Source organism: Martes martes, assembly GCF_963455335.1.
Source record: "Martes martes genome assembly, chromosome: 15".
In the NCBI taxonomy this organism is placed as follows: domain Eukaryota; kingdom Metazoa; phylum Chordata; class Mammalia; order Carnivora; family Mustelidae; genus Martes; species Martes martes.
This window is the reverse complement of record NC_137903.1, coordinates 3437388-3506623: the sequence shown is the minus strand read 5'-3', so window position 1 is coordinate 3506623 and position 69236 is coordinate 3437388. Positions and strand designations below refer to the sequence as shown.

Here is a 69236-nt window from a genome sequence, read left to right as displayed (position 1 = left end):
GGGGAGCTCCAGCTGCTGCTGTTCGTGGTCTTCCTTCTCCTGTACCTGACCATCCTGCTGGCCAACGCCACCATCATGGCTGTTATCCGCTGCAGCCGGACTCTGCACACTCCCATGTACGGTTTCCTGTTCATTCTCTCTTTTTCCGAATCCTGCTACACATTTGTCATCATCCCTCAGCTGCTGACCCACCTGCTCTCGGCCACCAAGACCATCTCCTTTGTGGCCTGCGCCACTCAGCTCTTCTTCTTCCTCGGCTTTGCCTGCACCAACTGCTTCCTCATTGCTGTGATGGGGTATGATCGCTATGTGGCAATCTGCCACCCTCTGAGGTACACACTCATCATGAACAAAAGGCTAGGGTTGGGGTTGGTTTCCCTGTCTGGAGTCACGGGTTTCTTCATTGCTTTGGTGGCCACCAACCTCATCTGTGACATGCCTTTCTGTGGCCCCAACAGGGTCAACCACTATTTCTGTGACATGGCGCCCGTTATTAAGTTAGCCTGCACAGATACTCATGTGAAGGAACTGGTTCTCTTCAGCCTCAGCATCCTGGTGATCATGGTGCCTTTCCTGCTGATTCTCATCTCCTACGGCTTCATCGTTAACACCATCCTGAAGATCCCCTCAGCTGAGGGAAAAAGGAAGGCCTTTGCCACATGTGCCTCCCACCTCACAGTGGTCTTTGTGCATTACGGCTGTGCCTCCATTATCTACCTGAGGCCCAGATCCAAGTCTGCCTCCGACAAGGATCAGCTGGTGGCGGTGACCTACACTGTGGTGACTCCCCTGCTTAATCCCCTTGTCTACAGTCTGAGGAATCAAGAGGTGAAGACTGCCCTCAAAAGAGTGCTGGGAACGCCTACGGCAACCAAGGTGGTCTAACAAAAACCCCTGAAATTAATGAGGGAAGCTATAGCTGTTAAAGACAGGGTATTTTTTTCTGTCCTTTTACTAATCCAGTCCTGACATGGACAGCATTTCCAAGGATTAAGACCTTTCTCTTTCCTCCCAGTCCAGAAAAAGGATGAGTCAGTCTACATGCTACGTGGTTCAATGCATGAATGAGAAACAAAAAACAGGGCACCTTGATGGCTCAGTTGGTTAAGCATCAGACTCTTGATTTCAGTTTGGGTCATGATCTCAGGGTAATGAGACCGAGCCCTGCATTGGGCTCTGTGCCGAGCGTGGAGTCCACTTGGGATTCTCTCTCTCTCCTTCTCCCCCTGCCCCTCTCTGCTGACACTCTCTCCCAAAACAAACAAACTATGAAACAACTCATGCTTGGCAAAAAGAGAAATGCATATATATATATATATATATATATATATATATATATATATATTTATGAGAAGGAATAATCAAATTGAAAGGTGGCCATGGTTAGCTTTCCTGGATGAATAGAGAACAGGATCCAAAGCTACTGGCAACATCTTATAGAGGACACAGGCACCTACAAGTAGTAAACCCACTATGTACCATGTTCCATGCAAAGTGGAAAAATTCAGACCAGTAAGCCGAGAGTTGATAGAGGTGGGGGGACAGAGAAAGGAAACTATGACAACGGGCAAGGACCGAATCTGTTAAAAGGATATCAACTAGGAGTTCTGAGAGCCAGAAGAAAAAAAAAAAAAATTCTTTCTGAAGGAAAAAAAAAAAAAATGGAATAAGTGAGATGAGAAGAGGGGAAAGAAAATTTGAAGGGGGCCTTAAACGAAGAGCAAGATTTCAATACAAAGAACTGGGTTTTCCAGTGACGAGAAGATTCATCAATATTACCAGAACTGTTGATTTTTTCCCAAAATTTAAAACCAGTTTCTTATTATATTAATTATACATTAAATACATTTAAATCATTGTTTGTAGTTTTGCTTTGTTTTCATGGTGATGTGTTCAAGTTTTTAATGGATACAATTTTGTTTTAATAATGGATTTAAAACAACCAGTAATGACATCACACTTGCTGCTGAAGTGCAACACAGTGTTCCGGAAAGCCTCAAAAGGCTCGGGTCTCGCAGCCCACTGACCCTGCAACCGGTCCCAGGGGGAACCTCCCCTGACTCTAACACCTGATCATCATAATTTGAACTACAAATACTAAATGGAATTGATTTTAAATGTTCTTTTATTTTGTTATTTTATTACTTTAAACCTATTATTTCAAACCATGTAATTTGAGACAATACTTAAAACTCTTCAAACTGATGTGCCTTGAACTTTTTTTATCTGGACAACTGAGGGGCTTTTTGGTTTTTGGTTTTTGGGTTTTTTTTCTATGAATATGCGAATTATCCAATGAGCCCAGAGCTTGTCTTCTACTTGGGAGAGTCGGTTCTATTAATTAGAATTTTTTTCTTTGCCCAGTGACCCAACCCATACTAGAATAAAAATCTCCTGATTTGTTAAAATTACATTTCATCACCCAAAGGAAAAATGGTGATCATTAAGTATGTGACTGTGACAATAGCTTGTAAACAGGGAACGTGTTTTTTTTTATATAAACAGTTACAGCCAGCATACTCTCTTCCCCAGGGAAAGCTCCCTGGTTGATTCCCTCAGCATAATCAACACTCGTGTCCAGCACTTTACTTCCTGGGGTGTCTGTGTGGCTCAGCCCTTTCAGGCTACACTGTATACATCTGTTCTCAGAATCGAGTGTGACAGTTGCATTTATTATCCTAATCATCCTGCTGGTGACATGTAATTCTGTAGTATGGCCTGGTGAGATGTTACTGCAATCAAGATTATTTGTGTCTAATAGGGCCAGATGGAGTGTTCTGGAAAAATAAAATATGAGCAAGAAAATCACAGAAGAAAGGAAAATTAAAAAAAACCTAGAAGTGTCGTTTGCTTAGATTATTTTGAAAGTGTCTCTAAGTTCCCGCTCATGCATAAATTCATGAGAATTTTTCTAATGAGTTATGGGTTTATGCTAAATATGGTCTGAAGGTCTCCAATCACGTGGGCCAACACTTGAAGTAAAAGCTTTATCCCTAAGTGAAAATATGCATGAATATGTGTATGTTTCGGCATTTTGAGTCGAAATAAAGCATTTCAATTATATAAGGGTCATTCTTTCACTATTCTGCTCTATCAGACTTTTTTGGGTTAGCCACCCCACCATCTGAGCCTATCTGGGGCAGGTATGTTTTGAACAATGTGAAAATATTCTTTACCCTGTGGATGACATAGAGACATGATAAGGCAAAAAGAAAACAAAGGAAATCGTGCCATCACGATGGGCATATAGCTAATTTTCCTTGAATGCTATTTAAGGCCTTACAACTTTCCAAAGTGCTCTATAGCCCAATCTCACACATGCCTTGTTTGCAAGAAATTTACTACTTCCTTCTTGAGGTGACTAAGCAGGATTTTTCAGGAAGCCTGGGGAGGCACACGTTTAAGAAGAGTCAGAATGGTTTCCAGACAAAGGTGGAACGCAGGCTGGTTCACTGGGCTGCTGGTCCCCCCACGTCGTGCTCAGTGCCATTAGCAGAGCTGCCGCTGCAGGACCCAGAGGCAGTTCTGGTGCTTCCCCGGTGGTATGACACTTAGAGGAATGTGAATCCGTGTCCCCCACATAGATGAGGCCTCCTCACACATAGACTCCCAGGTCTTAGCTCTGTCCCTCTTTAATTCCCATTCACAACCCTGCCCTGTAGCTGTTGGCATGAACCCACCAGGTTTCAGAGAAGAGCGAAGTCCAGTTGGTGATTCTTCTCTGCCTTAAAGCAAAACGACTTTCCCCCCAGTGGTGTGCTGTTTAACTCCTAATTTGGGTTAGACTGTGTAGTCAGGATTTATCTTCTCTCATTGCTTTAGTTAAGTCCTTTGTCAAATTACGCAGTAACTATTGAAAACGTGTCCTGATCCCTTAACTCCCTCCTCTACACTGCAGACCCTGTTTTCTTTCTAAAATGAAACACTATAGCTCATTCCAACCAAACACTCTTCCTTGTGTCAAAAAGTTAAATAAAATAAGTAAGTAAGTAATAAAATAAGTAAGAAATGGGAGAAGTGTGTCACCAGCATAAGTGTTACCAGCTTGCAGGGAAAACCCCAGCAATGCTGGAAATCAGAGCTCGTGCCCTTCCAGGTCTCTGTCTGCTGCATCCATGCCTTCCTGTTAATTAGCACGCTATCCCAGTTATAGACAAAGCTCTATCTCTATCAGCTGCTTCATGGTTTTTCTTCTTCTGACCTTATGTCTGCACACCTGGCATCTCAGATCATCCATCTACAGACTTCCTGTGTAAAAAAAAAATGCACTTGGCCTTCATGCTTTTACGGATCTGTGAAATGAAATGGTAATCACTCCGACCTGGCACATATTCTGGTTCCCAGATTTGCCACCCCTCCAGTTCCACACCTTTCCTGAAACCCACATTTCTTATTGCGTCAACAATTTGCTGATTGACTTGTTAGTACATTAGTAAATTTTTAAAAGATTTTACTTATTTATTAGAGAAAGAGTGAGAGAGAGAGAGAGCACACGAGTGGGAAACGGGGTAGAGGCAGAGGGAGAAGTAGGCTCCCCACTGAGCAGGGAGCCTGATGTGGGACTTGATCCCAGGACCCCAGGATCATTACCTGAACTAAAGGTAGATATTTAACTGACTGAGCCACCTGGGTGCCCCAGTACATTAGCAAATTTTGGCACATGATTGAAATACATTTTTCTAAGGGTTTTTCAATATATTTTTAAACATATTGTCTTTCTTATGAGATAACATCCACCTAACACAAGATGACACACAATGGCCTGGCTGTCCTGCTCCTTACTTCCAGTCTTACTTTTAGCCAGGTGCTCTCCTCATATTCTATGTCTGAGCTTTTCAAACTATTTGGGGTGAAAGACTAACTTTCCTGACAATTTATTATGTACCAGCGACATTGTAAAATACAATGAAAGTGAATTATTTAAAAAACAAAATTAAAAGGACATACAAGAACTTCTTTTGTCTTACTATTAGATTAACATATGGACAATTAATTGAGCTGTAGAAGTTTCTAAGCCTGACTTCTCTCGTCAGGAAAGAGTCACAGTACTTCCTGCTCTCATCCTGTTCCCCAAACGGCATTGCTCAATCTTCTGGTATTTCCAAAATACTTGGACTCCCACAACATTCAAAACTGAGATATTGTCCATCTCTGGGCCTGTAATTTTTCAGCTCGGAGTGTCCCTTGAGCAAGCCAATTCTCTGTTTCGGTGAAATCTCTGACGCCTCTCTTGTGATCCAGCAGGGAGAACTGGCCACCCCTTCCTTCTGCCCACAGCACAAAGTCCTCCGCCTGATCTGCAGGCTCGGCCGTGTCTTCTGACAATCTGTTCACACGGCTGTCTCCAGCACCGCAGAGTCGTTCTTGAACTTGTTACTGCTCTCAAATAAGTGTCTTCAGCACGGGCATATCCCAGTTCTAGACCTAAACCCGATGGCCCCTCCGACCTCTCCATTTCGAATTTTATCAGGCATTTCAAATTAAACATCCAAAGCCAAATTCTCAGTCTGTTCTCCAGCTCTGTTCCTTTCACAGTCTTATCTCTCTTAGTTAATTGTAATTCCCAATGGAATTCCAGTTTCTTGGAACAAAACCTGGGGGTCACTCCTAACTGTCTTCTTAATACATGTGACACAGTAGACAGACCCTCTCAGCTCTGTTTACAAAGCACACACAGCTTCAAGTCTCTGTTCGCCACCTCCATCTCTAGCCCAGTGGTTTACCACCATCACTGTCTTCTTGAATTTTTACAGGAGGCTTGAAATAGGTCTTGCTGCTTGCTGCTGTCTTCAAGTCTATCTATTCTCAACAAAAGAGTTAGGATGATCCTTTGAAAAGCAAGTCAGATTATATCTCTTCTCAAGTCAAAGCCTTCCAGCAACGTCCAACCTACTCCATGAAAGGGAATCTTCCTCCGGGTGAACTACAAGCCTGTTAGTTATCTGGAGGCTCACTCTGCCAAGACCTCATTTCTGGCCACTCTCTGGAGCAGAGATCTGCAGGGAGAACAGGACAATGGGGAGGACGGCTTCCCATATGCCCATCTGTTCCTTGCCTACTTTTTGCTCTAAATTTGAACTTCAGCCCGCAGATATGTATACTTTTATTGTCCAGTGGACTTTCATGTATGGATGGGAAAGCTCCCTAAAATGTGTACTGGCTTCAAGTTTATAAAGACTTGAAGTCATCTTACTAACAACATAAATACATCAAATTATATTCTTCAGACCTTAAACACTCACAGTCTTTCTATACATTTATGTGTTAAATGCACAACTAGTTATGAAGCATAAGACACATGAAATTAGAAAAATTAATGAAACACCAAGAAGGCAAGTTCAAGAGGAAAGTTAACTAGGAGTTTATAGTATGTGTGTGTATGCATTTCCCCTTTATTAAAATGGTAGCACTTTAAGTTTTTATTTATTTTGAGGTCAGTTTGAACTCAGTACATTAAAAGACTTAAGACGTATTCTTAATCTCTGTCATATTGAACGCAACCCCCAAGCATTAGCAGCACCAACTTTGCTTACCACTGAAACGCCATGTGTGCCCCAGAACACAGATTCTACATTGAAGAAGAAGACGACGAAGGAGGAGGAGGAGGAGGAAGAGGAGGAAGAGGAGAAAGAGGAAGAGGAGGAGAGAGAAGAGAAGAGAAGGTAAGAGATTCCTTTCAGGGACGTATTTGCTTCATTTTCTGTGTCAGAAAGTAGGCGACTGATGTTCTTCAAGGGCCTCACCCCTTCCGTGGTCCCCACCACACACTCCAATAAGCCGGCCATGCTGGAATGCTAAGAGTTTTTAAGAACACACCCGGTATAACACTGCTTTCGTCTGCAGTTCCTTGGCTTGGGAGGAACGCTCTTCTCCCGGACACTGCGTGGCGTGGTTCTGGTTCTTGTTTTAGGTCTTCTCTCGAAAGCCACCTTCTCAGAGTGGCCCATTCTGTCCACCGTCTTTGCAATAATAGCCCATTTCCCTGTCTCTGATCCCCTTCCCCACATCAGTTTGAAATTGTATCACATGTCGTTATCTTACATAGAGTATTTTTATTTGCTTATTGTCTGTCTTCCCTGCCCTCCACTATTGTGGAAGTTCTGTGTGTGGGGATTTCACCCTGTGTCTCTGCTGTGTTTCATTACCTATCACAACGTAGGCTTCCAGTAATTATGTCCTTAAAATATATGTTTAAAAAATTAAAATTGGGTGCCTGGGTGGCTCTGTGGGTTAAGCCTCTGCCTTCGGCTCAGGTCATGATCTCAGGGTCCTGGGATCGAGCCCCACATCAGGCTCTCTGCTCGGTGGGGAGCCTGCTTCCCCCTCTCTCTGCCTGCTGCTCTGCCTGCTTGTGATCTCTCTCTCTTTCTCTCTGTCAAATAAATAAATAAATAAAATCTTTTAAAAAAAATAAAAATTAAAATAAACATGGAAGTTATTGACTTAAACATTCCCTGGTAAAAATAATTAGAACTTTATTCCCAAATATACTCAGCTGAATCTTCCCTTCTTTAATCCCTGTCCTTATCCATATTTTTATTCTTAGTCATTTCCTTCCTCCATTTTTATTCTAGAAGAAAACATAAACAGCTGAGTTTACGTGACTGCAACTGTAGCCTTTCCTCTCCTGTGATGATGTCACTAGCTCATACGATGTCACTAGTCAGCCAGCAGACTGACACTGAAGAAAAAGCTCTGGACAGAGTCTCCGTCGGGTCCCAAGACCTGGGTGAGGGCCAGAGCCGATGTTATTGCACACTAGAAGCTTTAGGAGATTAAACACAAGCGAGGCGGCTTCTGGAACTGGACGTCACCTGAGAGAAAGAACGGGGGAGAAGCCATACCCCTGCCCCCACATGGAGCACCCCTCCATGCAGGCACCTGAGAACTGGTGAGAAGCTCTGGGTACCAGCGGCAGTGGAGGTCCTGAAATGCTGCAAGCAACCCCATGGGCAGCAGGCTGGGGCCCGTGGGGGCATGACCCAGAGAGGAAAAACCCATCAGGTGCACCTGGTAATCCCTGTTGCAAACTGGTTGGTGAGCAACACTGAAACAGACTTTCAGTTCATGCCAGTGCAGAGAAGCAGACCGGGGTGTGGGCGTGTGTGCTATTATACCCCATTGTGTGGTCCCCCAGTAGTGAGGCCAGATAGCCCGTGCACCTGAGAGTTCATCTGCTTTTACCTAAAGCTGCTATTTTTTATCCCCGATTCTCCAATGACTTTCAGCCCCTGTGCAGTGCCCTGGAGGCCCCTTTAGGATCTGGCCCCGGCTCACGGACCTCCTACCATGTTCCTCACCATGCACCCCACTACTGTGGAAGTTCTGTGTCCAAGGGATTTCGCCTTGTGTCTCTGCTGCATTTCATTACCCGCCAGAATACAGGCCTCCAATAATTATTGTTGAGGGTGTGGTGTAGTGGCCAAGCGTGGGTTTGGGAGCAAAGCTGCCTACATTGCTTACTAGTTATGTGACCTTTGTCTCCTTATCTGTAGAATGGGAATAATGGTGTCTGCCTCAGAACTGTTGTGAGGACCACATGAGTTAATACGTGTCAAGCATGTAGGACAGTGTCTTCTGCAGAGCCGACAGCATTTGGATGTTTATTAGTATTCAATCAGGTTTAACCATACCATAAAATAGGTACTTCGCTTATTTATTTATTCATTCTTTAGAAAGAGAGAGCATGTGCAAGAGAATGGGGAGGGGCAGAGGGGAGGGAGAAAGAATCCAAAGCAGACTCCACACTGAGCACAGAGCCCAATGTGGGACTCAATTCTACAACCCTGAAATCATGACCTTTCCCCCCAACACAGTCTCCAGAGCACGTTCTGCATAAATATCTCTCTTCCCACCAGGTGGCTTTCCGGGAGGCTGGATCCCTGTCCCGGGGATCATTGCTCCATGCAACCAAGTCGTCCATATCTTCGGCCGTCTTTGTTTCTCAGGCAGAAGACAGCCGATGAGCGTTCTCTCAGCCGTGGCTGTCCGAGGTCATGTGGCTACTGACCAGCACATCCTGGTCCCACATGGTCCCACTGCAGCCTCCTCCAACAGTCACTGCCGCTCCTGGAGAATTCACCAGCAACCAGGAATCATGCCTCCATCTCTGCTTCCAAATGATTTTGTAGCGTTTCTACCACATTTGTGTGCACGACGGAATACAGCAGGCTCCGGGTTGGACAGGCAGCAGAGCAGATCCCCTTCTCGGTGTTACAGCTGGCGGGTGTGGAGAGGGTTACCCATCACCACTGAGAACACCTGGCCCTCCAGAGAAATAAGCCGGGTTTCAGGAGTTCAGCCAGAAGCACACAGTTAAGAGTAGCAGGTGGTAGCTGTCCTCTGGGGTCATGAGGTGACACACTTTTCTCTTAAACACTAGGTCCTCACCCAGGAGCTTAAATTACGAGATTACCCAACCCGAAGGTCTACACTAGGATGACACCAGATTCTCTGACAATCTCCTGAACTTGTGTGTCAAACTTCTCCGAACGTGTACAGCAATCATACAGTCATTTACCCCAGGGCTCTCTTTGAGCTCATCTGTGACAATCTGAGGGGAGAGGAAAGGGATACATATGTGTAGGCAGCCCTAGTCCATCACCTTCGGGTCTGTATCTTGTGCCTCAGCCAAACATACTCCCACCACTCAAGTACGGGACCTTGCCAGAAGTAGAGCTAAGATGGGTGAGGGTATCATGTTTAGGAAAGCAGAGTTGAGTTTCCTGAAAATCGCTGTATTCAACAATCATCCTAAAACATCCTAAAACACTCCCTGACGATCAGTACAATTCAGCAGCAGAGAAACCCAGAGCAGCACTTTGTGGTCAGCTGGTGTCCTCACTCACAGTATAAAGGGTCCTTAAGGGAACTTCTGAGATCTCCCTCCTGCCTTCCTCCTTATCTGCATCTCGGGCTCTGGCTACATGTATCAAGACAATAGCCCAAGGGAAAAAGAGTTGCCGGTGACCACACGGCCACAATGTCAAGGATGCACCTCATCTTTCACTGACACCGGCACTTTGGAAACATGTCACCTCCCGAAAACCTAGGGCTTCCTAGAGAACTGGTATCTCCAAGATCTTTTCTGGAAAGTCAAAGATGATGGTATTTGCTCATTCAACAAACATAATTTTGGTCACCCACTGTATGTCCAGCTACACTCTAGGCACTGGGATTCACATGTGGTCCAGACAGATCATATATGTGATGTCACAGTGCCTACGTGGTAGGTGGGAAGGACACTAACTATGAAAAAGAAAATGAGATAATTTCAGCTCAACCCAGTATTTAACACAAATAACTAAAGAACACTGGAATAGAAAGTGACTGAGAGGGAGGGGCCACTTGGGCTACACTGGCCACAAAGGACCTCTGCGTGAGGATGACGCTTGAGCTGAGAGCTGAACGTTGTCTTGTCAGCGTGACTGAAGATGGCTCCAGGCGGAGGGAGAGTTACAATAACGGTCTAGAGCTGAGGGGCGTGGCACAGCGAAGGACAGAGAGAAGCCTAGCATCCCAGGAGCACGACACACACTCAGGAGGACGGGTGGACATGGGACCTGAGAACGGAGCTTCAGGCATCTTAGGGGTTCAAGAATTATTGTGACCAAAAAATTAGAGTAGTGGAGAAAGGTCCATCCAAATGGGAATCATCTGAAATATATTTGCATCCCACACTTGTGCTAGGTACTGAGAAGGCCTCCGTGGGACTCTTCATTTTGATAGAAGCCACCACTTGTGGCCTTGTGCCGTGGGAGGGGACCTCGAACTTCATCACAGAGTGCTCCAAATGGCCTGTGAATTTCTGCCTTCTCCCCGGGGCTCCTCTATCCGAGCCGCCTGAACATGTCGTGCAGAAGGGAATGGACTCTTGGTGGGGGGAGGCCAGACCCCAAAATCTTGTTCGTGAGTGAGAGTGCGGCCTGGGTAAGGGGTCGTGGAGCCCTGTGTCTTAAGTTGAAAATGCCCACGACGAAGAGTGACACATTTCCACTAAGAAATCTGCACACGGTGCTCAATTATCCCACCTAAGGGGAGGTGTCGGCTGCACATCTGTACGAACTCGACACCTTACCGGCTTCCTGCTCTCCAGCAGGCTCAGACAATGCGTCTCAAAGTTAAGTAGATAATTTTTAAATCTGTATTTTTAAAAGTTAGGGGAAAACTAAATAATAATGCTAATAATTATAATAATAACCTGAACCAATAAAGAGAAGTAAACACAGCGTCTGATCATTCTTCTCCTTTGCTGCCGTGGACTCTGCCCATCCCCCATCTCCTCGTCCTCTTCCTGACCACTCCAAGGAGGAATTTCTTCCCTGAGTGTCTGCCACGTGAAGACAAACGTGGTCACACACAATCTCAGAGAAGTGGGAATGCTCCGTCCTGCTCTGACGGGAGATACCTGCTGTATTATTATTTTCATGAGATGTCTCTGAAGACGCACGGACACGCCAATCACAGAGCCGTCTGGAGCACACACCTGCCCTCCTCACCTCTGGTGAGAGACTCAGGGAGGCAGAAAGAGTTTTAATAAGAACACGGCCAGATGGTGCAGTGATGTCAAAGGGGTGTGGATTGAGAAAACATCACTTGATTTGACAAATTTATTTCAGGCAGCATTTACTGAGAAACATTTTACTCTGAACCAGCTACGTAATTTGTGGGGTGAGTCCAGAGTGAGAATGCAGTATCTCCAAGTTTTATGAAACATTTCAAGACAGCAAGCCCTGCGTAGATGACGTGCCCGAGAATCTGGCCCAGAATCCAGGTCAGGGTTAGGGTCACAGGTGCCATCCCAAACACCTATATCCTGTTTCAAGCAACTCGGGAAAAAACAGAGAAGTAGAAATCTAAATAAGCAGTGTTCCAAGTCGGAAGAGATGAGCGTGTTTAGTATGACCCCACCCATCGTGGAAGGGCAGACGTGCTCTCAGTCGGGCAAGGTAGGGACGCTTCCGTGCGAAAGGAGCACCTGAGTTGGAGTCTGAAGTGTCAGTAGCAACGGCCGCGTGGCCGCGCAGGAGAGATACTGCTGGACAATGGGAAGCGGTAACACAGGTTTCCAAAGGGGTCGAGATTTCTGCTGCAACAAGCGGTTTCATCAAAATTATGCCTTGCTCATAGGTACAAACCGTATTTAAGAAGCAGAAAAGGACTTTACGCCCTAGGTAAAACTAATGTCCCCAGAGTTGGTTTAGGCTTGTTTTCCATTTCTTTAAAAATCTATTTTTGATCCACGACTCCTGCGGCGTATAGAGCTGGTGTCCAGGAGTCCTGGGCCCCTGGCCGTCGGCCCTGGTGGGCGAGTCAGGACTGGGGGCAGCGGGCGCCAGGGCCTTCTGGTTGGAGCTGTGGGAGAAGAAGAGGATTTTCATTCCAAGGAAGGAAATCGGAGGGAGAGCGGGGCGGGTGGAAGAAAGAAGAATGGGCTGGCGAGTTGTAGACACAGAAGAAGAGGCTCACCTGTGCTTTCTCAAGAAGAAGTGCCTTACAAGCAGCACCAGCAGGCTGACTGCGGCCACGAGACAGAGCAGGGTCAGCAGGGCTGAGGTCCCACCACCTGGGGCGTGAAACAAGGACGTCAGTCTATGAGGCTCTCCGTGGGCCACCACCATCAATGCTTCTCTCCTTCCTAGAATTTTCTTCTGCATCTGAAGACTTCATCTCAATTCCTCCTGAGTCAGTGTCCCCAATCCCCACCCCATCTGTTTCCCAAATCACCAGGTCCTTCTTCCTTTTCTCTTTAGAACTCCAATCCCCTTCCTCCGTTTCTTGAAATCTAACGGCGCTCACTCTCTGCCCTTCTTTCTTTGGGCGGTCCCACCTCTGTCCTCTTGTGCAGCGTGTTCCCATCCATCTCCAAGCACCTCCCTCAGCAGCCCGAGGACTGTTGTTTCCCAGCTAGGCCCCAGCTCTTTCTCACCCCAGGGGAGGACGATGTCCTGGCCTCCCAGACTGCTGTGTCTCACTCGGCAGGACAGACCGGCCGCCTCCCGGGCCGCCACGTCCAGGGTCACTCGGAGATACCACGTCCCATCGGCATGGGGCAGGACGTCGCCTCGCTGGGTGCCCCGCTGCTCCTGCTCACCCCGCATCCACATCACCCACACGGGCTTCGGGTGGAAGCCGGAGACGTGACACACCAGCAGCAGACGGCCGGGACCGGGACTGGGGCCAGAGGACAGCCAGGCCTCGGGCTTCACTGGAGAGAAGATGAGGAGACGAGGCACTTAGGGGCACCTGGGCCGAGCTCAGTGACTCGGTGGCCTTAGCAGCTGGATAATCACTTCCTTCTCTCGTCTAAGGAACAATCCCAAACTCACAAACCCCACCCTCAAGCCTCTCAGTATATGTTTCAGACGGATGCCGAAGGGCAGAATATGGAGCTCAAAGCGCCTGGAAACTCACCTTGTCGCTCCAGTTCTGATTTCCCGGCTTTAAGGATTCCTGCCAGGAACCGAGGGCAGGTGTTGCTGAGAAGGGTCTGCACAATTTCCTTAATGTCTAAGTAGTTGTTGAGCACCTCGCAGGCCTTCTGAGCCCGGCTCCCGGCCCCTGGAGCCGCCTTCCAGGAGTTTCCTTGGAAACTCAGGAAGTCGGAGCCTTGGTACGCCCCGTTCAAGAAGCTTCCCAAGGCCTTGCCGGCACGTTCCGTACAGCCCGCTGACACCTGGAGCTCGAAGGGGTCTGGGGGCGGACAGAGCCACGTGGAAACAATTACGGGGAGGAGAACTAAGCCGTCTAGGAACTTTTCTTTGCAATCACACAGCACGCTGGAGTCGGGTGTGGGAGGGGAGGAAATTTGTGGGAAGAAAATGTGAAGATACGAAGGTATTTAGGAATAATGGATGCAGAAGGGCTAGATGGGAAGGTGCTGGGGCGTTGAGGGCCTGACTGGAAGGGCTCCCTTGGCAATGGTTAGGTACAGGCTGGGCCTGGTTGGCTCTCAGGCCAGGGACAAGGGAGGGCAGAGCTGGCTGGAAAGGCCATGTCTGGGGTCAGGGGTGGTGGGCAGAAGACCACAGGGAGACACTGTCGCACGGAGCCAGAACACAAAGGGGTACACGGTGTGAAGGGCTGTGTCCTTGCAAGCCCATCTGTGTCTCTGGCGGGTGGGTGGGTGGACTGGGGACGGTGGTGAGTGGTGAGGCAGAAGAGAGAGCGAGAGCCCAGCGGGGACAGGGAACGGGTCAGCAAGACTGGGTGAGGTCAGAGCCCCTTTGGAAGCGGGCTGGAGCCTTCAAGCAGGTATGGGCTTGGGACAAGGAACTCACATTCGAACTGAAACTCATGGGCAAAGGCCTCCACCTCGATGGTGAAGCCGTGGAAGTAGAGCATGAAGAGGTTTTGCAGGTTCTTCAGCTCCTGGGTGCTGAAGTTTCCCCGGGACCAGGGCCACAGGAAGACGATGGTCCCCATGACACTGTCCCAGCCGTGCGTCTGCACCTCGCCCAGCCAGCCTGAGCCCTGAGAGGACGCCCAGCTGCTGTTGGCAAAGGAGGAGGTCTGGAGCACGCGGAAGGAGAGGGGCTCTTCTGTGGCTGGATGAGGGGGTCCTGGGACCTGGGATGCTGAGAAGCCAGGCCGTGCAGACAGAGCATGCGGGGATGGGCGAGGGTGAGCCCACGTGGGAGTGGAACGATGGAGACAGTTACACAGACCGCACACATTCCCGTAGCCCACCCCGCTCCCCAGGCCTGCTCCCTCTCCCCAAAACCAGAAGCAGAAAGTGAGCTGGTGCAGGATGCTTTGCCTGGAGGCAGTCTGGCATGCAGACTCCAAGGGCACCCAGTGGGAGCCACCCTCCCCCCGCAGGTCCTCCCAGAACGCCCCCCCTGCTGCGCCTCAGGAGCCTTCCCAGGGCTCTTCCTACCCTCTGCGCTCGCCCCGCGCTGGAGCAGTCCCTCGGAGAACAGGATCAGCAGGAGCAGCATTGCAGCTCGGTCAGGCGAGGGAGGCCTCAACAGACCTCAAGTACCACTGCCCTCCGAGCCCTCCTGCTCTGTCTGACTTCCCCTGCCGCAGAGAGGCGAACCTCCCCCTCTGCCCACTTCCCTGTCAGAGAAACCCTCCCGCGTCCTCAGCGCAGCCCCACCGGGCTCTCATTTCCCCTCCCTCTCTGCCACTCTCTGGCTTCCAGGTTTTCTCCCTGCTTCCCCTGACCATCCCTGTGCACACGCACTGTCGGAGGGGTCCTGGCTCAGGACAGAGTCTGCAGCCTGGGCCGGCGGGAAAGCGTAGGTCCTTCTGGCCTCGGAGGAATCAGGTCCACACGTGGGTTCTCGGTGTCCTGAGGGGATGGACGAGGCCCACGGCGCCCGTGGCCTTTCCAGCAGCCCCTCGTCCTGCTGCTGCAACCCCTTCTCCCCCTCGGCGGTCCTCCCCAGCCCTCCTCCTCTCCTTGCCCCTGTTTTTCCCTCTTGAGACTGCTCCCCCCACCACTCCCTCCTTCCCTCCCTTCCCTCACCCCCTTTGTCTCTTCCTTCTGTTCTTCTCAAGCCAGTGTCGGAAGACACGGGGCATCCGGAGAGCTGCTGTACCACCACCACGACAGGGAGCAGCTGTGGCCATGCAGGCAGCCCGATAATGAGAAAAGGCCCTTGTGCCCAGCTTCCACCATCAGACCAGCTACCACTGTTGAAAGGGTCCAAGGGTGGGCTTGCCCCGACAGCGGGGAGACAGGTAATTCTCACTTGAGTGGTATGAGTGGGTCTGGAGGGAACACACAGGGGCCTTGGGTCCTCCACCCCAATTAGTCTAGAAGTCCGTGGGCAAGCCCCCCTCTGGGTGTGAAGGGTGCTCAGCTCATGGCCTGGTGTCCCCTGGGGGTGTCTGACCGAGAAGAGTTCTGCTGGAGCAAGGAAGGCATGCTGGCGGCCTGTCGTGTTGCTGGGAGAACTAATTACCATGTGGACTCCTTATTTTTGTTCCCCTCGGGATGCTGGCCAGGGTAGCCTGAGCCAGTGGGAATACCGCTGTTCTGTTTGGTTTTCCTGGTTTCATCAAGCTGACGTGAAGTCAGAACCCACCTGTTGTCAAAATATTCATAAACAATGAATCCTGGAACACCGAAAAAACAAAATTAAATTAAAAAATTAAAATGAAAAAAATAAAGTCTCAAACATTAACTTGGGAGAAACCTCAAACAAACAAACAACAAAACAAACAAACAAAAAAATTTGCCAGGGACAAAGATGTCAGAGACGGAAGTCCCTTGGAGAAACAAAACAAAACAAACCTAAAATCTCGACGTCTCCTGTAGAGAGGACTCACAGAATCGTGACCAATCATTAGAAAAAGCCCACACCCCCTCTTGTCCTGGTATTATTTCTGAATTCTAGGGGTAAAGAAAAGCCCTACAAAGTTTCAGACAAAATGCTGATTAGTTTCAAAGAAAAATGATGCTGGCTTCCGATACCTCCCACTCAAGGCTGCGGGGAAATATTTCAAAATTCTGATCTTATGACAAGATCATCCCAAAGTTTTTATTCAAGCAAGTTATCATTCTCTGATGAGACCAAAATTAATCCATATTTGGAGACTCAAAACCCCAAAGAATATGTCACATACTCTTTTCATGAAAACAGTTGTCTGAATAAAACCAAAATCGACCTGAAGGAAGCACCCAAGAAATGATGTGAGAAATCCCCGTATCCAAGTATGTTAAAAAGATAGAGTTAATTTTAAATAACTATTTAAAATGAATTTGTAAAGTTTTTCAGTGTTCCAAGATTTGTTTGATATTTCAGAAAAAAAGAGTTAGTAATAGTTGAAGAATCACTTTCCAGATCACTTCACCAAAGCCTGGGTGGGGGATGAAAAGAAAGAGAGAAATAAGATTATTTCAAACCATCTCTCATTGGCCAAGAACATGGTGCAAAATGGAGTCAGGAAAATGGGATAAATCATGGTGTTTGTAGAAAACTAGATGGTGTTAGTGATGGAGAGGAGTGGAATTACAGAGATATCATGGCAGAACCAGGATCAGCCAAAGAGGAGAAAGATGGTGCCCTTCACAGAGGCCAATGGCGCAAGTTTGCAGGGGACGGTATTGAGGTGCACAGATCTGTCTGGGTCGTGTTGAGACTGAGGCTCCAGGTGGAGGTATCAGGTGGTTCACAGCATGTGGGTTGTGGCACGGGGGCATTACGAACCTGCCACACATGTGGTGCCACAGCCAAAAGTGTAGGTGTCTACAAACCTGTCCCTCTTTCAAATTACATTTGTAAGTTAAATTTAATAAGTATTACATCTGTATCTTAGAAAATCTACAAGTCTCTTGAAGTTTGGTCATTTATTTGTTCTCTTTCATTAAATAAATATTGATTAACACTTAACTATATGCCAGGCTTTTTTTCCAGACGCTGAGAATATAACAGTAGAGCGAATTAAGAGTAGGGAGGGAGGCTATAAACTCCTTGTCCTGGTAGAGTTCAGGGTGAATGAAAGGACTCACACACATCAACATATATACGAATTCTACGTCCAACCGTTGGGAATGACATGTACCAAACATCCATGTCACAAATAACTGTACTGATTTGAGGAATTTTAGGATCATGTACAAAATAAAACAAAGCAAAAGTAAGTTGGGGATAAAACAGTTGCCTTATTCCGCAAGAAATCACGGTTACGTGGGTAAAACCACACACCAGTTTGCTATTTGGAGGTTATGGAATCCGCAGGTCACTGTAATGAACTGAGCAAAACAGAAATCGTTTCCTGATAGCAACCCAACAACGGTGAACGAAACCATTAAGGGGATTCCTTCTAAACTGAAAACACGCAGAAGACAAATTCCACAGGAAAAACACCTAACTTCAATTTTAATTTCTTGCTACCTAAAATGGCATAATTACTTCCTCCTTGGTTGACAAAAATTTCCCTAGTGCATAACCACAGATTTTTACTAAAAACAACACAAAAACAACAACAACAAAAAAACTTACCATTTGTGGTCAGGTCTCTTTTAAGAGGAAATTTCCCCTCCTACATTTGTGTCTGTCCCTCAAACTCCCAGATCCCTTTTGTAAAACTTCTTGCCCAAACTGAAAGGTTCCCTGGAAACCCATCACGAGTTGTGGTTTTAGACAAATTAATCTTCCTAAGAAAGAAATAGTTGGGGGTGGGGGTGGGGATCACCTAGACTCGATCTAACACAGCAAACACATTTTGGAACACGTTTGTGTGAATGTAGGGACATGTTCCATCTGCTACTCCTGGAGACTCTGTAGTCCTCTGAGGACCTTCCTGCTTTTCCTGCAAAGATGTCGATTGACAACTTTAATCATTTTGGAATAAACAATGTGAGCTTAGCAAACTGTTAACAGAAAGCATAAACTAGCCTCAATTCTCACTACATCTACCGTCGGTAGCCGACCACAGTTTTGTGTAACAAAATCTCATCTTTGCCTCTGGAGGTTTTCCCCTTCCATCCCAGCCTCAGGTGGAACGTGGACAGGAGGGCAGACTGCCCTAGACCGCCACTTAACTAAGCCTTTCCTGAGCCTTCTTCATCTACAAGGTATCGGCAAATGCTTCATCTTCCAACTGCACACACAGTCAGCTCCTTCCTATGGCTAATTTCCAGGAGGTTTATAATTCCTTTCCTTCCTCATCTAATTCTAAAGCCCAGTGACATTTTCTACCTGAGCCTCATTCTTTCTCAAGGAGATTTCCCTAGATAACAATTTCATTCATGTGAAGAGAGGAAGCCAACCTTGTCATGGATCACTGCAGTAAAAGGACATGAAAAGGGTCCTGGCTCAGATCATGCCCCTTGCCATGCTTTTCCTTCAGGTCCCCCAAGAGCTCAGTGGTGATGCTGCCATGAACTCACCAATGTGCCCGCGTACCTCCCACTTTTTGGAAACCTGTGTGCAAGGTCCTCGGCCCCGTCACCCACAGTCACCACCCGTCATGTCTGAGAGCAGTGGTGGCCGTTGACATGAACTGGACCCACGTGTCCTGAAGAACAGCACACTCCGAGGCCCTCACAGTGCCTAATTCAATGAAAATCCCTGTCTTTCTCTGCACTTTCAGTTGCATTTTATTGATGTGGCTTAGGAAGTTTTTGGTTATGCTAACCACGTCTTACAGCGGTGCCCTGTAATAGAACTATCTGCATGATGGAAATGTTCTATTCTGTACTGCCTAGTACGCCATTTAATTAATTTAATTTAATTTTTAACTTAATTTAATTTAGGTTTAGAAAGTGCAGTTTTAGTGCCTAAAGTACAAGTAATAATTTGCAGTTTTTATCTCCATCTCTGTGGCTTTCTATAATTCAAATGTGTCCACCCACAGAGGACCCAGACCTTCCCCTCACATCTGAAGTCCCAAAGACTGACACTGTTCAGCCCAGACTGGAGCCCCTGACAGCTGGGCAGGGTCGTGCTTCCTTTAGGGAGTCTGGAGGATTCACCACCCCATCCTACGCTTCTCCATCCACGCTACCAACTTCATGATATCTTACATTCTATGGCTAACGATGACTAGCCCTTCATCCCCTGCACTACTCGTCAAGCGGCGTACGGGTAGAGCAGCCATTGGGAAAGGTTGGTTCCTCACGACCCGCGTGCTGGTTCTCTCCAGCTGGGAGACTTGACCCTTTTCAGTAGGTTCATGAACACGTCCAAAGACAAAATATTTGAATAACAGGTTTGATGCTGAATTTCAGCCTGTGTATTTTTATTCCAATTAATTCAACCTGTTGTCCATATATTTCTAATTTATTTTTTTCTTTCTATTGCCCATACTCCAGGACCTTTTTTTCTGCTGTTCTTAGTTTCTGTCCTAGAGTGTGTATGTTCTCAGAGCAAGTGCTGTTTCATGAGGCACACGCTTGTGTAGGTCTTCTTATCAGTTAACAGACTTTAAGAACTCTGAACTCTGCCCTTCTTAGGTTTTTCTTAGGACTTTACTAGGACTTTTTAAAAAGTGTTTTATTTTAGAATAACTTCAGATTTAATGAAAAGGTGCAAAGATGGTATGGAGATATCTTTGACCTGGTTTTCCCTAAAATTAACATCTTTCATAACTGTGGCAAATTTACTGAAACTAAGAAATGAACCTTAATATAATTATCGTGAACTAAAGGGCAGATTTACTTGGATTTCACCAGGTTTTCCACTAATTTCTATTTTCTGTTCCAAGTTTCAATCCAGGGAACTATGCTGTATTCAGTGACACATCTCAGTTTTCTCAGTCTTGCCTTGTTTCCATGACCTTGATTTGGAAGTATACTGGTCAGATTTGTAGAATTTCCCTCACTTTGGGGATGTCTGGTGTTTTTCTCGTGACCAGTTTTGGGTTGTGGGTTTGAAGGAAAAATACCATGGAGGTGGCATGCCCTTCTCTTCAGACCATCTGAGGTGTCTCTGTTATCAACATGACTTGTTACTGGTGATATTCACCTTGATCATTTGTCTAAGGTCATCTGCCAGGTTTTTACACTGTAAAGTTACTCTTTTACCTGACCGCTCTCTGTGCATTGGAAGTGAGTCCAGCCCACCCTCGAGGGCAGGTAATCAAGCCCTAACTCCTGGAAAGGAAATATTTACATAGATAATTTGGAATTCTTCTGGAAGGAAGATGCATACCTTTTCTCCCATTTAAGATATCATTCATCATTTATTATATTTGTGGGTTTTGTGCATATTTATTTCAAACGTTGGGTTTTACTAGGATTTTTAAGACTTACTATCACCCCTGCTCCTGCCCATGTCTGTGACCATTCCTGTCTTTGTTATCCGTTGCCTTAACTTTTCTTTGTAAACCAGCTCCCCAAGTTGAGAGCAATTAAAAACTCTAAAATTGTCTTTAGTCCTATTCTAAAACGATATGAAAAGTGTTGTAAGTTCTTTCCCCCAAGAGTCACTGAAGAAAATAAAAAAAAAAAAAGAATTGAAACAAGAATACTATTAGGCCATCTTGCTCTATGTGGATGTAACAAACAAATTGCACAATTCTGGGAGTTACAACATCCACATGCGAAATGAGAACAACTATATTATATTCCTCATGGGGTTATTTTAAGGATAAAACAAGGAACGTGAAAAAAAGCACAAAAAGAAAACCACTTAAAAATTATTAGGACTGGGGTGCCTATATGACTCCGTTGGTTAAGCCCCTGACTTTTGGTTTCGGCTCAGGTCATGATCTCAGGGTCATGAGATGGAGCCCCACATCAGGCTTCCTGCTCAGTGGGGGTCTGCTTAAGACTCTCTCTCTCTGTCTCCTTCTGCTCCTCCACCCTCTAAAATAAAATAAATAAGTAAAATGTTTAAAAAAAGATTACTAAGACCATCATCATCATCACCATCATCACCATCATCATCATCATCCTCACCATCATCATCATCACCATCACCAACAACATCCTCATCAATGATCTCTGCAACTTGAGAAAACAGCAATGTCTTCCTTGAATGTGCTAATGTCGTGGGTCAATCCATTTCCATCTGCCTCCCTGATTGCTAAATCTTTGTACTTTCAAGGTCACGGTCCTAACCAATTTTATTGACTTCTAAAATAACACTGGTAGTGGTGAGTTACATTGTTTAGGGAAAATTATCCTGCTGAGAACAGCTGGCAAAACTAGATTTTGAAAAATATCATCTATTTAAAGACATTAGAGACCTCTCCAGGCTGTGAGGAATGGAAAGCCCATGATCCAGGAAAGGAAAGAAGGTCCTGAGAATTGAAAGCCAGCATTTGGGATCTTTTTTTTTTCTCTGACAAGTCCCTGCAAATCCCAAGAGTGGCACCAGAGAAGCCAAGAAATTGAACAGAAACTTCCACAGAACCAAGGGGCTAAAGGAGACAAACACTGGAATTTGGGGTCTAATTGGAAGAGAAGCCCTGGTAAACAGCATGGGCTCCACGTTGAGAACCGAAAAGCTTACATTCTAAAGCCCTCTAGTGTAGGAGTGCAAGTGAATCAGAAATAGAAAAAATAGAACAGACCTCACAGAGATGGAAATCCACATTGAAGAATTGCAATTCCTTGTTCAAATAGGGTCAGCTGACACTGCTAGACCCCAACACTGACTGCCACGTGAGCGCTGCAAAGGGCAAATAAACAATAATAAATGTTTAATGTGTGAAATAAATTTAACTCTGAATTGATTTAAAATGTTAACTTTGCTCTGTGAAATAAATTAAAATATATGGCAACTGTAGCATGTAAATCAGGAGAATAGATACATTTAAAGTGTTTTAGGGTCATTGCACTAGCACAAAGTGATAAAATACTAACTTGTAATACATTTGATAAGCTTCGGATGGATGCAAATGTTTCTTGAATGACCAGTAAAAGAATTATAAAGGACCATGAAGCCAATGAGCTTACATGGGGAGAGGATATAATTAAAAAATACTTAATCCAAAAGTGGGCAGGGAGTCAGGGAGGGGAAAGAATATAAAAGGGACTGGAAAAGAGGGAGGCAGTAGTAAAATGGTGTGTGTTAAATTTAAGCCCCAAGTTTCAGTAGTTATCCTGAAATAAGTAGACCAGCTAAAAGACAAGGATTGTCCAACTGAACAGAACACAACTCTATCAGATCATGTTCATAAGAGAAACACTATGCGTGTCAGTAAGCAGAAGATTTGAAAACTCAATCAATGGGAAAGACACGCTATGGCAACAGGAGTCATGAGGAAGCAGGTGCAAGGTTAGCACTAAGGGACGACAAAATAACCACACAGGTGAGGACACGAGGCTGTAAAGGAGGAAATGCTTCTCAAAGAAGATGGGACATTTGTCAACTTGTACACATCTAGGCCTTTAGTCTCAAAATTATAAAGCAAACCCTGATAAAAAGGAAAACACATTTTCAAAAAGAAAATTTTTTCAAATGTATAATAGTGGTGGAGATTTTTTGAAGTGTACCTTTCTGAATGATGGAAAAAGCAAATCAGCAACTATGTATAAGACTCACACAACACACTTAATGAGGAAGACTCGGCTGATACATTTAGAACTCCACACTTATCGATAGAAAAATACGTTCTTTTCAAGTGCACATGTAGCATTTACTCTGATGACTGTATAAAGAAAATGTGGTGTATACATACAACAGAATATTATTCACCCTTAAAAGAAAGAGTCTTGCCATTTGGGAACCTAGAAGACATTATATAGAATGGAATCAGCTCGTCACAGAAAGACAAAAACTGTGAGACCCCACGTACATGAAGCACCTAAAATCATCAAAACCCCCAGAAGCAGAGAACAGAACGGCGGGGCTGAGGGGGGAGATTGGGAATTGTTTTTTAACGGATATGAAATTTCTGTCATGCAGGATAAATAAGTCTTCCTGATCTGTTGTATTTAGTGCCTAGAGTTAACAGTATGGTATTGTGCACTTGAAAATACATTGAGAAGATAGATCCCATGTTAGGCATTGTTGTCGTTGTTTTGTTTTGTTTTTAAATATATTTTTAAATAATATTAATTTTTAATAAATTAAAAATAAATAAATATTCAATGTCTTGCTTAAAAAGATGTAGATATTAAACATCTGTGATTTTTATGTATCAACGATACCTCGGTGAAGTGAAAAAAAATGACAACACGTTTGTTCATGAAATTATGTGAATTAGGGGCACCTGGGTGGCTCAGTGGGTTAAAGCTTCTGCCTTTGGCTCGGGTCATGGTCTCGGGGTCCTGGGATCGAGCCCCCCATGGGGCTCTCTGCTCAGCAGGGAGCCTGCTTCCCTTCCTCTCTCTCTGCCTGCTGCTCTGCCTACTTGTGATCTCTGTCTGTCAAAAAAATAAATAAAATCTTTAAAAAAGAAAAAAAAGAAACTATGTGAATTAATTTCAAAAGTTTAAAACCATACAAAATGTTTTTTGAGAAGTGGAATTAAACTAAAAAAAACAAAGATGAAAGTAGAACCAGAAATTATTCCATGTCTAGAAATTCAGAAATACCAATTCCAAATAACTAATGTTGATGAGAAAATGTATTGAACTGACAAATTCAATGCCGCTTATCAAACTTTCTGATATGCAGCGACATCCCTGCTTAAAGGGAATATTTATTTATTTATTATTTTTTACCATTTGTCTTTATTTCTTTGAGAGAGAGAGAGCAGGGAGGGACAGGGGGGAGAGGGAGAGAGAGAATCTTAAGGAGGCCTGTGCTCAGCATGGAGCCCTACACAGAGTTTGATCCAAGACCTTGAGATCATGACCTGAGCTGATATCAAGAGTCAGACACTCAACTGCCTGAGCCCTCCAGGTGTCCCTAAGAGGAATTTTTAGACTTAGAAAGACATAGAAGAAAATAATGACTGAATATAAATTGCTTAAGCATCTACATTAAGAAGTTAGAAGTGATATTATGATTTATAATAAAAAATATGTACTTGGTCCCCATTTCTGGCATGGAGCTCCTAAAACCCTTGAACTTCTTAAGTGTTAAGAGTAATTTTTATGCTAATGAAGTGACTTTTAGATTGCACCTAAGAATGGGGCCCGGTTTAGGTTAGGAGCCAACCCTGTGATCGGAGGATTGGAACTGTCCGTCCCACTGCCCCAGACCCTAGGAGAGGGAGGAGAGGCTAGAGGTTTAATCAATTGTCAATGGCCAATGATTTAATCAGCCATGTTTATGTAATGAAGCCTCTATAAAGACCCAGAAGGACTGGTTTGGGAACACACGCAGACTCAAGGGAATGGTATACTCGGAGAGGACATGGAAGGAGCTTCAGGATCTTTCCCACACCTCGCCCTGCGCCTCTCTTCCATCTGGCTATTCCTGAGTGATATTCTTCTGCAATAAATTGATGATCTAGTAAAATAAGATGTTTATCTGAGTTCTTGGAGCCACTCCAGCAAATGGATCGAACCCAAGGAAGAAGTCACAGGACCTCCCGTCTATAGTTGAATGGTCAGAAACACAGGTGGCCACCTAAACTTGCAACCGGCATCTCAAGTGTGATGTGCAGCCTCAGAAGGGCTGCAAGTCTGGTGGGTGGGATCCGATGCTCCCTCCAGATAGATACAATTGAGTTGAATTGTTGTAGGACATCCCAATGGTGTCAGAAACTTTCTTGGGGTTTGTGTGTGGGAAACCCCCTCTTGCACACACTGGAATTTGTTGATCGCAACAGGTTAAATGCAAAGAAAATGCCGCATTTTATGGAGCTTCACTTTATCGTGCTTTGCAGATAGTGCATATTTTACAAATCAAAGGGGTTTTGGAGTCCTGCATTGAGCGAGTCCTTCAGTTCATTTTTCCAGCGGCCCTTGCTCAATTGGCATCCGTGTCACGGTTTGGTAATTCTTGCAATATTTCCAACGTTTTCATTATTATTATATTTAAATTGTTGCAATCTCATGACAAAACTCAAATGGATGAGGGGTTGCTTCTTATGGATGAGCAAAGAAAATGTCTTTTTGAGCTGGAATTCACTCCTAGTAGGGATGCTGTGAAGATTCTTGAAATGGCAAAAAAGGATTTAGAATATTTCAGAAACTTGTTCTATAACACAGTGGCAGGGTTTCAGAGGGTTCACTCCAATTTTATAAGAAGTGCTACTGTGGGTAAAATTCTACCAAACAGCATAACATACTACAGAGAAACCTTCGTGAGAGGAAGAGTCACTAGTGCAGCAAACTGCACTGTTGTCTAATTTAAGAAATTGTCACAGCCACTCCAGCCTCCGGTAACCACCACCCTGATCAATCAGCAGCCCCCAATATGAAGGCAGACCCTCCACCAGCAAAAAGATTACTACTTGCTTAAAGTTTAGAGGATGATTAGTTTTTTAACCATGAAATATTTTCAATTAAGATAAGTACATTGAAAAAAAAAAGTACATTTTTTGACATAATGCTTCTGTGTACTTATTAGACTATAGTATAGTACAAATGTAACTGTCATATGCACTGGGAAATGAAAACATTCATTTGACTCACTTTATTATATTGGCTTCATTGTGGTGGCCTGGAAGTAAACCTGCAATATCTCCGGGTTATGTTTGCAGAAGGAGGGAAATAATAAAATGATACGCTCATAGAGAGAACCAGAAAAGCCAAAAGTTACTTTTTGAAAACTTTATAAAATTGATGAGCCCCTGTAAAAATGAGAGACAGAAAGAACAAACCAAAGAGAGAACAAATTTCCAGGATCTTGTAAAAAGATGATAATGACAATAAGAATATTATGAACAAGCTGATAAGCAACTGGACATTTGAACAACTTGGATAAGTCTTACTTACCGAAGCAAACACAAAAAGAAATAGACAATTTGAATAAACCTATATGTATTTTTAAAAATTAGCAGTTAAATTTAAAATCCTTCCCACACCAAAACAAACAAACAAACAAAAACAACCTATTAGACTTCAATGATAAATTTTGCCAAATATTTAAGGGGGAAAAAAAAAGAAAAACTACAAAATCTCCCTGAGAATAGATACAAAGAAAGATTTTCCCAATCATTTTATGAAGGAAAAAGTCCTGACAAGAAAATTATTCTAAAAAATGAATAAAATATTCAAACTGAATTCACATATATACATTATGACAAGATAGTTCACAGAAACATAATTTTAATTTATCATTTGAGAATCAGTAAGTGTGATTCATAACATTCAGGAGAAAAAAGATATAAAACATTTTATCATTTCAAGAAATGTAGAATAAGCACCTAATAAATTTCAACAACTATCCATAATGGTAAGGAATATAAAAAGTTTTTATCAAATTTGAAAAAGTGCTTAATCTGATTTTTAAAAAAGTGAACATGAAGCACACAGCAATTATTATAACTAATATTAACTCCTGAATAATTCTTGTCTGATATAAGTAAAAAAATGGAGGACACCTGGGTGGCGCATTCAGTTAAGCATCCAACTCTTGGTTTTAGCTCAGGTCATGATCTCAGGGTCATGGGATTGAGCCCCAGATATGACTCCATGCTGAGTTGGGATTCTCACTCCCCTGTCTCTCTGCCTCCCCACCCCACACTGTTCTTGCTCTCCCCCCCCAAATAAATAAATAAATCTTTAAAAAAAAAAGATGAGAATGTCAGCTGTCAATAATTCTATTCGTCAGTGTACTGGATGACACAGCCAGTGTAATTGGGCAAGAAAATGCATTGAAAGATGGAAGGATTGGAAACAAACAATTGAAATTTTCATATTTAGTGATGTGAGGAGATTATGTATAGAAAATCCAAAGGATCTACAGATAAAATATTAAACTTAGTAAGTTAATTGAACATGAATACTAGAAGCAAAGTGAAAATATTTTTTTAAAGATTTTATTTATTTAATTGACAGAGAGAGAGATCACAAGTAGGCAGAGAGGCAGGCAGAGAGAGAGGGGGGAAGCAGGCTCCCTGCCGAGCAGAGAGCCCGATGCGGGGCTCGATCCCAGGACCCTGAGATCATGACCTGAGCCGAGGGCAGAGGCTTTAACCCACTGAGCCACCCAGGCGTCCCTGAAAATATTTTAAACATATTTTTATGTAGTAGCAAAAATCACACAGACATGTACACAGGCACACACCCTCAAAAAGAGTTGGAAAGCCCTTGTATTTGAGAGTGAGGATCTATTTCTGAAGGTCATTCATTCAGAGGTCATAATTAAGTCATGGGTGTATTAAGGTTTTCCAGGAGAAGGACCATCAGAAGAAAATCATAAGCCCAAAAAAACATCTTGAAGGGATGATTTGGAGAAAGGAGGAGACAAGGAGAGTAAATAAAAGGTATATGAAGAAAATGAAGGAGCTGTTGCAAGACATCAGAGATCACAGGACTATCAGAATTTTTAAGCAACTAAAGTTCCAGCCCAATTGATTCAAAAGGAAAAATGAAACATGTTAGATCCCAATAACTAAGATACTCAGAGGTAGGACAGTCTGCAGGTATAGCTTGATCTGGCCTTTGGCCCTGTCTTCCATCATTCTGTTTTATTTGTGAACTCCATTCCTGGGTCAGCTTTGCTTTTGGAACAAAACTCCATAGCAGTTTTGAACTTTGAAGGCATATGATGCCATCCAAAGAGAGAGCCCCTCCTTCCTCAACCACTAAATGGAAACTCAGGCTCTAGTTGGATTGGACCAAATTAGGTCACATACACACTATGAACCAGTTATTCTAACTAAGCAGGGGGATGAAATTATGTTCATTATCTTAGACCATGACTCTCACCTGGAGTCCATTTTGCCCCATAGGAGACATTCGACAATGTCTGAAGATGCATTTGGTTGTTAGAACTGGGGAAGTGTTACTGGCATCTAGTGGGTAGAGGCCAGAGATGCTGCTCAAAATCCTATAGCACACAGGACAGCCCTCCCTAACAGAGAAGTTTCCGGCCCAAAATGTCAATAGTACAAATGCTGAGAAATCTTTAGAGAAGCATTTCTCAAACTTATTTGTACATCAGAACGAGCAGAAAGGTTTGTTAAAATACAGATTTCTGGTTCCCATTCCTGCATTTCCTGATTCGAGAGGTCTAGGGTAGGACTGAAGACTTCTGTTGCTAGCAAGCTTATAGGAACTATTCTTGTTGCTAATTCATAGTCCACGCTCCAAAAAACACACTCATCGGGGCCCCAGGTGGTAGCTAAGGGTGCCTCGCTCTAAGGTAAGCTGCAGTGTAATGCATCCTGCGAGTGACCGGCTGTGCTAACGGAGAAGAGAGGAAGCTATGTATTTCAGCCATCTCCTAACCTTCCCCAATCCTAAAGTTCTCATTCTCCTTAAATGGAAAAATTGCTTCCAGTACCTTTGGCTTCCCCAAAGTCTCTGCTTATTCTGACCTCCCTTCCCAAATTTCTATAAAAAAATACACTCAAAGTGTCCCCCTCCTTCCTCCTCCTGCTGTTTTAATAAAAATGAGTTTGAATTTTTTAAATGGGGCTTCTAAAAAACTATGGAAGAGGCAAAAGAATGATGAAACATCAATGTAAATCAAATATGACTGAATTGTTACAGCACAGATATTTTTTAAAATTATACGGGAGTATTTACCCCCTGCTGTGTTACCGGCCCTCCTCCATCCTGCTTCTCTTTCTCACTGGAAACGTGAGGCTCAGGGTCCTGCCCAGAAGAAGCTTGGCAGGTGTACTTCGGTCACAGCGAGGACACAAGAGATTTTCTCTAGAAGGCTTCAGGGCAGAAAAGAGTAGAACATGCTATTTCTTTGTAATTGAGAAATATCTTAGAAGGAAATTGAGAATATCAACTAAGGGGTTGGGGAGAAGAAAAGCTATAAACTTTGGGGGAAAAAGCCCATCAACGCGGCAATTATATCAACTCAGACCATTTTCAATGAGCAAATGCTCATGCTCAGAAGAGATCTTGCCAGAGATCTACCTGGGGCAAGCTCTTCTCTCAAGGAGCTCACAAGTGAAGGGAGAAGAAAGTCACAAGTAGCTCAACACCATGGGTACAGAGTGAAGTAGATCTCTGCGTGATGCCACACTTCCACTGTAGCACCAAGGAAGGCTTCCTGGAGGAAGAAGCATCTCCGCTGTGCCTCGAGGGTTAGAAAGTCATCGAGGCAAAGACAGAGACGTTGTGGCAAGCATGCTTGGCGGTTCTGCAAATGGAACCATTGCAGCATGGCTATCGCTCGCTTACTTCGACAAAGGACATTTCAGCAGAAGCGGAACAAAAAAAGCTTTAAAATAGAAAACCAAAGGGACAGCACCCTCAAGTTGTATACCATATTCCGTTTATTCTAAGACACATTCTTTTCCACATCTCACATGTCGATCAGGGCGACCATACTATTGATACCATCTCATAATACATTGACGGTTTTCTATTTCTTTTCTGCTAGTTGTAAGTAGAGATTTATCTTGCATCCTATGGGAACTCGATGTGATCAAATAGCAGGATTCTTTGATGAAATACGAGGCTGATGGCTTGAGCTTCGAGGCTCCTGGGTGCTTCTTCCAGATGGAAGAGGAGTCATGGCAAGGGTTCATGAGATACTCTGATATGACCTGTGAAGAACACAAGCAAAAACTGTCTCTGCAGAATAGACACTTGTGGTCCCATGTTCACAGTGACATTTTTCACAAAGAGCCAAAACATGGAATTAACCCAGGCCTCCATTGACAGATGAATGATAAACAGTGTGTTGTGTTGGTGCAAAGGAATGTCATTACTCGGCCTTGAGAAGAAAGGAATGTGACATGTGGGACAACATGGATGAACCACAGGGACCTTGTGCTGAGAGAAATAAGCCAGTCACAAAAAGACAACTCCTAAAGGTTGCAATTATATGAGGTCTCCAGAGTCATCAAATTCCTAGAGACAGAGCATAGAATGGTGGGTACCAGGGCCTGGGGAGCAGGGACTGTGGAGGCGTTGTTCAATGTGTATAGACTTTTAGTTTTTCAAGATGAAAAGAGCTCCAGAAATCGGTTGCACAAAAATGTGAGTTTACTTCATACATCTAAGCTGTGTATTTGAAGATGGTGAAGATGGTAGGTTTTATGTTTTATGAGGGTAGGTTTACCACAATTTAAATGATAGATTTATGTAAGGAAGATGAGATTGGGAAGAAAGGGGAGAGTCTGGTGGAAAGACTGAGGCTGAGGTGTTGTGAATTGATGCAATGGTTGAAAGAGCAGACAGGCAGACGAAAAAGATGAAAAACAAAAACTCACCAGCGTCTCAAAAACCCACAGGAAAGACCAATCAAAAGGATCAAGAGGAACACTATTATTGCCAACGATATCAAGCCAATGGAGATGGGGTTTCCTGGAAATTGGGGAAGGACACAGGATGCCACTACAAAACCCATTCTCTGAATTTTCTGGCCTTCCTTTTCCTACCTGATGGTCACCTACTCTTGATGTATGCCCCCTCTGTCCCTCTACTCCTACTCTAGCCCTCCTCCCCTCTCCCTCCTCCCCCCCTTTACTCCCTCCCTCTCCCCCTCCAACCCTCCATCCTTCTCCCTTTCCTCTATCCTTCCCCTTGTCCCACCCCAGCCCCCTCTCATGGGTCAACCCACCTGTGGCCAGTGTCTCCTTCTATGCTTGAGGACCATCTCCCACAGGCCCAGCTGGGCCCCAGCTCTTTCTTACCCCAGTAGAGGACCATGTCCTGGCCTCCCAGACTGCTATGTCTCACTCGGCAGGACAGACCGGCTGCCTCCTGGGCTGCCACATCCAGGGTCACTCGGAGATACCACGTCCCATCAGCATGGGGCAGGACGTCTCCTTGCTGGGTCCCCTGCTGCTTCTGCTCACCCCTCATCCACATCACCCACACAGGCTTTGGGTAGAAACCGGAGACGTGACACACCAGCAGCAGACGGCCGGGACCGGGACGGGGGCCAGAGGACAGCCAGGCCTCGGGCTTCACTGAGGCAGAAAGGAGCAGGGAGAGTATCAGATTATGACTCTACTCTAGAGGACAGGGATTTGGAAATTCACAAGTCTGGGCAGTGACCCCTTCTCCTCCTTTGGAAACCAGATTATTGATTAAGTCCCTCTCTTCCTAGGTACCTCCACTTCAATTTAAGGGAAGTGGTGGGAAGTGAAAGGGAGAAGCCTGGGGATGGGACCAACCTTTTCTCTGTAGTTCTGCTTTCCCCGCGTCAAGGACGCCCAGGAGATACCGAGGGCATGTTTCAAAGAGGAGCTTCTCCCCGATGTCCCGGATGCCTTTGTACTGACTAACGAGCTCACAGATGCGCTGTGCCCTGCTGCCGCCCTCTGGGGCGGGCGCACAGGAGTAATTCTTGAGGCTCACGAAGTCCAGTCCTCCCAGAGCCCCCCGCAGGAAGCTCTCGGTGCCCCCGCCGGGGTGCAGCTGACAGCCGGCTATGCCCTGGATCTCAAAGGGGTCTGGGCACAAGGAAAGTGGACAGTTACCAAGAAGCAAAGAAGAAAGAGATGACGGAAGAACCTGGGATTTGGGATTTGGGTGATGCAAAAGGTCTGAGGCGTGACATGATGAGCCCAAACCTCGTCACAGCAATCCGAGAGCTTTCAGGAAGCTGAGAACCAGGGAGAGGCTCATGCGCAGGTCACTAGTGGTAGAGAAGGGTGTGAGATGACGTATGAGGTCAGAGGGGAGAGGGGGGCTGAGTGTGGAGGCTGGGGGCCAGCCATCCGGGGTAGTAGGAGGAGAGCACTGGAAAGAGGGCCAGGCAGGAGGCTCCAAGAGGAGGATTGCAGGACGAGGTCGCTCAGGCATTGGGGAAGACAAGTGGGGCTTCTTGCTTGGGGTTTGAGAGAAGCAAGTTACCCAGGAGCCAACCCGGAGCTGTGACAAAGGGGCACCTTCACCTGGCAGAGCAGAGGGTGGGCAGCAGGACCAGCCTGGAATGCTCCGTGGGGCTGTGGGGTCAGGATCAGCCTGGAATGCTCTGTGGGGCTGTGGGGTCAGGATCAGCCTGGAACGCTCCGTGGGGCTGTGGGGTCAGGGGTGCAACTTCTCCAGAGAAGTGTGTGCGTGCAGCTGGGTGAGGCAGGAAGTGTGTGTGTCGGGGGGGGGGGGCGGATCAGAGGGAGTTGTAACCTGAAGCAGGGGAGAGGAAAGTCTGTGAGAGCCCCCCGCGTCCGAGGACTGGACTCACACTGCATCTGGAACTCGGAGGCGTGGTCCTGCACTTCCAGGACGAACCCGCTGAGGTAGACCCGGATGAGCTCCTCTAGCTCCGCCACCTCCTCATCACTGAAGTTCCCCTTGGACCAGGACTTCAGGAAGACCGCCCTGTCCGCGGCGCTGTCCCAGCAGTGAATCTGCACGTCGCCCACCCAGCCCGAGCCCTGGGTCTGGGCCCAGCTGCTGTTGGTGAAGGACGAGATCTGGATGGCCTGGTAAGAAGTGGGCCCCGGAAAGGCTGTGGGGAGGCAAGGGTGAGCACCGTGAGGACAAAGGGAGAAGCGGGAACGACAAGAGGGTGATGGGAAGATCCAGAGAAAGGGGCCCAGGGTCTGAAGAGCAACAGAGTCCGAGACGTTCGTCCCCGGGGCCTCAGGCCCCCTCCCCCGGTCTGGAGGTGGCGGGCGGTGCTGGCGAAGCCTGACCCTCTGGGGCTTTATTGGGACCCCGTCCCGGTGCTGGTGTGGCCTGTTGCCCACCTTCCTCGGCGCCACGGCCCGGGCAGAGAACCACGGGCAGCACCAGCGGCAGGAGCAGCATCCCCCGGAGACTCTCGGAGCCGCGGCTGGTCTCGGGCTTCAGCAGCTCCGCTCCGAGCTCGGCAGGGACTTCCTCTTCAGCTGGCAGATCTCCAGGTCTGAGATTCGGACTTGGCGCGAAGGGTGTTATACGCACGCCAGCCAGGGGAGGAGAGCTGCACCTCCAACAGCCCCGGGCCTCCCACTCGCCTCTCGTTTCCACTCCAGCCCGACTGTAACACTGACTTTTTTATTTCCCCTGCTTTCAGCTGCTTTCCCAGCTTCAGTCCCTTCACACTTACTATCTTGGAAGAGCCGCCGTGACACGGACGGGTCACGTCGCCGGCCCAGTCATGTCCACGCTAAAGAAGAGGGTCATGTCGGCAGCTCCTGGAGCTCGCTCTGACCTGGAAGGAAGCTTTAGGTTTATCCATCCCCCGCTCGGACTTCTCCCGGTCTCTCCGCACTGCCCTCTGTCGCCGCCAGTCCCCGTGTTCTCAGTGTCCCTGTTGTCCTTGTTGCCCATGTATCCCCTGCCTCATCCCCCTCGTCCACGTTCTCATGGTGGGAGAGTGTATGTTGACCGTCACTCACGAGAAGGCAAGGTGTTGCAGACACCCCCCGGGCTGCCGTGCTACAGATCCAAACTCCGAATCAAATATGATCAACACTGCCGTGTACAATGCAACAAAATTGATCTTATACCACAGCCATTTGTGAGGGTGAAAGTGACATTTTCTACTGGCATATGGTCTTCTTTTCAGTAGCTCTCTAGCTTTGGAGCTTGGAGTAACAAATCTTCTCGAGGCCCGGAGAACCTAGGGAGTCGAAGATAGATTTCTCTAGAAGGTTCACAAGCAATAGAGCCTCTCTCCAACCTCGATCTGCATTTTGGCCTTTCTGACACCAAATGAAAGATCACTAGGTGACCAAGGAGCTTGTCACTTTTCACCAAAAGTTTAGAGGCGTTTGTCCTAAGATGCCATCCCGTCTTCTCTGAGAATGCCCTTGGCACGTTGTAACAATATATAGAGCATCGCTAAGTGGACTATTAGGTCCCTAATCAATGTTAGTTGTAAAGAGAATCCTTGGATTTTCTCCAATCAGGAAGAAATGACAAATTTGCATAGATCTACATATCATCTAGCAGAAGGTGGTAGTAATACTCAAGCATAGGGGCCTTCACCAAGGTGATCCATTTACGTAGATAAAAAATGCAAAATGAGGATTGTAACGATCTCTATGCCTGGAAATAAATGGCCCACGATATTAAGAGTGGCCTTTATCCAAGACTGATCGCAACGTATGTGAGCAGGGCAATATTCCGGGAATCCAATTCCTCTTATAAGCTCATTCGCTCTTTGGGTCACGGCCAACAACAGCAGAGACTTAATGTTCCTTGCCGTCGACATTGTGGTTTTTCTTTTCTCTGTGAGCCTTGAGTCTCAGTAGAGCACCCAAGACTCTGTTGGGTGTGCTGTTGGTTCACTGGCATGCACATTTGTTAAAACTTAGTGGTGTGTGAGCACAGTGAGCAGACTGATTCTCCCGAAGGACAGATCCTCCCCTGAGGGCCACGTGGCAGCACAGGGAGGCAGGGCAGCTGGGCTGGGAGAGGATGCCGGTGCATCACCATGAACGCCTGCCCTCGGCATCCTGGTGCACACTCAAGGGGAGCCTGAGAATTCCAGCCTCATTTCAGGGCCAGGCACCTGACAGGTGCTTCTGCCACCCCTCCCTCCTCCCCACTGCATGCTGCCCCTCTCACCACCACCACCCCTGCTCCATGCAAACCAGACCTCAGGTGTTCCTGCAAGAGGTACACACAGAGCTTGGTTGTGACACAGCTTCTCCACACGCGGGCTATAACTTCTCCTCCCCAAATGGCCCATGGCTCCCAAAAGCCTGAGGGGACATGGATCTCTGGACACCCTGTGTACTCCAGTCAGGAAGCTCAGATGACGGGGTCCTGCCTTTGCTGGTGAAAAGGAGAGAGAACAGGATTAATAGGTGAAAACTTACCTCTGAGTCCCCCAAGATCCCCACAATAGAATTATAGCAAATAACCCTCAAATTCTACCCCCAAAAGCAAAGAAGATAAACATCTTGGAGCCAAACATGAGATTTCTGCAGACTAGGGGCCAGCAGGTGCCCCTCCCCCAAAGCGCAGGCAGCTGCCCCCAGCCCCTGCTGTGCGCGTCCTGCGCCTGAGCCTGGGTCACAGCACCTGAGGGCCCTAAACTGGCCAGAGGAAAGCGAGCCAAGGAGCAGCCCGTTGTATTGCTTTCTTTCAAGTTCTGTGATTTTAACCAAAGAATAAAAGTTAACAACAGATCCAGAAACAACACGTGTCTTGACCTACTTATTCATTATGCACTCATCCGTTTATCCAGCAAGTATTAATGGAACACCTACTGTTTGCATCTGCAGCAGCTCTGCGCCACCTCTTCACCATCCAAATTCTCATCCCCCATCCTGCCCGATCCCAGACTTGGAAATCAGTTCACAGACTCCCTTGTAAGCTCAGGGAACGATTGGCTTAATTTAGCCCAAGGCCCGCAGATGCTTAAGAGTCAGAAAGAACCTTCAATTTGATTTACAAGGGGGTGACTCCCGTGACAGTGACCCAACTCCCCAGTACTGAGACACAGAGAGGTTCAAATTTCTGAGACAGACCGAGCGGAAAACCCACTGTTTTTTACCTTCTTGGTGGGTCCAACCAAATTGCATGTTTTTGGGTTTCGACTTCTTCTTTGTTCATGTGACATTGTTCCTGCGGGGGTTGCTTGCTTTCTGCTGTCGTCTGTCCATGCGGAATGCATGCGGTGAGGTCCACACAATCCTGACAGCACGTACGGGTCTGGGTATGTCCGAATTTCAAATTCAAGTGCCAAATTCTAGCTTATTATCTTCTTGAATCTACTGTTGAAGAGGAAACGTCTAGTATTCTATTTGTTATGACTTTGTAGGCCATTTTTCGTCTCCAAAGATTTTCCATGTTTCCTTCCATTCTTTTCAAAATGGAACGTCTTGTACTTAGAGTCCGGAGTTTCATACCATAGTGTGAATATCACATCACAGTGTGACTCTCTAATTGTTTATTTGGTTTCTTATTGAGGTGAAACACAATATAAAATTGTTTAAAGTGTTCCATCCGGTGGCATCTAGCACATTCCAATGGTGTGCAACCACGAGCTCTAACAACTTCCAAAACACTTCTATCTCCCCAAGAGAATATCCCACATCCATTATGCATCAGCAACCTCCATCCCTCCCGCATGCCAATCTCCTATTAACTGATAATTGTCCTTATGTCCCTGGACTTACCTATTCTGAACCTTTCATATAAATGGAATCACACAACACGAGCACTGTCAGGTCTGGTTTCCTTCACAGAGAATTGTGTTTCTGGGTTCATCCACACTGCATCATTGTATCTTTCCCTTTTTATGACTGAATGACGTTCTGTTGTATGTATCTACCACATTTTGTCTCGCCCTTTATCCACTGATGGATATTTGGGCTGTTTCTTCCTTCACAACAGTGAGTAGTGCTGCGTACCCACATTTGTCTGAACATCTACTTTCTGTTGTTATGGGGTTATACCTAGAGGTGAAAAGTCTGGGTCAAATGGTTGATTCTTGGTTAACTTTTTGAGGAACTGCCAAACCATTTTCCTCAGCAGCTGAATCACTTTACGTTCCCCTGACCACATGAGAGGGTTGGAATTTTACAGAGTTACTGTATTAGAAGGAAAAACGAATACATTTTTAAATTACTTGTATATTTACTGGGGCATTTGGGTGGCTCTGTGGGTTAAGCCTGGGCCTTCGTCTCAGGTCATGGTCTTGTTGGGTCCGTTATCAAAGGAACAAGACTGAGACAAAGTGAAAGTTATGCAAAGCCTTATTCTATGCCAAGCATTAGAAGTCAGATTGACCGGCCAGGGCCGCCTCCAAAGAGAGCGACAACCCCTCGGTCTTACAGGCTAGTTTTATAGGGCACAACCGCAGACCTCTATGTATGTGGCTTTGGCTGATTGAGTGTTTCCACCTTTCTGGCCTTGTTTTAGCAACCGTTACCCGGAACCGATATCAGTAACTGCTGAGGCATTTATTAAACAGCAGAATGGCTACCTAGGCAACATGGAGTCACTATGGTTAAGTAGGCCCCGGCAGGCCCTAGGGGTTTAACAGGTTTTAATGTGGAATCGGCCCAAAGAGTCTCAGGGTCCTGGGATCGGGCCCCGAATCAGGTTCTCTGTTCAGCAGGGAGCCTGCTTCCCACCCCCCCCACCCCGCCTGCCTCTCTGCCTACTTGTGATCTCTCTCTCTCTGTCAAATAAATAAATAAAATCTTAAAAAAATAATAAAATAAAATAAAATATGTGTTTATTTAATCACTTAAAATGAAAATAAACTGAATGTGTATTTTAAAAAATATAGTGATAATAGCAGCTTTGTAGTTGCCATTCTCTTTAATATTTGACTTGATAGAAGGCAGCTATATTTTCATAACTGCTTCCAAATACCGTCTATGCCATATGACATGCCTATAGTCTCTGGAGAACAATACACACTGAAACATCATTGTGGTATTGTCATAAAAATGGTCTTGAATTCATGGAGTCTCTGGGCGGGGTTCAGGAGCTCCCAGGTACACCTGAACACACCTTGACACCACCTGGCCTACATCTGGTATTTCTCCAGGGGACACACAAAGGTATTCCACCTTCTTTATTAGTTAAAGTATTTCTAAAAGGATATATTCTCCTAAATAACTGTCTCGTTATGCTGAGCTAGCCAAAGACAGAATAAATGTTTGATCTTTTCCGTTTATTTGTCAGTCTTCAAGAGAACGAACTGTTTGTTTCGCTTCCCGGGTGACCAATGAATTACTTTTCCTGCTGCAAGTGCAGGAATGTCGGGTATTTGAAATGCTTGACTCTATCTTAGCCATTGTTTCTCCTGAGGCTCTAATTGTCCTATCTTGATTTGGGATCCTTTCCTTTTTTTTTTTTTTCCCCCTGATATGCCCTGATATAATGTTATCAGCTATTTTTATTTTTTTAATTTTTAAAAAATATTTTATTTATTTATTTATTTATTTGACAGAGAAGATCACAAGCAGGCAGAGAGGCAGGCAGGGAGAGAGGGGGAAGCAGGCTCCCCGCTGAGCAGAGAGCCCAAGGCGGGGCTCGATCCCAGGACCCTGCGACCATGACCTGAGCCGAAGGCAGAGGCTTTAACCCACTGAGCCACCCAGGTGCCCCTTATTTTTATTTTTTAATATCTTAATTTAATTTTTTTTTTTTTTTTAGTGTTCCAAAATTCATTGTTTATGCACCACAGCCAGAGCTCCATGCAATACATGCCCTTCTTAATACCCACAACCCGGCTCACCCATCCCCCCACGCCCTCCCCTCCAAAATCCTCCGTTTTTTTCTCAGAGTCCACAGTTTCTCATGGTTCCTCTCCCTCTCTGATTTCCCCCAATTCACTTTTCTTTCCTTCTCCTAATGTCCTTCATGGACGGGACTGGAGGAGATTATGCTGAGTGAAATTAGCCAAACAGAGAAAGTCAATTATCATATGGTTTTGCTTACTTGTGGAGCATAAGGGATCCTTTCTAAGTCAGCCTGCTTCTGAATTCACAACACCCCTTCCTCGCTGAGCTCTCCATCTGTTTGTGGGGCAGCAGAGCTGTTCCGGACTCCAGTAGAAGTGATGAGGGAAACAGGCAGAAGAAAAATTATTAAATTTCCTCACCTACTGATAAGCCCTTAAAACAGGCAGAGTGACTCTCCTCTAGGGACTCAGCTACCCCTACCTTAAGGCTTTGCTAAGGGCAAAGGGCAATCCTAGCCTGGCCTACCCCTAGCCCCAACCAGGATCCTGTATGTCTACTTTAACAATTCTTTTAGGACACTTGATCTCTAAACCTCCAAGATAGTGTCGACAATCATTCCCAAACATATGACCCACTGATAGACATCTAAAGGATCTCACGAGATTTTATTACTGATAATAAATAACCTTTTTCCCAAACAATAGCTAGCCCCTCAAGGTCCTAGAAACCTTACTTCCAAAATTCCTTAGAGACTTACACCATCCTTAACCCCCTCCCAATTTACAAGTATATAATAGACCACCCCTCACATCCCCGGGGCAGCATCTCTTCCTGCCCACGGGTCCTGTCCCCATGCTTTAATAAACCACTTTTTTTTTTTTTTAATCTCAAGCATAGAAGTTTTATTTTACTTTAGGATTATAGGTATATATACTTTGATAGGTATATATTACTTTAGAATTATAGTATATATATAGTACATATACTTTTTTTTTCCAATTTTTTATTTATTTTCAGCGTAACAGTATTCATTGTTTTTTCACCACACCCAGTGCTCCATGCAATCTGTGCCCTCCCTAATACCCACCACCTGGTTCCCCCACCCTCCCACCCCGCCCCTTCAAAACCCTCAGGTTGTTTTTCAGAGTCCATAGTCTCTCATGGTTCACCTCCCCTTCCAATTTCCCTCAACTCCCTTCTCCTCTCCATCTACCATTGTCCTCTATATTATTTGTTATGCTCCACCAATAAGTGAAACCATATGATACTTGACTTTCTCTGTTTGACTTATTTCACTCAGCATAATCTCTTCCAGTCCTGTCCATGTTGCTACAAAAGTTGGGTATTCGTCCTTTCTGATGGAGGCATAATACTCCATAGTGTATATGGACCACATCTTCCTTATCCATTCATCCGTTGAAGGGCATCTTGGTTCTTTCCACAGTTTGGCGACCGTGGCCATTGCTGCTATAAACATTGGGGTACAGATGGCCCTTCTTTTCACTACATCTGTATCTTTGGGGTAAATACCCAACAGTGCAATTGCAGGGTCATAGGGAAGATCTATTTTTAATTTCCTGAGGAATCTCCACACTGTTCTCCAAAGTGGCTGCACCAGTTTGCATTCTCACCAACAGTGTAAGAGGGTTCCCCTTTCTCCACATCCTCTCCAACACACGTTGTTTCCTGTCTTGCTAATTTTGGCCATTCTAACTGGTGTAAGGTGGTATCTCAATGTGGTTTTGATTTGAATCTCCCTGATGGCTAGTGATACACAAAGATAAACTCGAAATGGATAAAAGACCTCAACGTGAGACAGGAATCCATCAGAATCCTCGAGGAGAACATAGGGAGTAACCTCTTTGATATCAGCCACAGCAACTTCTTTCAAGATATGTCTCCAAAGGCGAAGGAAACAAAGGCAAAGATGAACTTCTGGGACTTCATCAAGATAAAAAGCTTCTGCACAGCAAAAGAAACAGTCATCAAAACAAAGAGGCAACCCACGGAATGGGAGAAGATATTTGCAAATGACAGTACAGATAAAAGGTTGATATCCAGGATCTATAAAGAACTCCACAAACTTAACACACACAAAACAGATAATCATATTAAAAAATGGGCAGAAGATATGAACAGACACTTCTCCAATGAAGACATACAAATGGCTACCAGACACATGAAAAAATGTTCATCATTAATAAACCACTTTTTTACACCAGAGACGTCTTCAGAATTATTTCTTAGCCATCGGCTCCAGACTTCGTCCCACCGAACCTCACCTATGTTCTAGAACTTCATCAGAAGCTCCCTACCCCAAACTAGAAATCAGTCATCTCCCCACGGCTCTCTGGTCCCTTGTAATGGGAAAGTAGAGACCCAGCTTAGTCTTGGTTTCTGGGCTTTTTAAGCAGCGAACCTTTTTTTAAAGAATAAATATTATGCAGAATCCCAGGTAGATGGAGAGGCCAGCCGACTTCAACAAGGCTGCAGAGAGCAGTTGGTGGCCATGGGGCTGGGTGAGTGGCTCCAGGGCAAGTCTGAGCACAGAGGGCAGCATCTGGGGGCACAGTCACCCATCAGCGTCATGTGGAAACTAGACCAGCAAGACCATTGTGATGAGTGACTGTCACCCTGAGGGGATGTGGCAGGTGTAAGGGCTGGACCCCACTGTGTCCAGAAAAGTCTGCTGTCAGAAGGCCACCTTTCCAGAAATTCAGCAAAGGCGCTTCATTCCTCCTTTACATATCAGAGACCACGTCCTTATCGAGGAGGATCATGGGGTCAGCAAGGCCCAGACGGGCTCTCAGTTCACGTTGGCAGGTTGGGCGCTGGTATGGGTTGCAAGATGGCTGTAGACTCCTTGACAACCCAGTGGGACCCCCAAAACCACCTTGTCAGGCTGCCCAGGGATCTCTGCGTTTGTGACACATCTGTGACGCCAGGAGCTGCTGAGTGTCGGTGCCAGGAAGGATCACCAGATGCTCTTGCACTTGACACAGGCCTTTCCAGTCCATGTAAGTGGGAAGATGCCCTTGGGGACAGAGAGGACCCGTCGACACCCACAAGGAGCTCTCGCATCTTTGACACCTTCCACCCTCTCTTTTGGCTTGTTTTTGCTTACTTCTTTAGAATTTCTCAATCCTTCCAGGCTCTCAGGCTCTTAAGGTTGTATTAGCACAATGTCTGGAGAGGATGTTTCCCAATGCTGTGCCGACACCTTACCTTTTTGCCTTCCCTTCGTGCCGTTTTCCATGGAACATGGAACCACCCGCCTCCAGCACCCCCACCCCGGGTCCTGTGCCTGACTGTCCCGTGTGGGGGCTGGGACACTGGGCACCACTCCTGCCGTAAGCTGCCCACGGGGAGCACCACGCACATCGTTGCTCTCGCATTTCCCACGATAACACATTTATCCAGCGGCCACTACTGTGAATAACCTGGAGCGGGGGGGTCCTGTGACTCTTCAGAGACCAGATTTCTGCTGACCACTAAAGCTTGAAGGGAGGGGTTAGTGTTTCTGTTTTTCCCCAAAATGAACTTAGCCATCATTTTAACGTGGGGGATTACAAAAAGGCCCCACACCGTTCTGTCCAGGGCCCTTGGCTTTCATGGGAGGGGCCCTCAGCACCCAGATTCTATTTTTGCAAAGACCCTGCTTGAGCCACTCCTTGCCTCACGGTGTTTGGGAGCAGCAGGACCTACCTTATTTCTCTGAAGATGTAACATTTGTGACACGCTCTCTGGTCGTTCCCTCCCACTCACCCACTCTGTGTCTGCTGTGACCCTCACGGTTCAGACCGAAATAGCCGCACTTGGCCCCAATCACATCTGTGCACGGGGTCTCTTAAATTCATTCTGTGGGCACCGAGCACCAAGGAATAAAGAAAGCCGCCAGTGCTGCTCTTACCATCTCCTTCTGGGTAATGCCATGACCTTTGCTGGCTCTTCTATCACCTCTTGGTTCAGAAGGGACAGGGAAAGCAGAGGTCCGAGAAGCCTGGCTTTGCTCACTGAATGCTCTGATCCTACATGAATGGGCGGGATGGCTCAGCCTTGAGGTTAGGACTGAGCAGGACCAGCCCTGACTTTGTTTTTGTTTGTTTGTTTTAATTTTTATTTATTTGTTTGACAGACAGAGATCACAAGTAGGCAGAGAGGCAGGCGGAGAGAGGGGGAAGCAGGCTCCCTGCTGAGCAGAGAGCCCAATGCGGGGCTCGATCCCAGGACCCTGAGATCATGACCTGATCCAAAGGCAGAAGCTTAACCCACTGAGCCACCCAGGCACCCCAGGACCTGCCCTGACTTTGTGTCTGGCCACAGAGTTTGCGAACATGGCTGTATGGAATGGATGATCTCCACTAGGTCAATGTAAAACTCTTTCTGTTTTGTCCTTTTTTAACATCTGTACATTAGAAGATTGACATAGAGGGGAAAAGAGAATACTGTAATGAGTTCATATTTATACTTTCAACTCGCATCTAGAAGCACAGAGTTTTACTCATTTATCTCACAACAACTTCTTCTCCCCCTACAGAAAATCCTTGTTGCTGGTAGATCAATATAATTACGTATTCACCCATCCCACACTCTACCCTATATCCCGCTCGACCATACATGCAAGAGAGCTTAGGACAACACCAACACTATCATGAGTAATACGGTCATCGAAAACAATTTAAGTATTATCCTCTGACCGTGGGGTATATCCCTGGAAAGAAGTTAATTGTTATGTTTTAAAATCTCTTGAAGTAGTTCCTGACTTGTGGTTTGTCACCAGCTTGATAAATGGTTCTGCATATCGCTGTGTTTTGCTTTCAATGGGGAGGAACTGAAACTCTTGTTTGATTTATAATGCTACAAAGTGTCTATGGGGAGCAGGACACCCCAAATAGCTGGGTAAGGGACTCAGCACACTCTCTCCCTAAAGATCAGTGATAATACTGGACATAAAATTCTGAATAAACCATTTCAGAATTCTGCAAAATGGCCAAAAGCATGCAGCAGATTGAGAAGTACTTTATTCAGAAACTGCCGTACCCTCATGAGCAACAGGGTGACCCAGCCCAGAACGGGTCCCCCACCCCTGGCGCAGTGATCCGAGGTTGAGGACCTGCAGTCTTGCTGTCACCAGAAGGGAAGACCAAATTTGGAGCTTCACAGAGGAGGCCCAAATCCAGGGAGTTTGTAGGAAACATAGCAGTCAGTGGCAGGAATCAAAGGTCAGCGCGACTGTTGCCTACGACCGCGATTCCAGTTGACACAAAGACTGGAGCCCCTGAAGTTTCACAGACGTGAGGGAAGTGAGTTGGCCATGGTGGACTTCAAGCTCTTGCATATTCCTGGAGGTGTGGAACGTTGCACACATACCAAGGAGAGAGCAAAGCTGGTCACAGTTTTCTGCTTATCCCTGGCCAGACATGCAGTTTTGCACAGACAAAGGAGAAGCCAGGAAAGGTTTGTAACCTGCATTTTTCCTTAAGAGTTAGGGAGAAAATGAAGGAGCCAAAGGAATGTGGGGTTTCTGGACCAACTAAGAAACACTGGAACAAGAAGGGACGTGTCAACCCTTCAAACACTACAGCCATATGAGGGAGGAACATCACGAAGAAAGTCTACCAGCACGACGCTGACTCTAACGTGGACTTGGTTTGTTTGGGTTTGATTTTCACGGAGCGTGTGCTACACACAGGAAATGAACCTTTGTCATGACCGTGTCCCAGGGGAGCCTGCACCCTGGACGTGGAAGAACGACCCAAGTCACCGCACGCTGCGTAGAAGTGAGGTGCGCTTGTAGCAGAGTTGAAGGGCTTCCCACCTACGGGTCAGGGAACTCCTTGCAGGATGGAACCAGAACAGGCCTCCAAAGAGGAGGACCATGAACAGATGGAGAAGACAAGGAAGACATTCCACACAGTCACAGAACTGAACTCGTTCGTGTGAACAAGCGACTGTAAAGCAGAAACAGGAAAAAAATGAAATGGACGGTGGAAAGAACAGCACCACCACTCTGTGGTCCTGGGCTCCTGGGCCCCTGGGGCAGGCACGGTGAGGCAGCTCACGGGATGTCTTGATAGGCGCTGTGAAAGAGAAATGGGAGACACTGAGTGCGTTGGAGGCAGCAAGTGAGGGTGAGGGGAGTGTCGGGGACACCAAGAGAGGTGAAGATGGAATGTGCACTCAGACACGGGGAGGAGAGGAGGGAACACAAAGGGCTCACCAGCGCTTCCTAAACCACAACACAAGGGCTGCCAGAAGCACTAGGGGCACCGTCACGGCCAACAGGATCAAGTACACGGAAAGGTGCTGTCCTGTGGGTATTGGAGAGACACACCAATGTCATTCTCCACCCACTGCCCCCTGATTTCCCCCCATGTCAACATATGCGCTGGGTATCATATGCGTGAGTGTCGTCTTCCACCGGCCTTGTCCCTGTGTCCTCACACCTGCTCATCTCTGCCTAAGTCTCTCACATCTGTGCCCCTCGTGCTCCATTGGTCCGTCCCTCCACTCCTGAAGTCACTCTCATTCCTTCCTTCCTGATACTGCTCCCACCTCGTCTGGCATCATGAAACCTTCCTCTGCCCTAACCTCTAGGCTCAACAACCACCTTTGCACACCTACGGACCCCATCTTTCTCACCCCAGTGGAGGACGATGTCCTGGTTTCCCAGACTGCTGTGTCTCACTCGGCAGGACAGACCAGCCTCCTCCTCAGCCGCCACGTCCAGGGTCACTCGGAGATACCACGTCCCATCGGCATGGGGCAGGACGTCGCCTCGCTGGGTGCCCCGCTGCTCCTGCTCACCCCTCATCCACATCACCCACACGGGCTTCGGGTGGAAGCCGGAGACTTGACACACCAGCAGCAGACGGCCGGGACCGGGATGGGGCCCAGTGGACAGCCAGGCCTCCGGCTTCACTGGAGAAGGCATGAGAGGTATTCAGATGGGGTCTCTAACATGCAGCTTAGGGGTCTTTAGCCACATCAGTGTGCACAAGATTAGGAAACTTGTACCCAGCAACCCTATCTGTCTTGAATTCTTCCTTGTTCCAACTTTGAAAGGGATGGTAGAAAGGGGCAACTCTTGTATGGAAAAGTCTTTGAGGAAAGGGTTGTACAAACCTTGCCTCTTGTAATCTGCCTTCGCTGCATCGAAGAGACCCAAGGCAAATCGGGGACAGGTGTGCGTGAGGAGCCTGTGTGCTGTTTCCCTGATGCCTTCATACTGGTTCAGGAGGTCACAGACACTCTGGGCTCTGCTATCACCCTCTGGAGCTGGCACCCATGACATGTCTTGGAAACTCAGGAAATGCGATCCATCATAAGCTGCCTGTAAGAAGCTTTCCGTAGTGTCATTAGGATGTAGCTCACAGCCAGCTCTCACCTGTACTTCAATAGGATCTAGGAAGAAGGAAGAAGGAGAAACAGATTTGTGGGGGGGAAATGAGAGAAACAGTATAAGAACTTTATTAAAAAGTAGAGCAAGAAGAATTTATAGGGGTGTGGGCATAAGCCAAGGATGTGTTTGATCAGGAATAAGGAAGAGAACTGGTGGGATGGGGAAGGGGCTGTAAAGGATACATGCCAAGAATTAAGAATTTGACTCGAAGAAGTCAGGGAAATGCTAGGTGAGCTGCAGGTCAGAGGGTGAGGGTTGGGGCAGGAGCCCATGTGAAGGAGCCACAGGTACAACTCTCCGGGGCCCATGACATGGGACATAATGGGGGTTGGGTTGTGGACATAGACCTTGGAAGATACTGAATGGAGGAACAGACCACCGTTTAAGGCAGGAGGACAACTGTGTGTCTCTGTGTTTTACCACAGAAGGGTGACCACTGGGGAAAGATGAAAATACACAAGAAAAAAAGGAGTCAGAAGAAGCAAGAATCCAGGAAACCTCGAGGAGTCAACATCTGCAATGACTCCCAAGAAGTGTATGCGTGGAGATGTTTATGGAAGGACAGGAATACAGAACAGTGGTCCAGAAGGACATGAGGATGTTGCCCAGAAATAGAGGAACTTTCTGAGGGCTTTCCTTAATGGACTGGATTGAACTTACATCCAAAGTGCAATTGACCGGCATATTCTTGCGTCTCCCGAGTGAATCCAATGAAGTAGACACGGAACAGCAGCTCCAAATCGATCAGCTCCTCATCGCTGAAGTTGCCCTTAGACCAGGTGTGCAGGAAAATGATGGTGCCAGGCTCGCTGTCCCAGCCATGACTCTGCATGTCACCCAGCCAACCTGAGCCCCGATGTTGTGCCCAGGACTGGTTGGCAAAGGATGAGATCTGGATGACACTGAACAAGATGTGCTCCTGGGTGGCTGAGGGGAGAGAAGGGTAGAGGGTCAGGTAGTTTAAGGGGGAGAAGGAGGCAACCAGGAAGGAGAAGATGGAAAGTGAACCAGTTACGAGAGAGGTGGGGGTGGGGAGAGAGCGAGAGACAGAGAGAGAAGGGGGCAAGAAGAGAAGGGCAGAAAGAGAGAGGGAGGGGAGAAAGAGCGGCAGGGGAGGTGGGAGAGAGAAGGAGAGAGAGTCAGAGACCGAGGGAGAAGGAGCGAGCGAGGGAGAGAGAAAGAGGGAGAGAGAGGGGAAATGGGAGAAGGAGGGAGGGAGGGAGACGCGTTACGACTGGGCTAGTGACGGCATTTCCCTCACCCGGTGCCCCGTACTCACCACGTCCTTCCAGAGAGTTAGCCTTACCTGGTGACAGGAACCCTCTGGTGACCTGAGAACCGTGACCTGCCTCGGGAGAGGCGAGCACACCCCGCCCGGATCAGGGACTGAGCCGCGGGCAGAGCTCTTACCTTCCGCGCCGCCACCCGCCAGGAGAAGAGCGGACAGCAGGACGAGCTCCAGAGAGGGCATGTCACTTGCAGGCGACTCTCAGCTCCCTCTGTTCTCAGCAGCCCTGCCCCTCGGTGTTTCTGCTCTGACTTCCTTTTTCCACCAACAAGCCGTGCCCCCCACCAACTGCTAATTGAAACAAAAGACGATCCGCCGCTCCTTCAACCTCCAGCCTCCTACTCTGGCTCTCATTTCCCCTCCAGCTCAGACCAAAGCTGTCCTCCAGCCTGGCTTCCAGCTGCTCCCCTCGTCCTCAGCCTCCCCCCTGCCTGATTCCCTCCTCGAAGTTGTGTGTGACGCTGGAAGGTCTCTGTACCTCTCGGAGACCCACATCTCACTACAACAAAACACAGGAACCGCGCCCTGTCGCCGAGCCCTGCTTGTCCTAAGAGATCGGAGTTCCGGTTTGTCCACCAGCTCTGCCTCAGTGTCCTTCCTGCCTCCTGTCGGGACACTCTGTCCTCCTCTTCCCCTTTTCAGTATCTTCACGCCCCCTCTTTCCCTCCACCTGTGTCCTTCCCTGAGGCTCGCTGGCTCCTTTGAAATGGAGGACCGGGGTTCTCAGGTTCTGCCATCTGCCCAGGCACGCGTCTAAGCCATAGCCGGTTCTCCACTGTCCTTAGAGAGGAAAGCGCAGCCACCCCAGAGCATAAGACCATCAAAAATATAAAGCAGATGCCCTCCTCTTGAGTTCAGATCATATATTCACTCACTAGAAAGTCCCCCGGCACATGCCGGGTACCAAGTGTCTTAGGAGGCAAGTGAACGCACCGAGATGGACGGGTGTGTTTAAACCAAGGAATGAAGTACATCGTGGTAATTGCCATTTCAGGGTCTACCGTTCCAGACGCAGGAATGACGTTCTCCAGGGAGGCCTTTTGACCTCCTGGCTGCTGGAGTGTCCATAATTTGAAGTCTTGGGAGGGGGCTGAGCTTGCCAGCCTGAGGATGTGGTGGACAATGTGTCCGGCGAGGGACTGGGGGGTCAGAGGTGCAGCTTTTCAAGGCGACCCGTGCAAGGAGAGGTTGTGAATGCTCTCACGGACAGTAAGGACTGCGACCCAACCAAAACACATTGTCAAAGTGGAGTGGCGTTTGTGAGTGTTCAAAGATACACTGAGAAGTGCCAGGGGATTTGTCAATGGTTCTAACTGGTTAATGTGTGCCCGTCTTTTAAAGACCCAAGCCACACCTTATTACAGCTCCGTTTAATAACTTCCAGAACTCACCGGGCACTTACTGAAATCCCATTTGCAGCCATTTCTCTTCCACATTTGGCAGCATCAGTAGTGAGGCTGGAAGTCGCCGTCAGTGAGCTCTTTCTATTACGACCACAGATACGGGGCGATTTCTGTGTGCCACGAACTCCTCCAAGAACCACCAACCACGATTTCAGCCCCACCCAGATCCTGCACGGCCCCCAGATCCCATCGTCCCCCAGACCTTCTTGTCAGTGGCAATCTCTGGTGTTAGGAAGCCACAGCCCGCAGGATGCTGTCTGGTTATCATGTTCCCTCGTAGGAAACACACAGCCCTCCTGCTCCCTCCCCGGGGGGCTTAGGGCCATGGAGGTCCGGCCAGCGGGGTGTGTGGTGCTGCAGACATAGACCACCTGCTGGCCTCGGAGCACCTGGTCTGCAGAGCTCGGACAGCCGCCGCCTGGGATGACGGCCCCAAGACAGAGGCCGTGTGCTCTGTGCCGGTGTCAGAAAGCAAGCCGCTGAGATCCTCAGGCTTACTTATGACTGCAACCCAACCGTCCGTACTGGTTAGTATCATAGAGCCTGTAGACCCAGGTAACGAGCATTCTTCCCCCTCCTGAGCTCAGAACCAAACAAGGCAGAGATACAGAGCACAAGACCGTCCCTCAGATTGTCAGCTTCGCTTCTGATAAAGCCTCCAGTGAATTCCCGTGATGTGGGCGACCCGAGTGGTTCTGCGGGCAGTGAACCCCAAAGGAAGCGGTCTTGTTGTAAACTGGTCATTTGTGCCCCCCCAACAACAAAATTCGTATATTGAAGGCCTAACCCTCCCCCAGTATGGTTCTGTCTGAAGATGGGACCACTAAGAAGTAACTGTGGTTACACAAGACACTACCAGGGGTCTCACGAGAAGAAACAGCCTTCTCTCGGCCTCTCCTTCTCTCTGCCTCTGTCCCTGTCCCCTGGCACCAGGGAAAGGTCATGGCAGGAGATACCAAGTAGGTGGCTGTCTGCGGGCCAGGAAGAGAGAATTCCCTGGAAATCAAGGCATCTTGCCCTTTAGTCTCAAGAACCTGGGGAAGGTGACTGTGGGATTAGGCCAGGCTAAGCTACCAGAGTACACAGGCTGGAGGAGACCGGGATGACCCTGCGATCATGGGAAGAAGGCGTGGGGACTTGCTTTGCACCCCGTTTCTCTCCTGGACGCACGCGTGATGCATTCCGTGGGATTGCCCCAGGAAAGACTACGGATTGATGACGGAAAGGAGAAGTATGTGGGGAAATTCGGCCGCAGGGGAATGAGGAGAGCAGGTACCGCTCAGCCCAGAACGGGGCAGTGTCCAGCCAGTCACCCAAACAGAAGCTGGAAACCTGCAGTCCTGGGAGCCGTCCCCCGCCTGCTCCCAGCTCCGTCACGTGCCTCTTCCCCTCTGACCTCATTCCCATCTCCTGGGGCGTGACCCCGGGCAGCCCCCACCGTCTTCACGTGTACTGGGCACGCTGCCTCGGCGCCCCATAAATGTAAACTTGCTCATATCAGGCTTGTGCTTAAAATAGTTCAGTTACTTGCGAAAGAAACACTCTGAACTCCTCCTGAGTGTGTCCGTCTCATAGCGATGTGGGCAAGGGAGGGGGTGAGAGTGCCTGTGGGTACACGCCGTCCCAAAAGGATGGTCTGAGATGGGTGGGGGCCATCTGCCATCAGAATGCAGCCAGAGGTGAAGGTCTTGGCCGTCCGAGGGTGGCCAGCACTCGGCCTCAGGCACCAGCTTTCCCCAGGCTCCTCTGCCTGCCTCAGCGGTGCCCAGAAGTCCTCGTCCCCGCCTGTCCCCCAGGTTCACCTCCATGGGGAATGCTGGCCCCTCGGAGAGAGCTCTCCTCAGCTCCCACTGGGAGCTCAGCTCACATGGTCTCATCACCCCTGCGCTGGCGTCCCCTCCCTGCCAAACCTCAGGCTCTGCCCACTTCCCCATTTGAGACATCTCGCTGCCTCCCACAACCACACGGATTTTACTGGGACCCTTTCATTTCCTCTTGAACACGCCTTCGGGTTATTCTCCCCTTCCTGGCTCCCAGCGGCAGCCCTGCCTCTGTTCTCGGTCCTCCACCGGCCCCCGTCCTCAGCACTGAGGGCAGGATCGACCCCACAGGGACCCCTGCCGAACGCAAGGGCGCGTCTGAGGAGAGAAGCCGATGTTCTCTAACCCAGCTTCAGCTTTAGCACCGTCTGACCTGGCCTGTGTGCGCCTTCATTTCCATGTACAGTGGCCTTTTCTCTCTCCCTTTCCTGGGTCTCATCTCGCTTTCCCATCTTGTGTCCACACTGTTCTCTCGTTAGCCTTCATCGGAGCGCCCCGCTCCTCCTCTATCACCTCTCCCGCTTGTCTCCTGCTCCATGCATGCAAAGGCCTGCCACCGCCCGGGCGGAAATCTGGAACGACCGCACCGCCTCACCCCTTGGCCCTTCCACTTCTGTGTGCAATTATATATGGACGGTACTATTTTTTTTTTCCCAGACAGAAGCCAGACATTTTTGAAAGAGTGAGGCTTACACGATCAATCTGTACAGTCCCACGCTCCCATGCGAAGCAAAGACTGACTTTATACCCTAAATTTAGGGCTGAAATTTAAAAATGGCAATTGGCTTGCATCAATGACCATCTTCCTACTGACATCATCCGTTCATTTTCTTTAAAAAAAAAAAAATCCCTTAATCTTTTGACGTGTACAAGGAATCAAGTCCATTGAACTGGGATTCTAATGTCATTCTGCTTATGGTATTAATTTTACTAAAATATCATGCCAAGCTACGGCTAAGGATATCCATTTAAAGGATATTTTTGAAAGTACACATTTGACTTTTATTTTATTAAAGATTCAAATGAGCACTCTTTAAAAAGATAACGCATTTCTCTCTCTCTCCTGAAAAGACCAGAGAGGGCGGTTCAGGGCTGTGGCCTTCTGTTGTTATCAGGGACTTGGCGGCTAGCTTCCTCTTTTGTTTTGGGTTTTTTTTTTGGGGGGGGGGTTGCGTTTTGTTTTGCTTTGTTTTGTCCTACTATGGTCTTTACCATGCTTGGTCCTCATTCTGAAGGTCACCCCGTCCTCTGAGGAGGTTGCTGGAGGTCCTTCCTTCAAACCCAGCGCCCCGCCGGCGATCATGAGAAAGGAGGAGGCCGGGCACACCCATCTCCCCCAATTCAGTTCCGCATCACTGAAGTGGTACGTTCACGGCCAGACCGCGGGCTCACAGACACAGCAGCTCGCAGGGGCACAAGGAGGCAGCCTTGATCCGCCCAGCTCATAAATGGGACTTGACATACTCTAGAAGAAGCGGAAAATGGATTCCGGAGACAACCAGCGGTCTCCGCCGCGGAGCCCCATTTGACGATCCATCTGCCCACGTAGGCACATGGGTATACAGTTGGTGAGCGTTTCGCTCGAATAAGGTAACGGGTAATCATACCGCTCAAAGCTCAAAGACCATGGGTGCTTTTCTCAGGAGACGTCATACCCAAATTAGGTCTCGTACTTGTTCCTGCCTAAAGTCACACCTGGCATTCTTGCTGAAGTAGTATTGCTTGTGCCCTGGGAATGGAAGGAGTCATGATTAGGCCAGCCAGTGCCTCTGTCTTAGAGTAGCCCCAAAATTTCACCTCCAGAAGAATCTCGGTACTCCCGTATGCCGTCAGCCTCCTGGGAGCAAATCTAGGATTCAAGAGACAGTCTTTGAGTAGATCTCTAAACGCCGTGAGAAATGTCCAGTTGCCAACCCCACCCATGGCTCAGCTGATTACGGGCTACTGCTCTGCATTTAAGAGATAATGTAAAACGGTGGTACATGAGGTGTATGTTAGAGTATATAGTGTAAACATCACTGCTGCCCAAAAATCACAGCCTCGGTTCAACAGAGACAACATGCTCATTCCTGCAGAGAGTGTCCAATCAACCCTTGAGCTCGCCACAGCGTGGGAGCGAGGCATACCCGGCCAGATCCTGCTGTGCTGGGCACTTTCTCTTACATGCTGGCTGACGGGATCACCTTGCTTCATTTAAGAGACTGAAGCAGACCTAGGAAACTCGTGCAACTGTTGGAGCCAGCTTTTCCCGACAACGTTGTTCCTAGCGCCACGTAGCTTCTTCCTTCTAAGAACTGATGGGAGGAATTTCTTTGTGGCCTGAGGACCAGGAAGAGCTGTACTTTTCCCAAATGATTTGCCGGTCTGCATCTTTCCAGACCCTTCTAGACCCTGTCTCAGCCACCTCAGAGCCCTCTCATGATTTACAGCCCACATACTGCCAGTGTTTAGAGCATTGGGACGCTTGTTAACATTTATCCCATTCTTGGCCTCATCTTTCTTCACCAGCCAGGTAGTCCCTTGGATTCAGTCTCTGTGTTGTTATTGATGGACTCAGTCTTGCATGCATGATTTTCTAAGTAATGTCAGTGACCAGCTAACAAGTCACTGTGACCTTAAGCATGGGTTTGCAAACCCCTTGATTTGGGGGGCTTCTAATACCTTAGGAACGAGGACACAGAGGCTTTGTTCTAATCTCCACTGCCACCCAGAGGTAAAATACAGAAGTTTATCCCACCCTGTAGCCTCTGGTGGTCACAAAAATCCTGACGTTTTCAATCAGAGGGTTTGGATGTTGGACGTATTTTGATTCTTTGCTTAGAAATGGAAATATTTTATACAATATTATATATATATTTTTTTTTCCTTAGTGTTTAATCCCTGGTGCAATCCATTATTCCAATTCTGTCTCTTTATTCTGTAGAACTTAATTTGAAAACATTTCCAACCTTGGTTTTCCCCTGCTGTGTTTTCTGTGTAGACTCAAGTGCAGGGGCTTGAACTAACCCTTCTCCTCCAGCCGTGGCCCCTGGTCATCACTTGGTCTGAGCAAGTCCTCTTGGTCCTCTGTAAACTGCCTCGTGTTCTGCCCCATTTCCTTCTGCTCCCCACGTTCTCCCGTACGGATGCACTGTCCTTCTGTTTCAACGTGTTCTTAGAAAATGGGTGGTTTGATGTATACAGCTTCAATTCCCGTAAAAGGTATTACTCTGTGTGCTTCATTTACTAACACATCTCACTGACCACTGTTCTAAAGACCTCCCCATAGTGATCTGGGTATATACATGTTTTATTTTTAGAATTCCAAATACTTCTCTCAATTTTCCACCATTAATTTTTATTCAGCTTATTATTTTCTTATTTTTATATAATTTTATCATTGTGAATTAAACTGTACCCAGTTTATATTTGGTTGATCAGAAAGCCTTAGTTTTGCAAAATAAAATTCAACAGGTTTTATTATTTATTTATTTATTTATTTATTTATTTTCCCAAGAAGTCCATCCACTTTATACATTTTGTGGTACCAAAGCGACAATGTCCAAAACAGTGGAACCGTCTGTGTTGGCCCCGCTCCTCCTGGACATGCGCATTCCTGCTCCCTAAGGGTGGAGAGCCCAGGACCCTTGCCTGGCAGGATCTGACTTAGCTCCAGGCCCCGGCAGGTGGGGCAGAGTGTGTGTGTATGGAGGGTGGGGGCACAACCACCATAGGCTATTTCTCTCCAAGGCTCTGCAGTTTCCACTCTGGGAACTTAGTTCTTGAAATAATTCCCCACCAGTGGATTATAAAAATATTCTGCTTTGTTCTATGCTACTAAGTTTGTAGTGTTGTGTTTTGCATTTATGACTTTATTCCTTTGTCGACAAGTCTTTGCTCTATTCTTTCAAAAATGACTTAGATATTTGTAGTCATTTATTCTTCTATAAAATATAAAAAATAAGCTTACTATGTACCTCTAAAAATCCAGCTGGAATCTTAATTAGGAATTTACTGAAGTTACAGAATAATTCAAAGAGAATTATAATTTTTTATAACTACATCCATACTACTCCAGTTAATTAGAAATATTTTTATCATCTTTAATAGTTTTTTATAACTTCACTGTAGAAGTCTTGTATATTCTTTCTTTAGCTAATTCTTAGCTATTTTATAGATTTGTTGCTATTATAAATGATATCTAATTTTATCTTACTTGTTCTTGTTTCTTGCATAAAAAAGTGCTGTTGATTTTTTTCAATGTAAGACATTTATTTCAAAATGAAAATTTATATACATATGCATACATGCATGCATAAATATACACAAAAAAACCTTTAGTTCTATTTTTTAGTTAATATCTTAGTGGTATAATTACAAGTGTTTTTAATTTCTTCTGTATATTTTATATTTTTTATGCTTTCTACAATAAAATATATTGTTGTTGTTGTTGTTTTTAACAGCACTTGATGTTTATGGACAGACATTTTTTAATATTTATTTTGTGCCTAAAGAACTTGCTACGCTTTTGGGCATCTGGGCAGCTCAGCAGGTAAGCGTCCAACTCTTGGTTTTGGCTGAGCTCACGATCAGTCCTGGGACTGAGCCCTGCGACCAGGCTCCCTGCTCAGTGCAGAGTTCGCTCGTCCCCCTGCCTGCCTTTCCCCTCTCCCTGCTTGCACACACTCTCTCTCAGATAAGTATGTAAGTAAAATCTTTTCTTAAAAAAATACTTGTTACATTTTTATGGCGGGTCTCATTGTTTGCTTTTTACTCCACTAGTTTCTAGGTAGAAATTATACCATCTCAAAAAAAAAAAAAAAAAAAAAAAGATTCTTATTCTCTTGAAATCCTTACAATTTTTATCTACATGCTAACTTTTTATCTAAATAAGTTCCTACGTTCTCTTATTACTCCCAGTGTTTTGCTTTTTATTTTCTTATATACAATCATATGCTCTGCAAATGACAATGATTTTTCTTTAGTTTCTATTTTCATGCTTGCTTTGCTGGGTAAAGAAGGGCTTGTAGTGTTTCCTACAGAAGAGCAAATACTCCAGTAGGTGGGCGTCTTGTCCTTCCCTCACTGGAACACATTTCAACCTTCAGAATCAACTGTGGGTCACACAGGCTGTTTGCAGCTACATTTCTCTCTGGTCTGGGTTGTTCAGGTTTTATCAGCAGGGACGTGGAAATGCACCGAATGCTTTTCCTGTACCTCTGGAGATGATTACATGACTTTATTTTCTTAATCTGTTAAAGTAATTCTATTAAGAAATTTTTAACGGCACAGTCCTTGTATTCTATGGATAAATCCCACTCCATCTGATACTGGTTTCTGTTTGCAAATATTTTTGAGTCTATATACCTACTTTCCCTGTAAGTATGCATAAATGAGGTAAGCGGAAAGTCACTAGCTTAATAATTGTTTTACTTTTTTCTGGGAAGAGCCTTGCTGGCTTTGGTGTCCTGACGAATTTGCGTTGGACTCTTTCCTATCCTTTTCTCTGCCTGGAACAACACATCTGGAGTATAATTACCTGCTGTTCGTCTGGTTTGTACCTAGGACCCTGCACAACCAGCAGGAGCTCTGACCCTCCCTCCTATCCCTTAGCAAGCACCGTGCATTCAGACTTTCTCCCTCTTCTAGGATTTTTTAAGATAAGATTTTATCTATAGCAAATGTGTTGATAATAGTCATAAACAACATGTTCTTCTTCAATCTACATCCCATTCTTGTAACATGTCTACTTTCTCATATTTATCACTCTTTCCATCAGTTTGGAGAGAGGTTTTATATTTTTACTAATTTTCTCAAAAGACCATCTTTGGTGATGTCAGTCATTTCTATCTTTTTTGTTTGTTTGTTTACTTTGCTTTTTCTTTTAATTTTAGTGCTTTTAAATGAATTTTCTACCTTCTAAATTTTTACCGATTTTGTCCTTTTCCTAGCTTCCTGATTAAAATCTTAACTCATATATTTTTAATCCATCTTGTTTACAAATAAGTGTTTTGAAGCTATAAATTCCCCCAACACTTGTTACTTCACAATCACTTTGACCCAGAAAAAGAGAATATGTGCTCACCAACGTAAAAGCAATATCTGTCAAGGAGACTGTGAAAACCAGTCTTTAAAAAGCCCAGAATATTTAAAACTGAACAAATGCAGAAACAGAAGGGTGTGAGGCCAGATACACACCTTCCGCACCATCTCAGTCTGCATCTCATTAAAAACACTGAAGAAGCTGAAGTTACAAGTCACCACAGAAAAGGGAACAAAGCATAAGCAAATTATTTCTGAAAGGCAGTGACCACAGCAGTGATCAAATTCGCCAGCGAGTGCACCTAGCCCCATACTAAAGTCACACAGAAAGTGGATTTCACGGCAAAAAAGGCTAATACTAACTCTGCTGATACACACCTTCCGTTGGCGTCTCCTTCCTTCTTGCTAATGAGGAAGCACGCGTTTGTGTGCAGAAGTGTCCAGGCCTCATTTGAGAAGAAATGTCCTTTCCCTTCTTTTTCACCGCCGGTGCTCACCCTTGCTCTCAAGTTCACTTCTAATCTTTCTGGAAGGGACAAATTCCCTGGGCGTTTGCAGCTTGCTGTGGACTTGGCCAAGTAAACTTCCTCTCAAGTGAGAATAAGAAAAGGATTATTTTTTAGGTGACCACAGACAATTAAAATAACTAAGAATCAAATGATTCATAATGAAATTATTATAAATTGTAAACATAGAGATTCATAAACGTGATCACACAATGATGAGTTAACTCTTCTCTCATGTACAAAGCTGACTGTAGCCATCGAGTCACATGTCTGGATGGCCTAAAAAATAAAATGACTCTTACATGCCATTAACAAGTTTAGAACAGGGGCGACTGGATGGCTCAGTGGGTTAAAGCCTTTGCCTTCTGCTCAGGTCGTGATCTCAGGGTCCTGGGATCGAGCCCCGCATCGGGCTCTCTGCTCAGCAGGAAGCCTGCTTCCCCCTCTCTCTCCGCCTGCCTCTCTGCCTACTTGTGATCTCTGTCTGCCAAATAAATAAATAAAATCTTTAAAAAAAAAAAACAAGTTTAGAACAAAATTAGGATCTAATGAATAAATTAAGAAAAGATCAAATACTAACTAACTAAACACATTTTTACTAGTCAACCCAACTTTACAATTTAAAATAGCTCACCTTTCGACTCAATCGCATTACTTTTATGTCCAACAATCAGGAGAGGGATACAGTGTGGGAACCGAATGCTTAGGACCCGCCCCACCTGAAGAGTGGGACTGGCCGCCGTCACTCTCTCAGCTGCTTCCTGTCACCCCGTGGAGTCTGACAAAACCGGCCCCCCTTCCAACTGCCAGATCCACAAAGTTAACATTTCAGCTTCTCCTTTCTCCCATGTCCAATCCCAAACTGGCCTCGTGTTTATACTACAGTGTAGAATGTTCCAGGAGGAGGTTCTCCCAGTGGACACGTCCATCCCTTCCACGCGAGCCCCTGTGGCTGCGGTAGAGCCTCTGTTGCTTGCAGGGAGAGAGGAAAGCTGTGTCAGCACCCCATGTGGAGGTTCACGAGGAAGGACCACCTTGGGAAGGGAAGAAATGGTTTTCACAGATTTGTAGAGAATAACTTGGCAAAGACAAAAGCTGGGACAGAAAAGCTGCAAAGATTTCTGAAGTTTGCCTCTGGGTGGTTAAATGTAAACATAAATAAGGAAGAAGCTTGGAGGAAGAGATTATTCATTGTATCTTAAACATCTGGACGCAGAGCTGCCTCTCATACACCCTGGAAACACAGAGAGTACGTTTACCATAACAATAGGAAAAGCTCAGTACATGATGGAATCAATGAATGAATGAATGCATGGGCATATTGTGTCAGGGAGAATTCTAGAAAATGTCTTGCATGTTGAATGTTTAACTGTCACGACCACGACGCTTCCCGATTTATCACGCGCTGGTGCAGCTCGTCCTTTGAAATGTCCGACGAAGGATGGATTTCTGCCAGTCACTGATCAGCAGCGGACCCGGCACCTCAATTCCTGGCCAGAGGTTTGCTAGAAATCCTTGAAAACACCCAAGACAGGGATTGATTCTGAGGGCGGGTTAACGTGCAGAAAGGGTGAGTGTTACAAGATGAGGACACATGAAGAGAAAAGCAAACAAAGAAAATGACTAGAGGAACATTTTCAATAATCCAGGGAAGGGAAGAGGGAAGCGAGGAGGAATGTTGCAAGGAAGAGAGACATTATCCCAGTGTCCCCATGAGGCCACGTCCACATCCATCAGAGGGGAGCTTTTGGTTACTAAGGCTAGAAGTCCACCCTGCTGGGCTGAAATCACGTGGGGGAATGTATTGGCTGATGGAACTGGGAAGCCCAGAGTCATTGGGGCTCCAGTCACGGGACCCCTTCTATGGGTCTGTGTATCTGCCTTCACTTCTGATGCTTTGGCTTTGTTATTGCTGCTATCTTCAGTATCACTGAAGTATGATGACAAATGAACATTGGACCTATAGACAGTGTGCAGCTTTCTAGCCTCCCAGGGAGGAGGTTGGAAGGCACTACGGCCATGTGGGCCCTCGCAGGCTCTAACAGGTGCAATAGAACCTCTGATGTGACATGAACGAAGGTCCTCCTGAGGAAAGTCCTCCAACAACTTCCCAGAGAGGACGGCCTGAAGATCCACAGGAGCCTGGTGCACATGGGGCCTGCAGGGAGCTGCAGCTGGACGCTCACATCCTTATCTGCAGAGCCTCCAGTCAGGGCACACCGCATTTCAGAAGGAAAATGCAGAACTGGTCAAGAAAACGACTATTGAAGCAAATCACGAAAATTAATATTTTATGTAGCGTTTGTCACATGTTGGAATACTTTATTTGCCATTTTCTTTTAAAAACATAAAATGAAGTAGCCGCTGGAAGTTTGATGTATGTGTACATGGTGATGTGATGTCCACAACCAGGGCAGTTAACTCAGTCACCACCTCACATCTGGAACTTCTCCTTCTCTTTTTCTTTTATTTTTCTTTCTTGTAGTGAGAACACTTGGGATCTACACTCTTGGCAAATTTCATACAATTTCCCTGCCTTCTTGCTTGCAGGCTTCATCCTTAGGCTTGCTTCTTGGTGCTGAAAAAGGATTGTATTTATTTCAGGCTTCATACCCTGACCTTATCATCCAGGACAGGAGGGAGCATTTTTTTTTTCCTACATCCCCCATAAGAATTGGGCTGTGATCAGGGAGATTCAAATCAAAACAACACTGAGATTCCACCTTACACCAGTTCGAATGCCCAAAATTAACAAAACAGGAAACAATGTGTGTTGAAGAGGATGTAGAGAAAGGGGAACCCTCTTACACTGTTGGTGGGAATGCAAGGTGGTGTAGTCACTTTGGAAAACAGTGTGGAGATTCCTCAAGAAATTAAAAGTAGAGCTACTCTATGACCCTACAATTGCACTACTGGGTATTTACCCCAAAGATACAGATGTCATGAAAAGAAGGGCCATCTGTACCTCAGTGTTCATAGCAGCAATGGCCACAGTCGCCAAACTGTGGAAAGAACCAAGATGCCCTTCAACAGACGAATGGATAAGGAAGATGTGGTTCATATACACTATGGAGTATGATGCCTCCATCAGAAAGGATGAATACCCAACTTCTGTATCAACATGGATGGGACTGGAAGAGATTGTGCTGAGTGAAGTAAGTCAAGCAGAGAGAGTCAATTATCATATGGTTTCACTTACTTGTGGAGCATAAGGAATAACACGGAGGACACTGGGAGATGGAGAGAAGGGAGTTGGGGGAAGTTGGAGGGGGAGACGAACCATGAGAGACTGTGGACTCTGAAAAACAATCTGAGGGTTTTGAAGGGGTGAGGGGTGGGAGGTTGGGTGAGCCTGGTGGTGGGTATTGTGGAGGGCACGTATTGCATGGAGCACTGGGTGTGGTGCATAAACAACGAATTCTGGTACACTGAAAAGAAATTTAAAAATAAATTAATTAAATTTCTAAAAAATAAGAAAAAAAAAAAAAAAGAATCAGGCTGTGTGTGACCTGTGCCACCGAGAGCAGGTGCCTGGCCTTGAACCATCACTTTGGGTGATACAAATGGAATCTATCTGATGATTGGCCTGATCTGCAGGTTACCTGTCCACCCTTCAACCTGTCACACTGACAAAGATGCTTTCTCCTACTGTCCTCAGGCTGATCAGAGCCCAAGGTGACACATGAGGGTGGAGTCAACCAACCCAAACCCCCAGGATTCCATGCAAGAGTGACAAGGTGGACTGGAAGGTAAACAGCCAAGCAGTCTGATCCAGGCAGTAAGACTGCAGAAGACCCATGATTTGTTCTCCCCATTCCCAGATTTTCAACTTGGCCACCTCTCCCATCTCAACGTTAAGTTCCAGAAATGGCCGAATGTGTAGGTCTGGGGCCTGCATGTGGTCTCTCTGGACATTTTCCATGGGCCCCACTCTCAGCTCTTAAAAACAAAACAAAACCTAAGTCTCTATCCCCTAGTTCAACTCACATGAATTGCTGACTAATAAACTGGTTAAAAACAACAATGAACACCATAATCAAATCAGGAAAGCAAAATTTTCAAGCTACAAAGAGAGGGAAGACCTTTTCTTCCCCACTACTTGAAACTCAGAATGTCCCTGCTTCGTGGTCAGAGCTTGAGAATGGATTGTTGAGTTAATTAATGAAACCGAGAGTAATTAAACTCTAGTCATGGATGACTCCACTCCCACTGGATGGGGGTCATCAGTCACAGAGGGTCCATCTTCATTATTCATGGAGTCTGTCTGTGCTGATTGGCCTACCTGCTGACCTTGATTTGTACGCCCCAGACACATGTGCTTAACACTCTTCATGGACATGTAGAGTGACCTGACATGAGTCAACCACAGGTGTTCCAGACCAAAGTTGAACCAAGTGCCTTTCTGCCTTCCTGGATTAATTCTGACGCTGTAAACACATGTCCTGTTCATGATCCATTTGGTGCCACATTTTCTGCACTTCTGTGGTCTTTCCAGGTGACTTCAGTGTTTAAAATGGCCCTGAAGCCCAGAGCTTCAGGTTGAGTGGTGTCCTAAGCACATGAAGGTGTAATGTGCCTCACGACACAACACCTGGGTAGGTAAGACTCGTTCAAGCTCCTGATGCAGAGCTGTGGTCTCTGAGCTCACTGATAATGAGGAAACAATGCAGTAAACCCAGGGAAAAGAACAGGACATTCACGACAGCAGTGTGGACCCACACCAGAGAATAGTAAAATAACGTCTAGGAGGCTATGATGATGCCATGAGGACGCCAAGAAAAAGGGGAAAAGGAACTTTGTTCTTGGATTCATGAGACAATGACTGTTTCTTTTTGTTAGTTTCTAAAACTGTCTTGGGCAGCGTAGCCGCGGGACTAAAATCCAAAGACCCTGGTGACCACAGTACCCAAGCTGTGAAATTTACACACTTCTGAGCTGGTATTTTATTGTGGGGAAATATTCCATACAAAAAATTATTTACAAATACATACATATTAAAGAAGCTGTCTTTACTTTTTTTTTTTTTGTCTTTTTTAAAGATTTTATTTATTATTTGACACAGCAAGAGAGGGAACACAAGCAGGGGGAGTGGAAGAGGGAAAAGAAGGCTTCCTGCCGAGCAGGGAGCCTGATGCAGGGCTGGATCCCTGGACTCCAGGATCATGATCCGAGCTGAAGGCAGATGCTCAACTGGCTGAGCCACCCAGGCGCCCCGCTGTCTTTACTTTTTTTAAGATTTTATTTATTTATTTGAGAAAGAAGGAGACAGAGATAGAGAGAACACAAACAGAGGGAGGGGCAGAGGGACAGGGAGAAACTGACTCCCTGCTGAGCAGGGAGCTGGACTACAGCTCCATCCCAGGACCTTGAGAGTAATACCAGAGCCAAAGGCAGCAGCTTAACTGACTGAGCCACCCATGCACCCCAAGAACTTGTCTTTAAACAGAAACACACATGAAATAAGTGACAACGGTCGTGAGCAAAGACCCCCAGAATCTGAACCCTGCTTTTCCCCCAGGAGCAATGGCTCACTATCTCTGCCTCAGAGTCCTAGAAGCCGTAAACAGCAGCCACGAATGCCAGGAGGCACTGTATGCATGCTCTCTGCTGGATCTCCATTCATTCCTGACTACAACACTCCTGTTCTCTTTCCTGGAGCGTCTCTCTCCCTTCAGGGACTCACAGACACGGCTACCTCTCAGACATCCCATTTATGTACCTGTGAATCTCCCTGCTGATTTTGCTAAAATGCAAATTGTGATTCAGGAAGTCAGCTGAGGCCAAAACCTCATATTTTTAAAAAGCCCCAGGGTGACAGTTCTGTTGCTGCTGCCCAGAGTCCAGCAAACATTAAAAAAAAAAAAAAAAAAAAGCCTGAATCTTTCATTTCTCTTTAATCTAGAATACTTGGAGCAACAGATTTGTCCATTAGGTTTGTGTAGGTAAATAGTACAAATCTTCACAGAAAGTGTGTTTCTACTTAGGAGACTGAAGATGTCACCGGGAACAGGGAAGCTGCACGCCCTTGGCCAGGTGGCAAGATTTTTAACAAGAAGAGCAGCAAACATCTCAACAACTACAAGCATGTCTGGAAGAAGAAAGAAGAAGGAGGAGGAGGAGGAGGAGAAGGGGGAGGGGGAGGGGGAGAAGAAGAAGAAGAAGAAGAACGACAACAACAACAACAACAACAACCTATGGATTTAGCATAAATTCAACACGGGTTTTTATTGAGGACATTTTCCATGCAGGTGAGACACCTTCCCAAGTATACAAATATGAAGAACATAGAGACTTTGCTCTCAAGAATCCTAAGAGTTAGAAGGAAAACTGTCCTAACTGGGGAAAACAGGCACCAGGGATGGGAATAGAACTGTCAAAGTGCAGGGAAAGGTGGTGGGAATTCTCACTACACAGACAGCTTCCACTTCTGAGTAAGGGAGGGCTCTCTGGAAGAAGAGACATCTGATGTCTGTCACCCATGGAGGTGCTCGGACTTCATTTTACACTGAGTTAAATTTGAGAGTTAAGTTCCAGAACCAAGTCAGAACAACAAACCCCACTGAATTACACTGAGCTTATATTGACAACTGATCATCAAGCACAACTGAAAGTCAAAGTTGCACACAGAGAGTTGTAAGGACTTCACCACTGAGTTGGGTTTAGGTAAGTACTGGAGCCTGGGCTGCTGGGATCTCGTTCAGAAGGGAGGTCAGTGCACGGATGTCTCCAGTGTGTTTTCCTGGGAAGAACAGAGGAAGAGGCATTCTGCAGCAGGGGGAGGTGAAGACTGCAGGGGGAAAGGGCACTGGGAGCAGTAGGGCTGAGGACAGACTGAAAGGTGGGAGACACCTGGGAAAGAGCAGGAAGGTGGTTCCAAAGACTTACCAGCGCTTCCAGAGCCACAATGCCAGACCTGCCAGAAGCACCAGGGGCACCATCACCACCAGGAAGGCCAAGCCCATGGAATGGGGCTGCTCTGTGGGTTTAGTGCACAGAGGGTGTCACTTCCCATCTACCCTGAGTTGAACTGCACCTCCCTGGTCCTCCTTGCTCTGGTCACCCTCTGCCTCACCAACTGCCCTTCCCGTTTTCACTTCTCCCATCCCTCCTCAGAAATGGACCCTTCACCCAAACCTACGCATCCTCCCACCTCTGCAGGACTGCACTCCCAGTTCTTCCTTTCTTGGATTGCCATTTTTTTTTTAGTCACTTTTGGTCTAGCAACCCCTGCTCTGCTGGAGGACCACCCACCCTCTTTCCCAGCTGGGCCCCAGCTCTTTCTCACCCCAGGAGAGGATGATGTCCTGGCCTCCTAGACTACTGTGTCTCACCAAGCACGACAGGCCAGCAGCCTCCCTGGCTTTCACATCCAAAGACACCTGAAGATACCATGTCCCATCAGCATGGGGCAGGACATCACCTCGCTGGGTGCCCTGCTGCTCCTGCTCACCCCGCATCCACATCACCCACACAGGCTTTGGGTAGAAGCCAGAGACATGGCACACCAGCAGGAGACGGCCAGGACCAGGACTGGGACCAGTGGACAGCCAGGCTTCTGGCCTCACTGCAGACACAGGACAGATAATCGCAGACTGAGAGGGTAGATCTTCACATCACTTTAGATAGACATCTTTCCACATCTAGAAACCTGTAACCATCATCCCCTTTCCCTCTTGACTCTTTCTTACCCAGAATTTGATGGAATGTTATAAACTATGAGTGCCCAGTAGAGAATTCATAGAAGAAGAGAGCAGGACTGACCTTGTCGCTGGAGATATGCCTTCCCTGCATCAAGAAGACCCAACAGGAACCGGGGGCAAGAGTCAGTGAGGAGTTTGTATACTATTTCATTGAAAACATGGTACTGATTGAATACTGTACAGACTTGCTGAGCCCTACTTCCTCCCTTTGGAGATGGCCACCATGATGTGTTCTGGAAACTCACGAGATCTGATCCTTGATAAGCAATCCACATGAAGCCTACTGATGCTTCTCCAAAGTGGGAATCACAGCCTAACAGCAGCTGAACCTGGAAGGGATCTGGGGAAGAGAGACTGAATTATAGTAGGGGGAGTGAAGGAGATGAAATGAGATGAATGCAAGTCAAGGATGCTAGAAGTAGAAGGGTAAAGTTGGGAACTGGAGCAATGGAGGAAAGTTTGACTTGAGGGGAGGCTCAGACAAAAGGGAAGTGGTGGTCGCAAGAGGTGGAGGCAATGGTGAATGACTGAGGAAGGAGCAAATGTTGGAGAAGAGACATGAAGGGTGTGGAAAGAGAATAGGGGAGGACTCCGTGGGAGATCTGGGGTAAAAACAATCTAGGGTGAAGGGAGTGCAGTGGGGTACAGGGAACAAATAGACATCACTGCTGGGATTGAATGGACAGAAAGCACAGTTCAAAGTCAGTCACAAGTGAGGGAGCAAGGGTGCTTGGCTGGAGGCCAGGGAAAGGGGTGGTCAGGGGAGACACTAGTGAGAGATGGAGAGCACGACCTGTGGTCAATGAGAGGAGTGGGAAGCTGAAGAAAATGTGAAGCTTTTCAAGAATCAGGGTCTGGCGTCTACCCCTGCCCAGATTCGTGTGATTCAATTTTCAGACAGAGAGAGGTGAAGTTCAAAAGCCAGTGCAGTTCATTTCCTAGAGAAAGAAGGAACTCAATGAGACACACACACTTGCCACGTGCAACCCAACCCAGAGGGAAATGAACTTACATTTGAGCTGCCATTGGCTGACGTGGTTATGGTATGCTGAAGGAGATCTAATGGAGTACGTGTAGAATAACTTTTCTACTTCCGTCAGCTCCTCATTGCTGAAGTTGCCTTTAGACCAAGGCTGCAGGTAGATGAAAGCGCCGGTCTTATTGTCCCATCCATGAGTCTGCAAATCATCCAGCCAAGCTGAGCCTTGATTTTGTGTCCAGGAGGGGTTGTAAAAGGATGTGGTCAGGATGATTCGGAAGGAGACTGGCTCCTGGAAGTCTATGGGAAAAGGACCGATAAACTCTGGAGTGGAGAGCATTGGGAAGGAGAGAGGTGCCAGGGAGGGGAACCAAAATCTGGAGGACAGAGAAGCCATAGTTATCTCAGGAGACATGGGCTGCCCCAGACCCTCAGGCTTCATACCCAGCCTTTAGAACAGTATAGGTCCTCAGGGTCATGAATTCTCAGGGAGGAACCAGGCTGACAGTCTCCCCCCCCCCCGTTATATGTTGGGGAACTCACGCCATGAATGCACACACTCAGAGACACAAATGCACACATACAGACACACACAGAGATGTATACATATACACACATGTATGTACATATACAAACACAGACATGCAGACACATACCAACACATATACACACACAGAAATGCAAAGAGATGCAGAAGACTCCTATACACACGTACATATACACATATTCAAATGCACATGAGCGCATGTACACACATCACAAACACACATGCTGGCAGAAACACACACAGACACACATAAACAGATACAGATACATAAACAGATGTACACACACACACAAACACACGTGTATCCACTGAGGAGGGCCAGAGTTCTCACCCTCTTCACTGTCACCATCTGGGAGGAGAACCACCAACAGCACAAGTTGCAGGAACAGCATTGTACTTGCAGATGTTTTCTTTCTCTTACAAAGTCGGTCTTTGACCTCTTTTCTAACAAACCTACCCCATACACAGCCCCTCTCGTCCTACTTCCTTCTCCACACTCAAGCCTTCCCTGAGTCTCTGGTTAAATGCAAATGTGCTCCTCCCCCAACCCTGTACACCTACTCAGACTCTCAGTTCCCCTCCTGGTCTGACCCTCCTCTCTGGCTTCCAGCTTCTCCCTGTCACCAGCTTCCACTCTGCTCCCTGTCCCCTCATTCAGATACTACATAATGAGTCCTGTGTGGCATGGAAACTGATCCTAGCTCTCCTACATTTTCTTCCCATTCAGACAGTAACCCATGAAAACACACAGCTCCCCAGCCCTAGACCCCGTTGTCACTCTCTGTCCCTCCTGCCCATGTGACATCACCCTTGCATTTCCTTCCCCTTCTCATTCCCACCCCAGCTCATTCACATCTCTGACTTCTCATTGCTTATGTTAAAAAACAAAAGCAAACGGGTCAATTTGGAGATACAATTGGTTTTATTAAGTGATTCAAGAGTCAGCCAGCGTCCCATCCGGCAGGTAGAGGGGTGCAAATGGAAAGATTTCATAGCAAGAAAGTTGGCAAAGAAGAGAAAGGAGTGTTTCAGGGAAGGTCACCCTCCCTTAATTAGGAGAGGAGGAGTGTTACCATGAAGACGACCTCCCCTCCTTGTGGGTGGAGAGCGCCCATGGGACAGAGCACCTCCCTGGTGCTGACCAGAGAATGCCTAACTGACAGGTGAACATTTTAGGGGGAGGTTAGGGTTTCAGTGAGGTTTTGGGACTTGGCATGACCCAAGGTGCCGTTTTGGGCCCAACATTTTCTTTTTAACAGTTGTTCTATTGCTTCTCTGGATCCCCTCATGATTGAATGCGTAACTGTATTAGCAACCACCAGTCCACCATTATTCTTAGGGGAAAACCAGTCGCCGTCACAGAAACCACGTGACACTCAAACATCTGAGGAATACCCCCTCAGTCTGACTTGAATTAATATATATTCGCTCACCAAACAATCACTTAGCCCCTGCCTGGATCCAAGCACCGTGCTACACTCATGAAAATACAGTGTTCACAGTGCAATCACTTTATTCAAGGAGATTTTAGAAAAGAAAAATACATAAACCAAGAACTATAAATTTTGGTGTTCTGAATTTTTCTTTGGTTTGTTTATTTTAAGGATAGTTAATATACAATGTTATATCACTTTCAGGTGTACAGGGTAGAGATTCAGAAATTCCATACATTACTCATTGCTCATCAATTTAAGTGTATTCCCAATCTCCTTCACCTATTTCTCCATCCGCCAACCCACCTGCCATCTGGGAACCGGTAGTGTGTTCTCTATAGGTAAGAGGCTGTTTCTTCCCTTTGTCACTTTTTTCTCTGTCACTTTTTTTAGTTTCTTAAATTCCACATATGAAGGAATCATATGGTATTTGTCTTTCTCTGACCGATTATTTCATTTACCATCATACTCTCTGGCTCCATCCACATTGTTGTGATTGCAAGCTTTCCGTCATTTTTATGGCTGAGTTTTATTCCATTGAATGTACACACCAGATCTTTTCTTCTTTATTCATCTATCTATGGACACTTGGGATGTTTCTATACATTGACCAATGTAAATAATGCTGCAGTAAACATTGGAGTGCCTGTTTCTTTTCATTTTAGTGTTTTCACATTATTTGGGTAATATCCAGTAGTAGAATTACTGGATCATATGATAATTCTGTTTTTAACTTTTTGAGGAACCTCCATACTGCTTTCACCATGGCTGTACCACTTTCCATTTCCACCAACAGTGTACAAGATTTCCCTTTACTCTACTTCCTCTACAACGTTTCTTTCTTGTGAGTTTTTGAATTTAGCCAGTGTGACAGGTGTGGGGTGATATCTCATTGTGGTTTTGATTTGCATTTCCCTGATGATGAGAGATGTTGAACATTTTTTCCTGTTGGCCATCTGGATGTCTTCTTGAAAGAAATGTCTACTCATGTCTTCTACCCATTTTTTAATTGGATTATTTACTCTTTTATTGTTGAATTGTCCAAGTTGTTTATATATTTTGGATACTAACCCTTTATCGAATATGTAATTAGGAAGTATCTACTCACATTCAGTGATTGTCCTTCAGTTTTGTTGATTGTTTCCTTTCCTGTACAGAGCATTTTATTTGATGTACTCCCAACAGTTTAGTTTTGTTTTTGTTTCCCTTGCCTCTGGAGGCATAGCTGGAAAAATGTTGCTGTGGCTGATGTCAAAGACTTTACTGCCCGTTCTCTCTCTCTCTCTCTCTCTCTCTTTCTCTTTCTTTCTCTCTCTCTCTCTCTTTTTTCTTTGCACATCATATTTTTTTATTTTTATTTTTTACTATTTTTATTATGTTCAGTTAGCCAGCATTTAGTACATCATTCGTTTTTGATCTAGTGTTCAACGATTCATTAGTTATATATAAGACCCAGTGCTCAGTGTAACACATGCCCACCTTAATACCCATCATCCGGTTACCCCACCCATGTACCTCCTTCCCCACTGTAACCCTCACCCTCAGATTGTTTCTGCAGTCCAGAGCTTCTCATGGTTTGTCTCCCTCTCTGACTTCTTCCAGTTCAGTTTTCCCTCCCTTCCCCTGTGGTCCCTTCATGCTATTCCTTATGTCCCACATATAAGTGAAACCATA

The 69236-nt window shown here is 46.3% G+C and overlaps 5 protein-coding genes across 10 annotated transcripts in view; 1 reads left to right on the top strand and 4 right to left on the bottom strand.

Moving 5' to 3' along the window:
• LOC308355585 (uncharacterized protein) overlaps window positions 1–885 on the top strand; it is a gene marked incomplete at both ends in the record, with an annotated part of 18472 nt that extends 17587 nt beyond the window's left edge. Inside the window, one exon of the mRNA XM_080823902.1 lies at window positions 1–885. This exon is cut by the window's left edge and continues 78 nt beyond it. Coding sequence (XP_080680028.1) covers window positions 1–885 — 885 coding nt within the window.
• Window positions 886–11137: 10252 nt separating this feature from the next.
• On the bottom strand, window positions 11138–15433 carry LOC308355649 (T-cell surface glycoprotein CD1e, membrane-associated-like). Of its 2 annotated transcripts, none has more exons than XM_080824004.1 (6): window positions 14879–15433; window positions 14280–14576; window positions 13414–13692; window positions 12929–13207; window positions 12469–12565; window positions 11138–12354 (listed from the first exon to the last, which is right to left on the bottom strand). In XM_080824004.1, exons 1-6 carry the CDS (start codon window positions 14937–14939, stop codon window positions 12180–12182), a joined length of 1188 nt encoding a protein of 395 aa, XP_080680130.1. In that variant the 5' UTR covers window positions 14940–15433; the 3' UTR covers window positions 11138–12179. The 2 variants fall into 2 exon arrangements, with proteins under 2 accessions (XP_080680130.1, XP_080680131.1); XM_080824005.1 differs by having other exon boundaries at window positions 11435–12354; window positions 14280–14491; window positions 14879–15032.
• A 14248-nt stretch (window positions 15434–29681) lies between these two features.
• LOC308356342 (T-cell surface glycoprotein CD1b-like) lies at window positions 29682–33385 on the bottom strand. 2 transcript variants are annotated; one of them, XM_080825242.1, is made up of 6 exons: window positions 33076–33385; window positions 32568–32834; window positions 31555–31833; window positions 31069–31347; window positions 30646–30739; window positions 29682–29976 (listed from the first exon to the last, which is right to left on the bottom strand). In XM_080825242.1, the coding sequence occupies exons 1-6, from the start codon at window positions 33134–33136 to the stop codon at window positions 29955–29957; spliced, it is 1002 nt and encodes a 333-aa protein (XP_080681368.1). In that variant the 5' UTR covers window positions 33137–33385; the 3' UTR covers window positions 29682–29954. The 2 variants fall into 2 exon arrangements, with proteins under 2 accessions (XP_080681368.1, XP_080681367.1); XM_080825241.1 differs by having other exon boundaries at window positions 30996–31347; window positions 33076–33229.
• Window positions 33386–42593: 9208 nt separating this feature from the next.
• On the bottom strand, window positions 42594–47656 carry LOC308356343 (T-cell surface glycoprotein CD1c-like). Of its 2 annotated transcripts, XM_080825244.1 has the most exons (6): window positions 47276–47656; window positions 46526–46792; window positions 45589–45867; window positions 45106–45384; window positions 44684–44774; window positions 42594–44543 (listed from the first exon to the last, which is right to left on the bottom strand). In XM_080825244.1, the coding sequence occupies exons 1-6, from the start codon at window positions 47334–47336 to the stop codon at window positions 44522–44524; spliced, it is 999 nt and encodes a 332-aa protein (XP_080681370.1). In that variant the 5' UTR covers window positions 47337–47656; the 3' UTR covers window positions 42594–44521. The 2 variants fall into 2 exon arrangements, with proteins under 2 accessions (XP_080681370.1, XP_080681369.1); XM_080825243.1 differs by lacking the exon at window positions 44684–44774 and having other exon boundaries at window positions 43449–44543; window positions 47276–47366.
• Window positions 47657–61818: 14162 nt separating this feature from the next.
• LOC308356345 (T-cell surface glycoprotein CD1a-like) lies at window positions 61819–66925 on the bottom strand. Of its 3 annotated transcripts, none has more exons than XM_080825251.1 (6): window positions 66461–66925; window positions 65616–65882; window positions 64665–64943; window positions 64189–64467; window positions 63789–63879; window positions 61819–63642 (listed from the first exon to the last, which is right to left on the bottom strand). In XM_080825251.1, exons 1-6 carry the CDS (start codon window positions 66519–66521, stop codon window positions 63546–63548), a joined length of 1074 nt encoding a protein of 357 aa, XP_080681377.1. In that variant the 5' UTR covers window positions 66522–66925; the 3' UTR covers window positions 61819–63545. The 3 variants fall into 3 exon arrangements, with proteins under 3 accessions (XP_080681377.1, XP_080681378.1, XP_080681379.1); XM_080825252.1 differs by having other exon boundaries at window positions 65616–65807; window positions 66461–66628; XM_080825253.1 differs by having other exon boundaries at window positions 65616–65781; window positions 66461–66557.
• Window positions 66926–69236: the final 2311 nt, after the last annotated feature.

Bases quoted from the DNA above. Each gene is read 5' to 3' on its own strand.
- LOC308355649 (XM_080824004.1), bottom strand. From the start codon at position 14,939: ATGCTGCTCCTGCTGATCCTGTTCTCCGAGGGACTGCTCCAGCGCGGG. The intron at 13,693-14,279 runs GTGAGTTCCTTG...GTCCGCCCCCAG, and splicing joins CCATGAGTTTCAGTTCGAAT to ACCCCTTCGAGCTCCAGGTG. The intron at 12,355-12,468 runs GTGAGCCTCTTC...CTTCTCCCACAG, and splicing joins TTCTTCTTGAGAAAGCACAG to CTCCAACCAGAAGGCCCTGG.
- LOC308356342 (XM_080825241.1), bottom strand. From the start codon at position 33,136: ATGCTGCTCCTGCCGCTGGTGCTGCCCGTGGTTCTCTGCCCGGGCCGT. The intron at 32,835-33,075 runs GTGGGCAACAGG...GCCTCCCCACAG, and splicing joins GGGCCGTGGCGCCGAGGAAG to CCTTTCCGGGGCCCACTTCT. The intron at 30,740-30,995 runs GTGGGTTGACCC...CCCAATTTCCAG, and splicing joins GAAGGAGACACTGGCCACAG to GAAACCCCATCTCCATTGGC.
- LOC308356343 (XM_080825243.1), bottom strand. From the start codon at position 47,336: ATGCCCTCTCTGGAGCTCGTCCTGCTGTCCGCTCTTCTCCTGGCGGGT. The intron at 46,793-47,275 runs GTAAGAGCTCTG...CTCTCCCCTCAG, and splicing joins GGCGGGTGGCGGCGCGGAAG to CCACCCAGGAGCACATCTTG. The intron at 45,868-46,525 runs GTAAGTTCAATC...CCTTCTTCCTAG, and splicing joins CGGTCAATTGCACTTTGGAT to ATCCTATTGAAGTACAGGTG.
- LOC308356345 (XM_080825251.1), bottom strand. From the start codon at position 66,521: ATGCTGTTCCTGCAACTTGTGCTGTTGGTGGTTCTCCTCCCAGATGGT. The intron at 65,883-66,460 runs GTGAGAACTCTG...CTTTTCCCATAG, and splicing joins AGATGGTGACAGTGAAGAGG to ACTTCCAGGAGCCAGTCTCC. The intron at 64,468-64,664 runs GTCAGTCCTGCT...CTGTGTCTGCAG, and splicing joins GGCATATCTCCAGCGACAAG to TGAGGCCAGAAGCCTGGCTG.